This window comes from Falco rusticolus, chromosome 17, assembly GCF_015220075.1.
Source record: "Falco rusticolus isolate bFalRus1 chromosome 17, bFalRus1.pri, whole genome shotgun sequence".
NCBI lineage: Eukaryota > Metazoa > Chordata > Aves > Falconiformes > Falconidae > Falco > Falco rusticolus.
The window spans coordinates 7,740,985-7,811,320 of NC_051203.1; the positions used below are offsets into that span (position 1 = coordinate 7,740,985).

The 70,336-nt window shown below is 52.4% G+C and overlaps 2 protein-coding genes and 3 pseudogenes across 2 annotated transcripts; 3 read left to right on the forward strand and 2 right to left on the reverse strand.

The window, feature by feature from the left end:
* The first annotated feature begins 9,387 nt into the window (after positions 1-9,387).
* On the forward strand, positions 9,388-10,339 carry LOC119158459 (annotated as a pseudogene).
* A 652-nt stretch (positions 10,340-10,991) lies between these two features.
* On the forward strand, positions 10,992-50,777 carry LOC119158599 (annotated as a pseudogene).
* Positions 27,942-30,151, forward strand: LOC119158573. The gene is made up of 3 exons (XM_037410700.1): positions 27,942-28,052; positions 28,852-28,990; positions 29,292-30,151. Exons 1-3 carry the CDS (start codon positions 27,976-27,978, stop codon positions 30,039-30,041), a joined length of 966 nt encoding a protein of 321 aa, XP_037266597.1. The 5' UTR covers positions 27,942-27,975; the 3' UTR covers positions 30,042-30,151.
* On the reverse strand, positions 44,532-45,762 carry LOC119158574 (annotated as a pseudogene).
* Positions 50,778-58,686: 7,909 nt separating the features above from the next.
* LOC119158601 (olfactory receptor 14C36-like) lies at positions 58,687-59,637 on the reverse strand. Its single transcript, XM_037410743.1, has one exon. It carries the CDS (start codon positions 59,620-59,622, stop codon positions 58,687-58,689), a length of 936 nt encoding a protein of 311 aa, XP_037266640.1. The 5' UTR covers positions 59,623-59,637.
* Positions 59,638-70,336: the final 10,699 nt, after the last annotated feature.

Genomic DNA, 70,336 nt, shown 5'->3' on the forward strand with positions numbered 1-70,336 from the left:
TAAAAAAGATTTGGAAACATCGTAATATTTGTCATAAGTCCCAGAAAGTTGACACCTTCTATGGAATTCAAGACATTGGGAATACGCCGACGTCCTGGTTTCCTGATTTACAGCTCTGGGTTAAGAAGTTCATCTCCTGATGCCTTTCTTCTCTTCCTCTATGATCACGCCAATCCATTTTACCTATGTAGCTTCTCCTTTAAGGTTCAGAGAGGAAAAGTTGGACTGTCTTTCAGTGGTGTCTCTAATATTCCCTATGGGCAACTCTTCAGTTGTGGCAACAGACTTCATGGGGATCTGCTTGAACTAACAATAATACAGCTGAGCAATATATTTTTTATTTATTAATTTCTAACCCATTCCCCTACACACACCCCCTCCATAAGAAAGCCCTCTTTTATTTGTCTTTAACACCCTGTTCTCTAAGGAAAGTAGAAAATAATTGCTGCCAAGCACTTGCTATATTCAGCTGCAGAGTTGGTTGAAGAAGTCTCATGTAAGGTGATGTAAGTCCCATGGGGCTGAGGACTAAAATAGTGGGGCTGTAGAGTTGAGGAGCAAGGCTGTCCAAACAGTGTTTAGCTCCAGGGACTGCTTTTCCCACCTGGCCACACCTATTAAGGAGACACTGCATCAAGAGCAATTGGAAAAGTCTTCTATCACTTCTCCAGAGTGGTCATTACCTGCTTTCCTCTTTCACTGTACTTCTGAAACTTATCTCATTACCTGTGCAAGCAAGACTTGAAGACCAGTTGTCCCTGATGGGAGAGACATGGCTTGTCAGGGCTTTCTGCCTTGTAATGAGCCCAGGGTGTCTTTGGTGCTGTGAATTCAGATCATGAGAGGAGACTGAAGAAACCTTTCAAGAACACCAAGTAAGGAGCAAACCTCAAAGTCTCTGGAAGCATTAACAGGCCCCACTGAGGGCCATGACCGAGAAAGCGTCCCCATGGCCTTGTTAGAGCCCATCCTTGGAGGCTGTGAGTGCAGCTAGGCAAAGGCGCTGTGCAGGCAGCTCTGCTGCTGAGCAAAGCCTTGGCTTGCTTGATGAAGCAGCAAGGCCAAGCCGTGACCTGCAGCCTGTGGGAAGGTCGGTGCTGTCCCTCACACAGGGCTCAGGGCTCTTCCTGGGGACCATGGAAGGTGGCGGATTAACTGCTGTGTTAAGGGCAACAATGGCACAACCACTTCCAGTTTCCCCATGGGGCAGCAAGGAGGCAATGATACCTCATTGCCATGAGGACAACATGTCTTCTCACAGGCCTCAGTGGCAGAGACAACTGCCATAGCCAAGGGGACAAAGAGCTGGGTTCTCTTCAGGCTTTCCAGACTTGCTAAAACACATTTCCATCTCCACCGCAGGTTGTTCTACATGGTTGGACACCTGCCCTTGTTTCCCTGCAGGCTGTAGGCACCATCTCGCTGCCCCGCCTTGCTCTCACCCCAACAGTTCCATGTGTTCACTGAGGTACCTCCACTCTCACTGGCTGTTCCTTGAAACACAAAGCCATGGGCTGATCCAGACTCCCTCTGGCTGAGCTCTTGCACAACAGCAGGACCCTTGGAGTGACAGTTCTTCCTCCTGATAGCCACTCTCGATTTTCAACATTACACTTTGTGAAATATTTTCCTCTCTCTTGCTTTTTCCCACTACCCAGGAAAGCTTTACGGTCGCAGGAACCCCCCATTAGGGAACCAACAATGTTTGCTTTTTCTTGTGGTCTTTCCCCTTACCACAGAGAAATAATGTCCATATGGTCTTCTACACCACATGCCTGCTGCTGTCCTGTCGTGTTCACAGGCAAAATGGACATGACAACCTGTATCCCAGCCCTTTTCCTGGAGAGGTCCTATGCTGTACCTTGGCAGAGGGACTTCCCCAGCCACATGTTCCTGTCGCTGGCCTGTCACCTCCAGAGACAGAACTGGCCTCACAGGCCCCTGCAAAGCCATGAACTTCCTCCTGCATTAGGGGTTCCTGAGACACGATTGCCCTCCTAATACCATACCTCTCCATCACCCTCCTCCTGGCCCACCACCTGACCATAGAAAAGCAGGCTTCCTTCTTCCTCATTTATCAAACACATTTCAGAAAAGTAACTTGAATGGAGAAACATTCTTCACATGAACTCCTATATTGATGTTGACACAATTTATATATGTTCTCTTAGCCTTATGGCTTCTTTTCAGCTTGGACTGACCTCTCTAGTTCAACCCCCATACTGAGGCAGGGTGAGCTAGACCAGCTTTCTCAGCAGCTTGTCTAGGTAGGCTTGCAATATCATAGAATCATAGAAACAGAGAGTCATTTAGGATGGAAAAGACCTCAAGGATCATCAAATCCACCTGTTACCTCAGGACAGCCAATTCCATCACTAAATCATGTCCCAAAGCACTGCATCTATGTACTTTTGAAACACCTCCAGGGCTGGTGATTCCACCGCCTCCCTGGGCAGCCTGTTCCAATGCTTGACCACCCTTGCAGTGAAGATGTTTAGCCTCATGCCCAATCTAAACCTCTCCTGGTGTAACTTGAGGCAGATTCCTCTTGCCCTGTCTCTTGTTATGTGAGAGAAGAGACCTACCCTCACCCATCTACAACTGACTTTCAACTAGTTTTAGAGAGCAGTAAGATCCCCCTGAGCCTCCTCTTCTCCACACTAAGGAATCCAAGTCTCCTCAGCTGCTCTTCAACAGACCAGGGCTCCAGACCCTCACCAGCTTTGTTGCCCTTTTCCTGACATACTCCAGCACCTGAAAGTTTCTCCTGAAGTGAGGGGCCCAAAATGGAAATACAGTGTTCAAGGTGTGGCTTCAGCAGTGCCGAGTACAGGGGGTCAATCGCTGCCCTGGTCCTGCTGGCCACACTGTTTCTGATACCAGACAGGATGATATTGGCCTTCTTGGCCACCTGGGCACACTGATGGCTCATGCTCAACCATCTGTCAACCTCAGGTTTGTACCCTCAGGGTACTTTCCCACCAGGCAGCCTTCCAGCCACTCTGCCCCAAGCCTGTAGCGTTGTGTGGGGTTGTTGTGACCCAAGTGCAGAACTGGCACTTCTCCTGGTTGAACTTCATACAATTTTACTCACTCAAACAGCCCAACCTGTGCAGATCCCTCTGCAGAACCTTCCTGCCCTGAAGGAGATCAGCCCTCCCACCCAACTTGACGTTGTATGCAAACTCACTGAGGGTGCACGCAATCCCCCTGGCCAGATCATTGATTAAAGTTCTGAAGCAGGACTGGCCCCAACACTGAGCCCTGGGGAACACCACTCCTTATGGGCCGTCACCTGGATGTCACTCCATTTACTACCACTCCTGGGGCTTGGCTGTCCAGCCAGCTCTAACCCAGTGTAGAGAACACCCATCGAAGGCATGAGCAGCCAGGTTCTCCAGCAGAATGCTGTGGGAGACAGTGTCAAAGGCTTTTTTAAGGTCCAGGTAGACAGTATCCACAGCCTTTCCCTCATCCACTAGGCAGGTCACCTTGTTACAGATTTGCTAATAAATTAAGATTGATTGACTTTATTTGATTTTATAAAATCATTTTTAATAGAAATATAGAGGGTTAAGAAATATATTTTAATGAAACTTACAGTTGCACAGTAAAAGCTATTATGAAATCCTTTGTACAGTCCCGTACCAAGGCCAGAAGAATGGGCTAGTATCAGTGTTTAAAACGTAGGTAATAAATTTAGGGTTTGAAAGGTTTCTTTGTAGTTAACTAGTCTTCCATCTGTAGAAAGTGTATTGAAATGTCAGAATATAGGATTAATGGGAACTGGGGAGAGTCAACTGGAACAGCTTGTAGTTACCTGCCAAGAAACCGTGAACTTTAGTAAAAGGTAATTCCAGCAGGGGGAGATCGCGACCACCGACTCATACACCACCTACCCAAATTGTACCCCAGACCCATTTCTGGACCTTTCTAAGCTTTACTGCGCAGAATCGGATATGGGAGGAGAGTATGTTATATGACTTTCGGGAAATATCATGGTTATGCATGATTACTTAATGAATATGTATGAATAAGTTCTATATATGGTGTCTGATTTTGAAAGCTGGTGTGCGTTGATCGTGAGAAGACTCACGCACCCGGCCGTTAATAAAGAAGTGTCTGCTTATCTGCATCACATTGGTGTCAATAAGTTCTTCATTCCGAGATTTCGGTAACAACCTTGTCACAGAAGGAGATCGGATTCATCAAGCAGGACCTGCTTTCCATAAACCAATGCTGGCTGGGCATGACCTCCTGGTTTTCCGGCACCTGCTCCTTGATGGTGCTCAGGACGATCAGCTCCACAACCTTCCCTGGCACTAACATCAGGTTGACAGGCCTCTAGTTATCCTCCTTGCTGCCTGTCTTGTAGGTGGGCACCACTTGACTAACCTTCAGTCTTCATGGACCTCCCCAGTTAGCCAGCACTGTTGAAAGTCATCGCTGTGGTGAGGCAATAGAGAAACAGACCAATGATTTTCAAAGGGTTCCTAGATCATGGGATGTCCATTGTCAAGGACAATGTCAATTGACAATTGACAATTGTCAATCAAAAGGACCTTGTCCTTCCTGGGCATCAACTACAGCTGAACCACAACTCCGCTGGTGATGCAGAGACATCACAGCAGCAATGCCCTCTCCTGCCAGCACTGCACAGTCCAGCCCTGCATCTCTCTGGCCCCAAGGACAGCATGGTTTGCTCTCATTAGGGACATCTCATTTCACCGCCACAGTGACCTCTGTCCCCCACGCCAGCATGCTCTGCAGTAAAACATTTTGCTTTCCTCGGACCTTGGACACTTGGTACCCATTATTATTTTTTTTTGTTACATGTCTGAGCTTGGCCCTGGGGACACAGGTGCGGTTCAGGGTAACTCTGCTGTGAAATAACCTAAATCAGGGAGAGGAATGGGAAAAAGTCTTATTTAACCAGCGTGAGGAAGCCTTAGGATCAATAACCTCACATCCTATTGGGGAATTTAGAGATCCCGTGGGTTTACATGGCAAGGGTTTGTGGTGGTCACGGTGTTTGTAGGTCTGGCAAAGGTGAGAAGAGATCAAGAGCTGACTCCATGGCAATAAATCCACTTTCATTTGACTCCAAAATGGACCAGACACTACCCAAACCTGATCCAATAAGCAATTCTAGTGGCACCTCTGTGATACCCTATGGCAGAAAGGACAAAACACAACGGGAGAGGAGTGAGAATGATGTGAGAGAACAACCCTACAGACATCAAGGCGAGTGAAGAAGGAGGGGAGCAGTGAGACAGAGGCTTGGATCCCATCAAGACAGAGGCTTGGTGGGATCCTGCAAGCCAGTGGTCAAGTAACCACCTGCTGACAGTCACAGGACAATACAGTAACAATGCTCCTTTAGGTGTCTGCAGATTCTTTGCATCAGCGTTCTAGCACAGCTGCCAGATGGGCCAACAGCTGTGATGCTCAACTGGATCTAAAATCCTGCATCATTTGTGTCCACCTTGGTTCTAGAAGCAAAGAAATGTTGGAGTCTCATCTCCTACGGGGAGTGAGGCAGGAGAGCAGCAGAGTTCAGGTGCCAGGTCACACACTGGCAGGCAGTGGCTTGTGCTGAAGGAGTGAACACTCCTTAGGATTCGCTGAAATTGTCTCACAAGTATAAACTCCATTTTGAATGTTGGAACTGGTGGAGGCTGCTGTCCTTGCAGAGCAGCTGTGCTGAGCTCTGCCACCTGCCTTGGCACTTGGTTCCCTCAGTGTCACAGCTCTGTCTGCAACAGCACTGGCAACAGTTGCCTCTGCGTGGGCCCCTGGCTGAGGGCACTGCTGACCATCTGGGCTGAAGCCCCCCAGCTGTGGCACCAGCCCAGCTCTGCCATGAGGAAACCTGGAACCAAGTGTCCCCGAGCCCGTGGGTGCAAAGGCTTTGCTTCAGAGCAGAGACCTGGCCTGGGCAAAGGAGAGCTGAGTCTTTGTACCCCTAGGACTATGCAGTGAGGTGCTTCAATTGACTCTGCAATGCTTACTGAAGCACTGAAGACATCCTCCCCGCCCCTGCCTGTAGAACCACCAGACACACACATACACAGACGCTGTTTAGGAGTACTTAGATCCTTTGCTGCAGTCTTCCTGTTATCCTGTCTCATAATGGGTTAACAAAAGTTGATACTGATGCACAAAAGTTTTTCTCCTCAGAGAAATGCCACTGCTGGACAGAAGTGTCTCTGCCCAGCTGAGGCCGGGAGCATCAGTGATTGCATCCGGCTGTTCCCCAGCAGGTTCCCGTGCAGCCCCAGGGGCACCTGGAGGAGCCCAGAGGGGCAGAGAAGGGAGGCAGGGAGAGCTCAAAAGCAGACCTTGGTGGGAGGATGCTCCGAGCTCACTGTTGGAGAAATCTGCACAGCCCCTGACCCGGTGAGTCTGTGGCTGCAGGGCAATGCCTCTGCAGTTCCTAGCCGGGTCTGCAGCAGCTGGGGCACCCCCAGCCTGTGGGACCGTGTGGGAGCCTTTTGCTGTGGAGGAGGCCAGTGTGCTGCAGAGCAGGGCTTCCCTGCTGCAGCGTGGGAGGGCCAGGGCATGTGGGCTGCCTTGTGCCAGGGCCGGCTGCAGGGCTGTGAAGGTGGCTGTGCAGGCAGGGGTGCCCAGGGCTGTCCTTGCCAGCAGGGTCCCTGCAGCCCAGGGGGCTGTGTGCTGGGGCAGGGGCTCTGCCGCCTGCCAGGGGCAGCTCTCAGCCTGCCGGGGAGCTTCCCACAGCTCGGTGGTGAAACCGAATGACACCCAGTAGGGAAGGATTCCTTTCCTTTTGCCTGGATGCTGCATGGTTCAGGGCTGCTCTCAGGTCTAGTTTACCCTAAGGACATGTCTGGAAGACTAATTTCAAGAGGAAGGTCAGGGCAGAGTTTGCTATCATAATACACGGCTCTCCTCAGTCTTTGTTCTCGGATTCCTGCTCTTGGGGGCAGGAGCGGGAAGGGAGAGATGGAAAAGGAGATCTCTAGTTGGAAGAAGTCCCTGAGACTCCTAGCTGGAACTATGAGTGATAAGGAGCTTCTGAAGTGCCCTCAGCCACTCCTCTGTCTATGAACAGGAGCAGCAGCATCTTCGCTGGAGCCATCAGGGTCGTTTAGAGCTGCACTTTCCCTCTGCAGACAGGACTCTGTGCCCAGCCAGTGCCCTGCAGACAGGCAGGTTTGTGTGGGGCCAGTGCACAGAGGCTGGGATGGGGTCTGCGAGCACCGACAGGGAAAGACCTGGCACAGGGAAACACTTCCCAGGAGGGAAATCCTGTGCAGCTGGGATAATATCAGGGACTGAGGGAGCCCTTCCTCTGAGGCATCCCCCTGGCCTGCTCTCCCCCCAGCAAAGCCTCTGCCCTCAGGGCTGGGGGTCCCGAAGAATGAGCCACCCCCTCTGCAGCCAGAGCTCCAGCAGAGTCGCGGGGCAGCTCTCCAGCCACGTGCCCCGGCCCCTCTGCAGAGCACAGGGGCTGAGAGCAGCTGCCCAGAAATGTTGGTGTGTGGGAGGTGGCGAGCAGAGCTGGGCAAGGGCAGCGCTGCCCTCAGTGCCTGGCACGCTCGCCCTGACCTCTCTCAGCGGCACCCTCACTCTGTTTTGCCTCCTTTCTCCATTGTCTCTGTTATTTGTTACTGTTCTCTTGCTCTTGCTGTCAGGCTCTCTGGGGATGGGTGTTTCAGCTGCAGAGTCACACACTGATCTTGTGGGTCCATTCCTGCAGCTGTGTCCATGGGAACAAGTGTCCCAGCTTTCCTGCCACCTGGGGGGCTGTGGGCAATGCCCTCTGTGGGGATGGGCATTGAGCTTTTTTTTTCTCTGAATCAGATGTTATATTGGTGACTCTTGCCTATATACTTGAAATCTGCTTCCAAGCAGTGAGTTGCCCTCCAGAATGCAAACCTGTCCCCTCGCACCCTTTATGATCTGAAAGCCTCACGGAGAATTGCAGGGATGCTGTGACAGAGAAAATGCTGTTGGGTGGGTGAAATGAGCCCTGTGTGTCCTTGGCTGCAAGTGGGGTGCTGAGACCTCAAGAAATGGTGAGGGGTCTGTGGTGGGTCAGGCTGCTCTCAGCGGTGCCTGGTGGATTTTCAGGGTGACATGGCAGTGTGGTCACCCTCCACCTCAGGAAGGTGCAAGCCCAGAGACACTGGGAACCAGATGGACAGACCACCTCCCCGCACTGGGCACTCACCCACAGGCAATCCTCTTGCCTCGCAGACCTCACTGTGTTACCAAAATCTCGGAATGAAGAACTTATTGACACCAATGTGATGTAGATAAGCAGACACTTCTTTACGGGTGCGTGAGCGAGTCCTCTCACGATCAACGCACACCAACTTTCAAAATCAGACACTATATATAGAACTTATTCATACATATTCATTAAGTAATCATGCATAACCATGATATTTCCCGTAAATCATTAACATACTCTCCTCCTATATCCGATTCTGCGCAGTAGAGCTTAGAAAGGTCTAGAAATGGGTCTGGGGTACGATTTGGGTAGGTGGTATATGAGTCGGTGGTCGCGATCTCCCCCTGCCGGAATTACCTTTTACTAAAGTTCACGGTTTCTTGGCAGGTAACCACAAGCTGTTCCAGTCGACTCTCCCCAGTTCCCATTCATCTCATATTCTGACATTTCAACACACCTCTACATACAGAAGACTGGTCAAATACAAAGAAACCTTTCAACCCTAAATTTATTACCTAAGTTTTAAACACTGATACTAGCCCATTCTTCTAGCCGTGGTACGGGATGTACAGAGGATCTCATAGCAGCTTTTACTGTGCAACTATAAGTTTCATTAAAATATATTTCTTATGCTTCTATATTTCTATTCTATAAAATAATTTTATAAAATCAAATAATCAATCAAATAGTCAATCAATCTTAACTTATTAGCAAATCTATAACAACTGTGTTCCACCTGACAGCAGCAGAAATGCTGAGAGTTTCTGACATCCAAGAATACTCACCAAAAGGAGAGAGGGTAGAGATTTTAAACAAGAATTGAATATTCTCAAAGTGTCTTCACCATTCCCATTCTGTAGCTCTGGCAGTGCAGATGCTGACAGGCATTTCTACTCTGGCACTGCTTTCACATGACAAAGTTGACATCAGGACTGGTCCCTGCCCCCCCCACCCCCTTCTGCGGAGTGGGGCTGACTGATAAAGAGCCCGAGGGCAGATGCCCTGCTCTTCATCGCCCACAGGACCAGCACCAAGCAGGCCTCCAGCCACACAACTGAAGAAAGGTCTGCTACGAAGAGTAAAGGATGTCTGTGTATGACAGGGGATGGTCTGGGGAAATGGTGTTGATTTTGCTTAGAGAAGTCTCCCTTGACTTGTCACTGCCTTTTTTTCCTGTGACAGCTCCCCATGCCCAGAGGCAGTAGATGTCCAAGAGCAGCTCCATCACCCACTTCCTCCTCCTGGCATTGGCAGACACACGGGAGCTGCAGCGCTTGACCTTCTGGCTCTTCCTGGGCATCTACCTGGCTGCCCTCATGGCCAATGGCCTCATCATCCCCATCGTAGCCTGTTACCAAATCCTTCACACCCCCATGTACTTCTTCCTCCTCAACTTCCTCCCTTCTTGACCTGGGCTCCATCTCCACCACTCTCCCCAAAGCCATGGCAAACTCCCTCTGGGATACCAGGGACATCTCCTATGCAGGATGTGCTACACAGGTCTTTCTGATTGTCTTTTTCGTTTCAGCAGAGTATTCCCTCCTCACCGTCATGGCGTATGACTGCTACGTGGCCATCTGCCAACCCCTGCACTACGGGACCCTGCTGGGCAGCAGAGCTTGTGTCCACATGGCAGCAGCTGCCTGGGGCACTGGGTTTCTCAATGCTGCGCTGCACACGGCCAATACACTGTCACTGCCGCTCTGCCAAGGCAATGCTGTGGGACAGTTCTTTTGTGAAATCCCACAGATCCTCAAGCTCTCCTGCTCACGGGCCTACCTCAGGGAAATATGGCTTCTTGTGCTTGGTACATTTCTAGGCTTTGGTTGTTTTGTTTCCGTTCTGCTGTCCTATGTGCAGATCTTCAGGGCTGTGCTGAGGATCCCCTCTGAGCAGGGACGGCACAAAGCCTTTTCCACGTGCCTTCCTCACTTGGCCGTGGTCTCCCTCTTTGTCAGCACTGGCATGTTTGCCTACCTAAAGCCCCCCTCCATCTCCTCCACATCCCTGGACCTGGTTGTGACAGTTCTGTACGCAGTGGTTCCTCCAGCAGTTAACCCCCTCATCTACAGCATGAGGAACCAGGAGCTGAAGGGCGCACTGAAGAAGATGATGCAGTCAGGTGTGTCTCAGAAGCAATAAGCTGCCCGTTTTTTCACAAGGCATTTCCAATTCCTCTCTGAAATCTCTTGTGCACTTGAGATCTGTACTTGGAAACTGGATGCTTCTACTCTCAGCAGTGACCAGTTCCTTCTCTGTGAAACATCTGGGGTGATAGTCCTGCAGGTCAAGGAGCTGCCAGCACAGGGAAGCTGAGACCAGGGCGGGTGGACAGATGGCTGTCCTCAGTCTGCACAAAGGGACTGTCTCTTTGCCTCTCAGGATCCACCTGATGGCACCTGGAGTGCAGCAGAAATGACAGTGCCAAAACCACTCCTCAGCTGTGGTGGGGCAACCAGAACAAAATACACAGAGAAAAATCCCCTCAACTCCGCTCTGTAGTGGGGTGAATTGGAGGTGACAATGCTGAAAAGCCCTTTGATGCCCTGAGTGGATTTAATCTTCCGTCACCCCATGTTCCTATTACCTGTTGTAATAGGGCAGGACTGACTCCTCCAGAGCCCACAGCAGAGCCCCCTGCTTCCTGTACTCCCTCAGTCAGAACCAATTCTTGAGATGGACCTGCCAAAGGTCCTCCAAAAAGCAGGGAGGCCATTTCAGTGGGCTTTCTCTGAGAAAGGTGTTAGGTTTTAATCAGAGAAGTCTTGCCTAACATCTCATTATATATTCCTTCATGGAGAGTCCCCAGGCCCAGAGGCAGCAGACGCCCAAAAGCAGCTCTGTCACCCAGTTCCTCCTCCTGGCATTGTCAGACACACGGGAGCTGCAGCTCTTGCACTTCTGGCTCTTGCTGGGCATCTACCTGGCTGCCCTCATGGCCAACGGCCTCATCATCATCACTGTAATCTGTGTCCCTGGTGCAGCAGGAGGTGCCTGGGGAGCCCCCAGGCCAGCAGCCTGCTGCTGGGGACAGGGACTGGCCCAGAGGGGATGCCGGGAGTGGGCAATCAGGGTCTGTGTGAGAGAAGAGCAGCAGACAGAGGCGGACACTGGCCTCTGTCCCCTCATGCCATGGCTGGTGCCAGCCCTGGGGCTGACTGGCAGGATGAGACCCCTCTCTGATCACCAGCATCTGCTGTGCCCTTGCAAGAGTCTTTGGGGTGAGTGCCCAGAGCTCTGCAGCCCCCTTTGGGTGGGCAATTGCATGGGGCCAGCCCAGTGTGGGCTGCTGTGTCTGCCTGGGCTGGGGAGAGAACAGGGGAGGTGGGCAGAGCTGTGGGGGGGCTGGGCTGGGAAGGGCCTGGGAGAGGGAAACACCAGTGTAGAGCTCATCTGTGTGAGTGTGCAGGGTGGAGGCACAGGGCAGGGTGGTCCTGGTGCAGACCCAGGGGTCATGGTGAATGAAGCAAGGCACCAAAGGAGCAGGACTGAAGAGCCTGGTCTGTGCCATGTACCTTGGACACCTTGGGGAAGATGTAGCAGGGAAATTTTCCTCAACAAGTCCCAAACACTGCTCATTTCCATTTGTGGTCATACATTGTAGCCCCAAAAAGGGACCTTTCCTTCATCATCACCTCTGTCATCCTCTGTGGCTTAGTGACATCAAACTGCATTGCCATTTTGAAATATAATGGGAGGGAGTTTCCTGCTGACACTTGTTCCACACATGTCCCATAGCTCTTGCTACAGTTGGTCTCTCAGCCAATGGTGTGGTCAGACACCTTCAGCCACATCATGTGCTCATGGCTGTGTTTTTAGAAATGTTTAAACAGGCCATTGAGTGAGGTCCCACCAGATGGCCTGGGTTCAGTACTCCAGTTTCTCAGTCTTAACAATTTCTCAGATAAAATCCCAACTTTGAGTGTCCTTGTCCATAATGTGCTCAATGCCCCAACCATTCTTCCGGCATCTGCAGGACTTGCTCCAATCTGTCAGGGTCTTTCTTTTGTTAGAGAGCCCCATTCTGGGCATAGCAGTCCTGATATGGTCCTGTGGTGGGTTAAGCTTAGGCAGTGGCCAGTCAGTCCCCCGCTGTTCATCCACTCCCCTGACTCCACAAGACAAAGGAGAAAATAAACCAACAATGCTCATTGGTCAAGATAAAGACGGAGAGATTATTAACCGATCACTGTCATAGCCAATGGTGTGTTGTCTTTCCAAAGATCAATTTAATTTATTGCTAATTCAACCAGATTTTGATTGTGAGAAACAAGGACCAAAACATTAATGATGATGCCCCTCACAGTTTCTCCCAGGGCCAAATTACACCATTGTTCCCAATTCATCTACACACCCACAGCCATGGAGGCACTAGGGGGATAGCAAAGAGGGGGTTGATGGTACAGAACGTCTCTGCTGCTCCTTTCTCCTCACACTTTTGCCCTTCTCCAGATTGGGTCCTCTTCAGGGACCCCAACATCTTTGTGCTCAAAGGGTATGTGTTGTTCATTTTTTCTGTCTACTTTTCCTCTTGATACTCACAGAATTACAGAAATGTTGACATTAGAAGCGACCTCTCGAGATCATCCAGTGAAATGTGCTAGCCGAGGTACAGTCAGCTCAAGCAGGTTGTTCAAGGCCTTGGCTATATGGGTTTGGAGTATCTCCAGGGATGGACATTCCACAGACTCTCTTGGCAACTCTTCCAGTGGTTGATCATCCTGAGACAAAAAGTGTTTTCTTGGGTTCAGATGGAACTCTGTATACATTCATAAGAACCTCACAAGGCTTTTTTTTCTTCTCCTGACTAAACAGTTGCAGATCTCTCACCCTTTCTTCCTGGGAAAGATGTTCCAGTCCCTTCAAGCAGCTTGGTGGCCCTTTGCAGAACTTGCTTTAGTAGGTCAACAGCTTTTTTGCCCTGGGAAGCCCAGCCCTAGACACAGGACTCCAGATGTGGCCTTAGTAGTGTTTGCAGGACGGGGCCTGGAAATCAGGACCATAAGTAACAATCAGTTAGCTGAAAGGAATGTCCCTCAGCTTGTAGGCCACAAACCCTGGGGGGACAAGGAGGGTGAATAGATAACAACCCACAGAGTGCTGACTGTTGAGTCATGCAGAGAAAAGACAAGGAGATGAGGAAAGATGGTGACCAGAAGTAGCAAGTTGCTGCTAATTGATGACTGTAAACACTTACTTAAAGTGTCCTTTGTTTGTTGTTAACCAATTAGGGATTGCCTAGTATGTAATGCTTAGCTTAAAGAACCAATCAGTTTAAAGCACGTGGCCTCTGATAACATATATAAACCAATGACTGTGTGCAATAAATCGATATTTGCTTGCATAAAGCAGCGTCCCGTCTCTCCATCGCAGCAGTGCTGAGAGGAGGGGAAGGGTCACCTCCCTCCATCGGCCAGCGATGCTTTTCCTAATGCAGTCCCCACAGCTGTTGGCGTTTGCCATGAGGGTGCATCAATGTCTCATGCTCAGCTGCTTGTCCTCTGGCACCCAAAGGTCCTTCTCTGCAGAGCTGCTCTCTGGCTGCCCTGCCACCAGCAGGATAGCCACAGGAGGGCTGGATCACAGCCTGGCCTCCCCCAGGGACTTGCTCAGCAGCAGTAGCAGCAGCAGCAGCTTCTCCTTCTTGGAAATGAGCTTCACCTCTGGCACAGGCCGCAGGGTTCTATAGAGCCACCTGGGAGAGCAAAGCCCTCTCCTGCCAGGGCTGCACAGCCCAGGCCTGTTGCCCTCTGGCCTTGGCCACTGCAGCCTTTGCTCTCATGCTGGGAACTTCCTTCCTCCTTCTGCTGCCCCCTGCCATCCCCTCCAGCATCCTCTGCTGGGAAGCAAACCCTTCTCACACAAGGGCTTCCATCCCTGGGTACCCGGTTTCTGTGTGACAAGCCTGCCCTTGTCCCTGGTGCCACACCTGAGGTGCTGCAGCCCACATGGGCCCCAGAGCCCACCGCCTGGGCGCGCGGGAAGCAGGAGCCCCCTGTGCCACCACAGAGCTGTGACATCAGTGCCATAAACGCTGAGGAGAAGCAGGACAGCTGAAGAGGGTCCCAGATCGGAGAGTCAGCCGAGTAACGGCAATTACACCGGTATGGCTACATGTCGCCCTCCTTTATTCAGCAACTTTGTCTTATTTATACTTCTAATAAACTGTTAACGCAGCAGCAATTATGTTACTTGTTGATTGGTTGTCAGTTACGTATTCACGTTACTTGCTGATTGGCTGTCAATTACGTATTTATGTTGCAAGCGCCTAATAAGGATGTGCTAGTTAGCCGTTTTCATATCTCGCTTGGCATCTGGCCTTGTCCTTGTACAATACTCATTATTCATTATTCTGCCTATTCAAGGACAGTACAAGATTTTCAAAGTAAATTTGCAATCTGCAGGCCAGGGATGTCCAACTCCTGCAATGGTACAGTATGCCCTTGTTCTGTCAGGAATTCCCCTACACATCACCCTTTTTCTTTTTGGACAAGCCAGGCTCGATCAACAATTGATTCCAAACCTTTCTTCATACAGGAGAAAATACAACAAAAGATAACAAGCACAACAAAGATAATAACAAAAAAATCGAAACCCATCCATCAACAGGGTTTTTGACCAGCCGGTGGTTCCTCATCTCTTAAGCCAACCGTTGAAAGGATTTTCAACAACAGTGAGTTTCTTCATATTATCCTGCAGTTGGAAAAGCTTTTTGTGAATGGACTCAGAATGATCCAAAAGATTCATAGAGCACATTCCCTCAAAATCCTCACAACCGTGTTCTTTTGCTAATAACAGAAAATCAATAGCAGCTTGATTTTGTATTATAGCATGTCGTATACTGTTGACATCAGTGGTGAGCTCATCTAATACTTTGGAGGTAATGTTAATTTGTTTTCCTGTCAGACAAGCTAACCGTCTCAATTGAGTGAGAGCCTTGGCAGAAGCAACTTGTGGTGTAAAGAGTGATGCTAAAATGACAGATGGACGTTCCCACAACTCAGCATCATCTTTTCATTCAGGTCCCAATTGGTACACAGTACGTCTGACACGTTTCAACTTGTTACTTATGTTAAGCATTTGATGGATGCTAGGGGCAAATAATGTTAGTTTGCCAAAGTAGCATGGTCCTCCCTGTGCCGTTGCAGGTACAGCGGGACAGGCACCATCTCCACAAATCCAAGTATTGTAATTTCTTGGTTTGTGGATCCTAAAATTACCGGAGTCAATGTCTTTCTTGTAAACCCCAAAAATCAAACAGCAGTTTCCCGGCATAGATCCTAAGATGTCAAGCTCCTGAGGTTCCATGCCCGTAACATTCAGGCCCTGAGCAATTTTGAACGCTTGAGCCCCCAAGGGCTTTCTTGGAATACCAAGTGATTTGCACCAATCGGCTTGCACAGATCCACTGTTGATGGTCTAAAAGTCATTTGTTGCTTGGTCGAGGTACTCGGAGTATATTTTACCTGTTTTCCAGTGCCCAAAATCCTTCATATGGTTTAAAGGGACCCCAATCAAACAGGTACAAAATGGGCCAGATGGGGTAGCTAACGATAAGCAAAATGGATCTTGCCCTGTCTTGTTGGCCCAGGTAACCCACATGGTGGTTTGTGGTTGGGCAGGAACCCACGCTGTTCCTTGTGAGGGCGTGTTGATTATTCCTACCAGCCCTATAATCAAAGCAAGCAATGTCATTATCTCACAATTCTTGTTCCCAACTGACAAAACAAGCACCACAAACCAAGAGCTTGTGTTTTCTTTGTAGCTAAAACAGCAGTTAAGGCTTTGGTCACGGCCCACCAAGAGATAGCTTCAATTCTGCTGTCAATAGTTTCTGGCATCCATATTTCTGGAAAATGTTGATTTGGCTTAAGGTTCAAAAATTCCCTACAAACATTTTCAAAAGTAATATTAGCAAAGCTGTTTTGACAATCTAAACACAAAACATAAGCATTTCACAAGCGGCTACAATATATAACAAAAATCTGTCTACAGTTACCACAACTTAATATTATTGCTGCTGGTTCAGTACAGTTTCTGCAAAGAGCACTTTTGGTATTACAAAATTTTTCAACACAACATTACAAGCTCATGGCCCAAATGATTGTCTTCTTGCTATTGTCAACAGCACGTCTTCTATGGTGGATGGGACTGGCCCAAGTTCTGCACAGAGTTTATTGAAGACTGGTTGGAGGTAAAGCTGTCGTCTATATTTTCTCCGTTCTTCTGGAGTTGACATGCAGGGTGGACAGATCTGCTAGGGACCCACAGAGGTCCTTTATCTTGTCTAATCGCTTGGTTACATCAGTCTCCTTTGGCGTCTTTTATGCCACCTAGCTGTTGTCCATGCGGCATCGCACTCCATTTGATTGGTCCTGGTGTGACGCCTACACGCTGCTCCCCCCTTGTGCAGGCATCCTGTTTTTACTCATCATTCTGTCCAACTCTCTTATCTCTTTGCGAATACACAGTCTCTTTGTCTCCCTTGGCCTTGCACATGTCCTTCCCAACACCTGCAGCTTGTTACAGCTGCGGCCTGCTCGGCCTGCTATTACAACAAAGTTACTTGGTCTGCATTGCTCATAATATGTCCGTTGTCTTCCAGCCACTCCACACTACCCGGCACTGCACCTTCCTGGTCCATCAGGGCAACCTGGGTGCCAGTGGGGAAGCTGGGAATAGCCCTTGGCCAGAGCCTCTCCCTGGAGGTGACAGAGGAGGAATTCCTTGTGGATGGCAGGGATTCCAAAGCATGAGGAGTTCCCCACTGGATGGCAGAGAGAGGGCGTAGAGCACCTGCCATGTGGAGCCACCATCAGCATCCCCTCAGCCATGGCCACAGTCACAGAGAAGCTCACTGAGGAGCTCATCCACATCGTCAACGGCACCCTCACAGTGACCAGGCAGTACCAAAAGTTCCTGCAAAAAATGATGGCCAAGTGTCGAGAGGCGGCCTGTGGTGGGACACACCCCACACACACCACCTCCCCGCAGTTGCCTCCCTCCACCCTGCCAGGAAAGAGGAGCAGCTCTAGCCGGGGCTGCTGGAGGCAAGAGGGTGGCCCCAGGGCCTTAGAGTGGAGCTGCTGAGGGCAGATGCGCACATGGAGAAGACGGCGGATGAGGCCAAAGACCAAGGGGAGGACACGTGGCCAAGCAGAAACAGCCCTGTGCAGATGGGCAGAAGGAGTCCAGTGGGGGTGACGAAGAGGAGCCCCATGATGCCAGACAGAATCAGCTCCATGGGCCTGGGCAGCACCATCCACGTAGGGCTGGGCAGGAGCACCCCAGCAGAGCCCAGGCCCAGCACTGTGTGCCTCTGGGAAGGGCATGTGGCCAGGTGTCCTCAGGACTGTGCCGGGCAGGACTGTGCCTGCAGGAGGGCTGCTCCCACCTGTGGGGCTGCCCAAAGGCTCGGTGGAGATGCCACTGCCGGCTCCATTGTGTCCGTTTCTGCAAGCCCCCGTGGTGGCAGCGCTGCTCCCACAAGAGCAGTGGGTTCCCCTGCCAGTGAGCAGCTGGCGGGGTGCAGGGCTGGGACCCCCCTGGCATACTCTTCATCTGAAATGTTCAATCTTTTCTCTATCCATGGATCTATCTATGGAGCTCATGCATCCATCCCGCAGCTGGGGCTGCATCACCCTCAGTGCCTGAACCCAGTGGGGATGGTCTGGCATTGAGCACTGCTGGCACCCACAAAACAGGGGGTGTAGGTAGTTAGGGCTTGGCGGTCGGAAGATGCTGCGCTGTATGGAAGATATAGAGCCCCTCTCCGGATAGCCAATAGCTTTTAGCTTATGATGTAAGCAGACGGAAGTGACGTTGTAAACCCAAGCTACATAATGCCGCGCCACTTACCAATAATCGCCATTTGCCATCCACCACATTGGTGTCTGTGAGCTGATGGCCCGAGCGGCCTGGGGTTGGTCGCCGTGCCGTTCCTGAACCAGGTCGCCACGCCTCCGAAGGCAACAAGTGGTGCCGAAACCCAGGAATTACTCGCCTGGAATCGAGTGAATAGGCGGTCGGAGCGGCTGGACCAGCCCGGCGGGGAGGACGCTCCCGGACCAACAAGAAGGATGGAAGCCCTTGTGAAGTTCATATCACACTTACATAAGCAGTGGGGTATTGATTGTAAACCCAAAGATTTTACCCTCGCTGTTGCGAGGCTTTTAGAAATTGGGGTCATTGACCGTCCGGTGGATATTCTCCACCCTGAAGTGTGGGATAAATGTACTAAAGCTTTAGCCGAGGAGACGATGTCCTCGGGTTGTGGGAAAAACCTTAAGTCCTGGGGGAAAGTTATACAGGCCTTGCAGAAGGCCATACAAGAGGAGTAGACCTGGAGGGTGGCAAAGGACTGTTTCTTAGTCACCCTGAAAGTGGGAGTCGGGGCAGCCCCACAAACTTTGCACCCCCCAGATGATGACAATTCTGCTGAGCCTAAAGATCTGTGAGAGGGCGACACGTCCCCTCAATCCCCGAACCCTGTCCCGCTTACGGAGGGACAGAAACGAGCAAAATCCTTCTGGGGTGGGTTAGCCGAGGAGGCCAGGGGCGCCGCGGGGAAACCAGAGTCTGAGGAAGTCTGGGCCAGACCACCGCCCTATGTGCCCCAAGATGGCACCGAGTGGAGAGGGGAAGGGCGGGGCGAGGATGCCCCCGGTGGGAACAGGGAGGAAGCGTTAAAACTAACAAGCGCATGCAAACGGGAGGGGGAGGAGAATGAGAAGGAAAAGACCGATAGGGATGACCAAAAAAGGGAAAAGATCACGAGCGAGGGGCGGAGAACCAATCAGAAGGTCCATTTCAAAAAATGCCCTTATTGGGCAAACACCCCGCCGAGTGGAAGGCGGGGTGAGCCAAGAGGGAGGGAACAGCCCGCCCACAAGGGGAGTGGGCGGGGCCGGAGCCCGACAAAAAGGTACTGGAAGCCAGAAGTGACCAGTCAGTCGAGTTCCGACTCCGGATCAGACACCAGCTGGGATGAGTGGCTCACAGCTGATTCAAACTTAGAGGAGGAGGAAATGGAGGTAGACAGAGCCAAGAGCCAAAACATCCCCATCCAAGTGATTTTAATTTTGGGTTCATAACGCCAACTAGTGGCTCATAGAACATCAACCATGGGAATGGGTATTGGTTTGATGGGAGGATCAGAAGATACTACAAAAGATTGTTACCCCGGGGCCCCCTAGCTTTCGGACATACCTCTGTGACCTAGCCCCTGTAGAACCCTGTTTGAATGAGATACCGTATTACATGTGTCCCAGCCCTAACCCTGGCAAATCTTACTGTAACGCTACTAATGAATATTATTGTTCTTACTGGGGCTGCGAAACCATCGTGGCTGGCTGGAAGGTAGCAAGACCAGACCCGTTTCTTAAGACCAGTTGGGGGTCAACAGGTTGCAAACCTTTGACAACAGACTGGTCGGGAGGGATAGTATGCCATGGCAGGTGTGAGAACATGTGCTAATATATTTTCTTAAACGTAACCAATGAAAACGACCTGGGATGGACTATCGGCAAAACTTGGGGTGTTAGATACTTTAAACCCGGTGCTGATTATGGGGGACTGTTTTTTATTAAAAAACGGGAAGTGAGAAGCAGCACAGCGATTGGCCCCAATGTCATAATCAAAAGCGATAACCAGCAAAGAAAAGAAAGCTTGCCGATTTCCACCCCCATTCCAACTGATCCCCTGCCAACCATGCAAATAGTTCCCTCAAGCCAACCAAACGTGAACTCCCACAACTTGCCCGACAAGCCATTTTTTAACGTGTTAGATGCCACCTTCCGGTCGCTGGATCAGTCAAACCCGAGTCTCACGAGTTCTTGTTGGTTATATTATGACGTGTATCCCCCCTTCTACGAGGGCATTGCCCTCAATGCTTCTTTTGACTATTCATCAGACAGCAGTCCAACCCAGTGTAGGTGGGACACACCATGGAAAGGAATCACCCTGAACCAAGTCAGGGGCCAGGGCATGTGTTTTGGTAATACCACCCTAGCAAGCTGGGATAGTGCTGTTTGTGCAAAAACCGTTGTGGTTGACAGGACCAGTAAATGGGCGATCCCGTCCGCACCCGGCATGTGGATTTGCCACCAATTGGGAGTAACCCCCTGTGTGTCCCGTGAACTTTTTGATGACTCTGCTGACTTTTGTGTACAAATTTTGATTGCTCCCAGAGTCCTATACCATCCAGAAGAAGAAATGTACCATTATTGGGGAGAAACTAATAGCAGACTTCAAAAAAGAGAAGTGCTGACAGCCCTAACAATTGTGTTGCTGCTTGGTTTAGGAGCAGTTGGCACGGCCACGGAAGTGACCTCCCTGGTGACCCAGCAACGAGGCCTGTCTCAACTACAAGCCGCCATCGATGAAGACCTGCAAAAAATCGAGAAATCCATGACCTTTCTGGAATGATCCCTCTCCTCGCTTTCAGAGGTTGTTTTGCAGAATAGACAGGGATTAGACCTCCTGTTTATGCAACAAGGAGGCCTTTGTGCCGCCCTGAAAGAGGAATGTCGCTTCTATGCTGACCACACCGGAGTGGTTACAGACTCGATGGCTAAATTGAGAGAGAGGTTGGCTCAAAGAAAAAGAGACAGGGAAGCCCAACAGGGGTGGTTTGAATCATGGTTTAACCAATCACCGTGGCTAACCACCCTGATATCCACCTTGATAGCACCGATTGCAATGATCATGATGACATTGATCTTCGGACCCTGTATATTAAATAGGCTTGTGTCTTTCGTGAAGAGCCGGCTAGAAAAGGTCAACATCATGTTTGTAGAACACCAACAACTGCTTTAAAAATGTACTTGGTCAGTATTCCCCCCAGTTTTTTTCCCCAGTTATCCCCAGTTATCCCAAGTTACACCCCATTACCCCCAGTTACCCTCCAATTACCACTTGCTAAGTGTGCCTTATGTTTGTTATCACAAAATCATTATTTGTACTTTTTAAAATATTTTTACTATTTTAGCCTGTTTAGTTAAGCATAGGGAGGGGGGGAATGTAGGTAGTTAGGGCTTGGCGGTCGGAAGATGTTGCGCTGTATGGAAATATAGAGCCCCTCTCCGGATAGCCAATAGCTTTTAGCTTAGGACGTAAGCAGACGGAAGTGACGTTGTAAACCCAAGCTACATAATGCCGCGCCACTTACCAATAATCGCCATTTGCCATCCACCACATTGGTGTCTGTGAGCTGATGGCCCGAGCAGCCTGGGGTTGGTCGCCATGCCGTTCCTGAAGCAGGTCGCCACGCCTCCGAAGGCAACAGGGGGGTAGGGGTGTCTGGTACCACAGTGGGTGTGCTGGCAGGTGGGGACCGAGTCTGGCTGGAGAAAGGGCGCAGCAGGGACCCCATCAGGTCCAACAAGTGCCGAGTCCAGCCCCTGTGGAGGAACAAGCCCAGGCCCCAGCACAAGCGGGGGCCACCTTGCTGGAAAGCAGCTTGGCAGAGAAGTCTTGGTGGGCCCCTCAATCAGCTGCCTACTGGTCAGGGGATCTGGACCCCTTGCAAATTTCAAATGCCTAACAAATGGGGTATGGCCTTGGTCCCTTGAACGTTTCTCATCCAAACCACATCAAAGAGTTGAAACATGGGAAATAAATCCCCTACCCCATCCAAATACTTCCCTCAGGAATTGTTCGTGAACAATTTGATGTGAGTCGTGAAATAGAACCACGGTATACCCCAGAAGTGCGAAGCCTTATTCCAAGCACGTGTCCTTGTTGGGGTTTTCCGGCACCAGGGTTTAAACCTGGAGTTCGCACGTGTTATGCAAAAACTACCTATCCAGACAATGCATTGAAATATGTAGTCTTGCTTACCCACAAACCAAAATGGAATGTTGTGTGGGAAGGGAAAACAAACAAGCTACCACCACCCATCAGCACGCTCCTCTGGTCAATATCCTGCCCCTCAGGGTCCGTTCTGCACATGTTCAGATGGGAAGATGTACTTTGCACTAACTACTTCCTAAAAAATATTTACATATGCATAAGGCACTTGCCTATGGCCCTTTGCTCCTGGGGGGGTCTTTAATGGGGTCTTTGGAGAGCACTGGTGGTCAACAACTTGGTGAACTTCAGCTGAGCTTTCCAGGGGCACCTGCACTCTACTTGTTCTTACAGAACTTCATTTCTTCTCTGTGCTCTATGCTTTGGAAGGCAACGCTCCGTTACCCCACTTCCCTTGGCTACTGTTATAGCCCAGCTGCCTCAGAAGGCTTGCCACCCCTTGGTGAGCTAATTCAATAGGTGGAGTTAATCACTGCTGTAGCTGCAGCCTCTCCTAGTGATTCTTTGTAACTTCATCCCATCAGCGAGGAGAAGCGCCCAGCTCTGCCACTGAAGGGCAGAGCCCCAGCCCAGCCCAGGCTGCGCCTGCCCAGCTCAACATGGCTGCCGGGAGGCTGAGGGTGGGCAACGGCAGCTCTCAGCATGCAACGAGAACAACACGTCTGCCCTGGAGTATTGGGCTTACAGCTCCCAGTATGCCTTAAGAACCTCATGGCCATGGGGCTGTGCCAGGCCTACAGCTCCCAGCATGCCTTGGGAACCACATGGCCATGGGGCTGTCAAGGGCCTACAGCTCCCAGCATGCCTTGGGAACAACATGGCCATGGGGCTGTCCCAGGCCTACAGCTCCCAGCATGCCTTGGGAACCACATGGCCATGGGGCTGTCAAGGGCCTACAGCTCCCAGCATGCCTTGGGAACCACATGGCCATGGGGCTGTCCCAGGCCTACAGCTCCCAGCATGCCCTGGGAACCACATGGCCATGGGGCTGTCCCAGGCCTACAGCTCCCAGCATGCCCTGGGAACCACATGGCCATGGGGCTGTCAAGGGCCTACAGCTCCCAGCATGCCCTGGGAACCACATGGCCATGGGGCTGTCAAGGGCCTACAGCTCCCAGCATGCCCTGGGAACAACATGGCCATGGGGCTGTCCCAGGCCTACAGCTCCCAGCATGCCTTGGGAACCACATGGCCATGGGGCTGTCCCAGGCCTACAGCTCCCAGCATGCCCTGGGAACAACATGGCCATGGGGCTGTCCCAGGCCTACAGCTCCCAGCATGCCTTGGGAACAACATGGCCATGGGGCTGTCCCAGGCCTACAGCTCCCAGCATGCCTTGGGAACCACATGGCCATGGGGCTGTGCCAGGCCTACAGCTCACAGCATGCCCAGGGCACGACTTCTCCCAGCAGCCTCCCCAGGCAAGAGAGGGGAAACACCAGCCATCCCCAGGGGCAGGGGTCAAGAAAAGCCACCCAAGCAAGTTGGTGGCCCAACTGGATGCCTCAAAGTCAGGGTTTGTCTCGGCGGGTAGATGAAATTCCTTGGCAGCGGACCTGTCAGAGCCCAGGTGCTTTGCTCCACGAGTCTGACGTGCACAGTCCTGTAGCTGAGAAGAGTGGCAAAGAAACCCTGCACAATGGACGGTGCCAGCCGCAGCTGTGCACGGGCAGCTTCCAGCCCTGGTCAGGAGTTTCCTCCTATGGCTGTGTGGCACGGGGAAGAGGTGGGAGCTGTGCTGGCGGCCAAACAGCCCTTCGCCAGCAGCACGTGGGGAAGCCCAGTGGCAGCCGCCTGCTGGCTGCAGGGGAGGTGGTGGCTGCGTGGCAACCATATCCCGCCGTGCAGCCTCGTGTCACAAAGGGGCAGTGATGCGGCACCCACCCGGAACTGTGACCTCACCTGGCCAGGGCTTGACAACCTGCACAGTGGGGCGGTGAAAGCCAGTGGGGCTGAGCTGCCCTTCGGGATCACACGGCTCCTTCTTTGGCTCCTGGCATGGCTACCTCCTTCCATGCACTTCTCCTTTCCTGCTGACCCCTCCTCACCTTCCACCCTCTTTCAAAGGTAAGTTGGGTTTGACTTTTGGCACAGGTCCTACAGGAGGTAGATTGGGGATAAAAGTGGAGGCCGCTCTCTGCCTCCCAAGCTCTAGGCTGAGCTCTTCCACCCTTCTAGGCTGGCCAGACAGGCGCTATGGGGAGCGTTCCTCTTGGCTAATTCCTATGTCTTTGCCATCGCCTAGGCTAGGAAAGTAGGGAGGGGGCAGCCCAAGGCGTTGGGCTCAGCGTAGCCTGACCCAAAGCTCACCTTGACTGATGGGTCAGGAAGGGAGACCAGAAACACAGCCCAGCAAAGGCAACCGTTAAAGGAGCGGCCAAAAGGCCGTCACTCCTGCAGGACAGGGTGGGCAAATGTGGGCTGGAGAGCCAGAGGGCTCTGCTGCCAACAGTCGCTACAGGCAGTTAAAATGACCACTGGAACACGTTTGATGGTGACTGCTGGCCTCTGGGTTTTTTGGTGCTTGAATGATTTTCTTGAGCTCCACTTCTTTCATTGCAACCAGGTGACAGGATTGGCGCTGATCTTCTCTTTCTGGACCGCGTCCGGACATCCTTTGTCAGCCAAAGCTTCCTGCTGTGCTGCTGAGAGGAGCAATGGCTGCAATGGGGAACAACTCCTGTGAGTAACGGTTTCACCAGCAGGCCTGGCCTTGGTGAATCCCCAAATGCAATGGGCACGGCTGGTGCTCCATCCCGCAATGTTGCTGTGGGGACAACCTCGAGGGAATTCTGGGGCTTTTCCTGAGAGCAGCCAGGCCTACCCAGGGTTTTGTGCAACAAAACCATCATTTCCCTGCAGTCGTTGCCGGGGGAATGGCTCCACCACAAAGGATCCTCTTTCCCCCGGAGAAGATTTGCATGGACTGGCAGCAAAGGCAGAGAGCTGGAGCAGGCCTCTACAACCTGGGCAATACGTGCTTCCTCAACTCCGTGCTGCAGTGCCTGACGTACACACCCCCTCTTGCCAACTACCTGCTCTCTCGTGAGCACAGCGACTCCTGTGAGTACTTTTAGGAAGATCTCCTTGTCAGTCTCCTGGGCACTTCCCAAGGACCCCCAGAACCTGCAACGGGATGTAGGAGAAAAGCAGCCCTTCTTTCTCAGCCACTGCCAAGGTGGTGCTCTTGGGACACTCAAGCCTAAAGCCGCTTGGCCTATCGAGGCGTGTTTGCTGTCACAAAGACGCCTTTTCTAGTGCTGCCTGTCGTTCCCTATTCCTATATATAACCTACATATTTGCTGGTTGCACAGAAAACTTCTGTCAGGGAGGCATCCCTCTCAAGAATGTTTTCTGTGAACTGACGTGTCGTGGGCTTGCTGGGCCATTGGCACCTGGAGACGACTAGGAGACTGTTCTAGCCGAACTCCAAGGTCTCCATGAGGTTTCCCATCGCAATGGCTATTTTACTAACCTGACCAGCTTGCTTCCTTCCCTCCCTCCCTCCCTCCCTCCTTCTTCAGGTCTCCAGCAAGGCTTCTGCATGATGTGCATCATGGAAGCGCACGTTAACGATGCCTTGTCCACCTCAGCCTGTGCCATCCAGCCCAGGGCCGTCATCAATGCCCTCTCACGTAGGTCATCTCAGCTGCTTTGACGTGCTTTCCTCTGTTGGTAGAGGACTGAAGTACTACCTTCCTCTTGATTAGGAATTGGAGGACATTTCACACTTGGCATGCAGGAAGACGCCCACGACTTCTTACGCTGTACTGTCACTGCCATGCAGAGAGCTTGTCTGGCTGGAAGCAGCGCGTAAGCACAAACAAATGACCTTTCAAAGTTGCCCAGCGTTTTGGCCTCCTTGACGTACCCCATCAAGGAAAGGCTATGCCCAGGGCTTTCAGGCACAGGAAAACTCTTGGAGGAGATAACTCTCTGCCTTACCATTTCCTTCCAGCTGGGACATCTCTTCTCAATATACTACTATTGTCCATCAAATATTTGGGGGCTTCCTGAGGTCCAGAGGTATGTTTCCACAACTGTTGCTCTCCTTACACTTGCCTGTGCCCTGCTGTGTGCCTGTGAGAAACAGCTGAGCGTGGGGCTGGCTGGAGTAGGGATGAAGAGCATAAACGGGCACAGTCAATTGACTTTGCCTGTTGCTGAGCATTTCCGTTTGCCTTCCAGTCACGTGCTGCAGCTGCAAAGCAGTTTCCGATTCCTGCGAGGCCTTCCTGGATGTGCCTTTGGATATCGAAGTAAGAGGGTTTCTCACTGTGCTTCAAGTCGTCCCATGCTCCTTGTGGCTTCCCAGAATCTGCACAGCTGGCTTTGAAAAGTGCACTGTGAACACAGGAGAGCTGTGGGGGTGGTGGGAAGTGGTATGGGTGGTGTCCTCCTGCAACGGCAAAGCAGTGGACTCCCTGTAGGTGCTGGCTTTAAGCTGGACAAGCACGCATTATTCTCTCTGCACCCCTGAGGGACTCTCAACCACCTTCTCTTTGCCCTCCCTCAACACCCACCTGGCTCCTAGGCTGATGGCTCGTGTTGTTTTCATTCCTGATGACCCTGCACACCATCGGTAGCTGAACTGAGCGGTGGCACGGCGAGGTAGCTCTTGATAGTGTCAGCCGGGAATCTCTGGGAAGGGAGGGAAATGGTTGGCATCATACCCTCTTTCCTCCTCCCTCTGGCCAAGGTTTGAAGGGTCACGGTGGATCTCCTCAGCAGCAGCTCCCTGGGTCTTGTGGGCAACTCCTCCTGAGTGCTTGGGTGAGGGCATTTCCCCCAGCTCAGAGCTCTCCTTTCTCACCCCTCCAGGCAGCCTCATCTGTCACTGCATCTCTGGAGGACTTTGTCAAACCTGAGCGGCTGGCTGGTGAAAACAGCTTTCAATGTAGCAGGTAAGAGGATGTCTAACACCAGATTAAGACTTGTGCCTGTGTGGAGATGCTGCCTGTCATCGAGCCTCAGGAGGTTCGATGTACAATCAGGAGGCACAGCTTTTCTTTCTTACGGCCTAATGGTTCTGAAGAGTCTTGAAATGGCTTGAGGACGTGTGAGATGGCTACGGTTGTCTGGCCACAGTGGGGCAAGCTAGGGTTCATTTCAGTGCTTGGCTCTCTGCTTGCTTTCAAGGTGTGGCAAGAAGGTTACTGCCCTCAAGAGGTTTACAATCGATCGCGCGCCCAGGGTTCTCACGCTGTGCCTGAAACGCTTTGATTTTTCTGGCAAGAAGATCGGCAAGGTGTGTACGCAATTGGAGGGCCACTTTCTTTCTCGTCCTGGAGCAGGAGATTTCCCAAAGCAGGATGCTCTGTCACAAGCTGTTCAGGTGGAGCTTTTGGTGTTCCCTTCTGGGGAGAGGAGAGCTCCTGTGGCAAGGCAAGCACATGCTCTGCTGCGACGGAGCTGGTCTGGCCGAGAACAGTTTCCTGCCACCCAAGGCATCACCTGCTGCTTCAGGGACAAGCAAGTGTTGATGAGCTCCAGAGATGTATTTCTACACAGCTGGGCCCCGGTCTTGGCAGGCTGTTTCACGTTGTATGCCAGGATCACTTATGAGCCCTCTTGGTCTCTCTGCAGTTTGTGCAGTATCCCCAGTACTTGGATCTCCGGCCATACATGTCTCAGGGAGCTGCAGAACCGCTCCTCTACGCCTTATACGCTGTCCTGGTGCACAGCGGTGGCAGCTCCTTGGCAGGACACTATTTCTGCTACACAAAGGTAAAGAGCCACTTCCTTTGTCGCGGGGAAGAATGTGTGCTGGGGAAGGGAAACTTTGGCGGCGCTCTTTCTGGCAGCCAAGGTTCTGGGGGAGAAGGTCTCCTTACCGGCTGCATTGGATCTGCGTTGGTGGACTCTTGCTTCTGTAGTTTTCTGCCTGTGTCGTTCGGGAGAAACCATGCAGTTCATCTCCACTCGTCCTTGCCTTTCTTTGACAGGCCAGCAATGGACTCTGGTACCAGATGGATGATATGTCTGTGGCTTACTGTGACCGCAACACAGCTCTTGGGCAGCAAGCCTACTTACTGTTTTATGTCAGGTAACAGCCAGGACTAACAGTGTTCACAACACGTTTCCTTTTCAGGGTTTTGCTATTTCTCTTCTGATCCTCCTGAGTCATTCCGTCCCAGGAGGCAATTACTACCCGCACCACTCAGGGCTGTCGAACATGACCTACCTGCCGCCAGTCCTTCCCTTCCCTTGCTGGGCTTTAGGCTGCTGCCCCCATGTAAGCTGCTATTTGTCTGCTCTCTGTAGGTGGCTGATAGAGAGCAGAGTCCCTAATGAGGCCTACAGGGAAGCTGGGGGGGGGGGGGGGGGGGGGGGCGGGGAGGACTCCTGCTCAGGGAGCGTAGTGATAGGGTGAGGGCCATTAGTTTTCAACTTAAGGAATGTAAATTTAGACTTGATGTTAGGAAGAATTACTTTATGGCAGGGGTGGGGTGACAGTGGAAGAGGCTGCTCAGAGAAGCTGTGGATGCCCCCTCCCTGGAAGTGTTCCAGGCCAGCTTCGACAGGGCTTTGAGCAAGCCGGTCTAGTGGAAGGTGTCCCTGCCTGTGGCAAGGGACATGACCTAAATGATCGCCGAGGTCCCTTCCAACGCAAACTGTTCTGTGATTTTATGATTCCACGAAATGGAGGCCATAGCGGGTATGAAGAGGAGGTCTTGCTGTGACAGGGACAGAGTTGGTGGGAAGACCCCAAGTGAAGTCCCCATTTGTAGCCTTGACATGTCTTCTCTCTGTCATACAAACCGCTCAAGTCAATGAGTGAAGCCCAGTGGAGGTTGCAGGAGCAGCCCTAAGTGGACATCACTCTTTTTTCTTATTTTCCCCAGATGCTCTGATGGGAAATCTGGTCAACAGGCGTCAATGTCACCAGCACCATCATATGCCCGCTCCTTCTTCAGTCAGCAGCGGGGCGGCAGGCAGCAGGCAGACCCTGTGGGACCACGGGATCAGCCTGATTGGACTAAGGTAACTCTGGGGAGGTGGGTCAGGGCAGCAGATGGACAGCGGATTTCTTTCGGGGGTCTTGGCATTGCTCTCCTTGCCCCCACACACTGCAGCCTTCTTCAGAGCCACCACGCTGCTCCGTCTCAAAGCATCGCCCCTAGATCCAACCTACTTGTGTGCCTTCGGCCCCTCTGCCTTTGCAGCCCTCCAGGAGGGCCTCTGGGAGGTCTTTAGTTGTCGCCTCAGAGCGCTCTGGAGGTTTCCCACTGCTCCATCCCCTCCAGGAGGAAAGGACAGGACCTTTTCACAGCTCTCTTGGCAGGATATGGCGATGGGCATGGAGGACTCTGCAGAGGACAGCAGCTCCTGGCCAGGCGGGCTCAGCATCACCTCCCATGTGGACATGCCCTTGCATCACTCCTGCGTCTGTAGGAGGCTGGAGTCCTGCACTAGAGCTGCATGCCCACACTGCCATCCACCATTTGACCATGTGCTGCACACTGCGCGAGAAGACAGCCACCAAGAGGAGCACAGATTCAGCCCTTCTTCCCGCTGCCAGAGGAATGGTGCCAGGAAGAGAACCCGGAGCAGATCCCCGCAGCGCAGAAATGATCTCCACAGCTGCTTCGTGGAAACCACAGACTGCAAGCGCTCCACAGGGAGGAAGAGGAGGAGACCTAGTCCTCCAAGTTGTCACCACACTCCCAGGGATAACACAGCTCCAGGGCCCTCCAAACGCAGTGCCCAGTATACTCCCGCAGCCAGGGCTGCTCCCAGGGAGCAAACCCTGCCAATGCAGAGAGCACGGAGCAGATCCCTGTGGCACCGCTATGATCTCCACAGGCAGTTCACAGAGTACCACCCCTCAGCAGCGGGGATGAGAACTGGTCCTCCAACACAGGACCGTGCTCCCAGCAACAACAGAACGCAATGGCCTTCCCACAGTAGCTCCCACTTGGCTCCCGCACCCAGGGCTCTTCTGGAGCAAGCCCTGCTCAGGCAGAGAGAGTGGACCAGATCCCTGCGGACATGGCTAACATCTCCGCAACTGGTTAAAAACACACACCATTAAAACAAAACACACTCCTCAGGCCTATGCCAAGGACAAGCTGCCACCAATGAGGTTCATCTTCCACAAGGCATCACCATGCAGGAAATCTTCCAGACGAAAAGGAAACGATAAAATAAAGACATATCGAGCAAGAGCTGGCTAAAGGCTTAACTGGACGCAGTAGTGAAGGAGAGGCAAGCTTTTAACTGCCTGAATCTCCAAGAAGCAAGTGGAGTGTTGGAAGGTGTCTGAATGATCGAAGAGTAAGGGGAAGGGAAATCTAGCAGGCAAGCGCAAGGGCTTCTGTGCAGATGGGCTGCTGGAAAGGGGACTTCAGACGTGGCGTCCTTGGGCATGAGTGTATCTGCACGCTTTGGTGGTCCATTCTAAGTGGGGCTAGTACGGAGAAGGGTGACACCAGGAAAAGCCCAGGGCTGGGACCGCCAGGTGGGTAATAAATATCTCTGAACCTGTGCAGAGCCAAAGCTCCACTGCAGGCTGGCCAGCAGGTCCCTAAGGAAGGGATCCGTCAATCCAAGGAGCCAGTGAGCCACTCAGGTCTCCAGCCATCGGCAGCTCCAAGCCACCTCCATGGGCTTGGAGACTCCAGGGGCGATCACCCAGAGGCAGAACTGAAACCCATCGCTTGGCAATTACAGCCTGCCTCTTCAGGGGAAGCACTTCTTGTTTCCTCCAAGCCTTCCTCCTCCTGACGGCATCCTGTCCCACCATGCGGAAGGGCTCTTCTTAGAGATGTCTCTTTTGGGTTGGAATGCTGGACTTCAGAGCCTGCCTTCCTTGCAAGGAAACATGCCAAACACTAGAAAGCTTCAGGCCACTTTGGAGGCTACGCTCTGGCTGCTGAGGGAAGCAGGTTGGTTTGTTAGCTTCACCTTTGCCGGGGGCTGTGATGTGCCCGGCCCCACCATCCCAGCACCAGGACCACCCAGCCACCCTCTTGAGGCTCTGGGAAGGCGGGTGATATTTCCTTTACTGCGCCAAGTAGCTGACACAGGCTTTAGTCATTCCCTCTTTCTTGGCAATGCTTAGGATGGGCTTCAAAGAGGTTTAGTAAAACATTTCCCATCAAAAACTCTTTTGACAGAAAATGGCTTTTGGGCACGATGCAAACTCCTGTGGAGAAGAAAAGTTCACATCAAACCTGCTCAGCCGATGTGAGAGACCTTCATGAGAAACCAGGAGTTGTTTTCCTCCTCCCAACATTTTTGGCAAGGTACTGCTGATGCAAAAGGTTCTGTGTTGTCAAGGTGGACACAGGTTGGTGGTGGAAGTAATGGAGACGTTTTCATGTACTCCTGGGCCAGGAATCACTTGCGAGTGCTTGAATCTGACAGCAGCAGCGCCCAGGCAGAGCTGGGAGCAGCCCCTGGCGACATCTCTTGGCTTTATGGCAGTGTTTGCAGCCCCAGCACACGTCCCCTGCCCCCTGCAGAGATCAGGCAGGAGGCTGGAGGGAAGACTCCCACCGATGGCTTTTGCCTCCAGGCTGGAGCGCACTGTCCCAGGCTCAGGAGCCGCCACCTCCGCGCTCCCCTACCCCATGCTGGGGCAATAAGGCAGCACTCCTCCTTCTACAGAACAACACCCCAAGCTTACGCCGAGGATGAAACGCCGATTTCCTCCTCATGCAGGTTTCTCCCACGGCTACAGGCTGCCACAGGGCTGTAGGGTCGACGTTCACAGGTGTCTCGAATGCCAGCACAAGTGTGGCTTTTCACAGGCAACACTGCAGGGAGATTTCTGGAAGAGTGTATCAAACCACACATATTCATTTGCCTTTCGAGTCTGTTATGCCGAGGACCTGGCAAGGTCACTGGTTTTGCACAGCAGCGGAGATGCTGATGTAGCCACATGACTCCAAGGTCCAGGGGCTTGACAGGAACAAACCTCAACATCTCGGTGCTCACCAGAAAATCAAAGGAGCTGGCAGTGAAACCTTCCTTTGAGACGGCTACATGAAATTGCATGGCAGAAACGGAGAGGCAGCAAGCTTTGGACCAAGGAAGCAGCTCTCTTTGCCCGGGGGCTGTAGCAAACTGCCGTGTTTCCTCCCCAGAAGCTTCCTCCGGTCCCCGCCCTGCTCGGCACCGAGCCCACAACGTTGCACTGCCAGTAGCACCAAAGGCAGACAAGGGGACAGGAGCAAGGTGTTACAGTCAGTCTGGGGTGGGAAGATAGGTGCGAGCTGACCAGGGCAGGAATCGTCACAGCCCTTGACAGGGTAAGTCTCGGCCAGCAGGGCAATGCAGAGGAGGTCCTGGAACATGTCACAGCTGAGAGGACCTGTCCTGATGGCTCTCCTGCATTTTCTGGTGTGGGGCAGAAGACGTGCTCCAGGGCAGGACTGGCCTGCTGCACCACGGGAAGGACAGAGCATGGTGGACCCCTCCTCCCAGGGCCGGCTGCAGGGCTGCGAAGGTGGCTGTGCAGGCAGGGGTGCCCAGCGCTGTCCTTGCCAGCAGGGTCCCTGCAGCCCAGGGGGCTGTGTGCTGGGGCAGGGGCTCTGCCACCTGCCAGGGGCAGCTCTCAGCCTGCCGGGGGGCTCCCCACAGAGATGCGGGGAGAAGCTGTGCATCGCGTCCAGGCAGGTTTTGAATGTCTCCAGAGAAGCAGACTCCACAGCCTCTTTGGGCAGCTTGTCACACTGCTCCAACACTGTCAAAGCACTATAAAAACTAGCTGGCTGCTACAAGGCTTTTACCATCATATGCCAGGTTAACTTCAATAAGTAGTTCCCACGCCTTGCCCCGGCACAGCCACCAGTCCCCTACAAGGTTTCAGAAGTTCATCTACGGGCCATGCTGTTTCTTCAGCCTCTTCAAGCCAGTCTCCCCTGCTTCTCCCGGGGCCTCTCCTTGTCTCTCCGCCATCTTGGGAGGGGAGGGAGGGGGTGGGGGGGTGGGGAGCGGGTGCAGGAAGCAGCCACAGCTGCACATTATCCACGTCAGCCGCCAACACACCACCCCTGAAGCATGCCCACAGCTGTATATTATCAATATAATTAACCTGCCTTCATTCCTCTATAATTCCTCTACAATTCTCCCCCGGTTTTTTCTTTTCTTTTTTCTTGTTCTTCTTAACATTTCATTGTATTTATTTACGTATTTAACATGTATTTAACAATCATCACAACATTTTCAAAATAAACTACTCATACAGTCCAGACAACTTGTCCCTGAACTCTTTTGTTCTTCTTTGTTGAAACATGTTTTACAAGTGTATAGGATTTGACCTGTGATGTGGTGTGCTACATTCTCAACTCTGGTGGGATCAGGAGGACTCACGGACACGGAATGCTCATTTGAAACCGGTGGGAACATTGATAATGTATGTTAAGAAGAGTGATTGTTGTGTACGTACCCATTTCCCTGAATATACTCAGGCAGGAATTCCTCTAGCTGGTATCCCCGTTCCGTTTGGGACTAACGGGAATAACTTGTGGCTAAGACCAGGATACACTCCTTGGAACGAGACTGACCTCCAGACTTGGACAACACTGAATCCACACTTGTCCACTGTGAAGTGTGTTACTGCAAATGAAGCCAAGACACACGCAAATGCTCCCGCAGAGGGGGCGTGCCTAGGTGGGCAGCAGCTGAGGGCATGCGTGCTCAAGCACCTCCAAGTCCTTCCTGCCTCCAGGAGGTGGAGAGGTGGCCAGTGGTTGGCAGGCCTGGTCCTCTTGCAAGGTGGGGATGCTGGGGATGAGCAAGCACGTGGGCTGCAGCCACAGGCCATCCACATGCCTGAAAGGCTCTCTCACCCCTCTTGCTGGTCACCTAGTCCAGCTTCAGGTTCACTAGTGAGTTGCGCGCACACACAGGGCTCCCAGCAGTAGCTGGCCCGAGACACTGGGGCTTTCCAAGCGCTGGCTGCCTATGGCCTGTGTTGCCGTCAGCCTTTGCTAGCAGCCAGGCCAGGGGACCCACCGCGCAGCGGGTGCAGAGTGGGCCCACACAGGAGGGGCTTTGGGGTGGCTCTCCAGAAGAGGCCAGCGGGTCCTGTGGTGATCAGGCACAGGGCTAAGCAAGTAAAGCAGCCAGCGCTTTGCTTCTGTGTGCCTGGCTCCTTGATCCCCCCTTCTCTCCGTTTGCCGTGCTTATACGTGCCCCTCATCTTCCCTGGCTCCTCCCTTTCTCAGCCCTGCTCTCCTTGGCCAAGACAAGGCCAACCCCGCTTATTTTGCCCCACCGTGCTCCCAGGTTTGCCCCATCTGTCAACACACAGATGTGGCCTTTGGGTGCTCTTAGCTAGGTCCCCTTGCACTTGCGTGCCATTGCTGACGGGCTTGCCTGGGAACTGCTGTCCCTGCCAGAGTCCTCTCCGCAAAATGACCCCAAGCTCTTGAAGGTCAAGCAGCTGTGAAGCGTGGCCACCTCTGACGCCATTCCCCGCTAACCACCTGCCAAATGTGGTGCTGGAAGAGCAGCGTATCCCCAGCAGACAAGTTGTCTTCTCCAAGGACGCCTTCTGCCTGCTCTCCGCAGACCCACGGGAACCGGCAGCAGGTCCCTTGTCAAAACACAAAGCAGCCTTGAGCCCGCTGGCTTGGAGGCCCAGTTCTGGGGCCTAGGAAGCCCTGCTGCGCCTCAAGTGCCTTGAGAGCAGCTCTTCCACTTTCAGGCAGAGCCTGCCCGCTCCTCCTCCTTGGGACCCAGTTGCTCCCTCCGCTGTGTTCCTTATGCCTTGCCACACAAGCCAGGGTGGCAGCTGGGAGCTGCCGCACCTTTCACAAGCTTTGAGGCTGCCATGCTTCAAGCCACTGCCCTCGCCCCCCACGGACCTAGCCCTGCTGCGCTTTAAATGCAGTGCACGTGCCTGGCTCCTGTTTCTCTGCTGCACTCCAGCATGTGAGTGAGCAAGGCTTGCCCAGGCAGCAGCACAAGGCAGGCTCCTGAGACAAGGCTGATGCAGGATTTACCAAAGCCATGGACAGCAATGGCACGTACGGCTGAGAGCAGGAGCATCTCTAGAGAGCTGCTGCAGCACGTGGCTGCGCTCCCTCTGAGCCCTCTCTCCATCTGCCTTCCAGGCACATCACCGTCTTGCGCATGGTGCTCAGTGCCACCCAGCTGACTCAGCTGGGCCCTGAGGCTCAGGTGCGCGCTGTCAGGCAGCTGCTGGTTCACCAGCACTACTGGAACGTCACGCAGAGGAACGACATTGCCTTGCTGGAACTGGACCAGCCTGTCCAGTGCAACAGCTACGTACAGCTTGCCTGTGTGCCCGACGCCTCGCTGAGAGTCTCAGAGCTGACAGCCAGCTACATCAGTGTCTGGGGTGCCAGGAAAGCAAGAGGTGAGTGGCCCAAACGCAGTGGCGGCGCCAGTGCAAGCTTGGCCAGCTTGGGGAAGCAGGATGCGCTTCCTGATGGCAGAGGCGAAAGCCAGAGTCAGGCTGTGGGGGCCTAAGCCTCTCTCTTTGAGAGAGGGGCCAGAGCCATTGACCCAGAGAGTCCATGCGCCCGTGCACTGCAGTCTCCTGTGCGAGGCAAGGACTTCCAGAGCCGGCACCTGCCGAAGGAGGCAGGCTGCCAAGTCGGGCACAAAGGGTCACCGCAAAGGGCTGAAGCTCTGCCTGCTCCGAGAGAAGCATGAGGGAACAGTGGAAGGAAGGAAGGCAGGTCATAGGAGGGCTCAGGGCCTTGGGGGTGGCAGTAGGAGGCAGAGAATGCCTTGGGCTGGCTCCTGCTGGCATCCCTGTGGGCTTCTGTACGAGGTGCAAGCCAGCTTGAAAGTGGCCTCTCAGGGCCAGCTGGGCTTCAGGGGAAATCCACGAGCTGGGGCCTTTGCTCACGCCACGGAGTTCCTGGGCTTCCCCAGGCTGTTCTGCTTTCACAGCTGCACCATGTTTCCAAGCCCAAGCCTACGGCTGCAGTGGCCGCAGGGAGCGCCATGAGCTTTGAGTGGGAGCAAAGAGGCTGCTGCTGCTGCTGCTCGGCAGTTGCCCCCCTCCCTGGCTGCCTCCTGGCTGTAGTAGCGGCCACGCTAGAGGAGCAACGGGAGGCCTGGGGCATACCAGACACCTATGGAGGGGTGCCGCGGGGACTCGAGTGGAATGGTCGAGTCTAGGGGAGCGGGCCCCCAGTCCGGTGTCTTTTTTTGAGGGCTTGAGGCTCTGCAGAGGGGTCTGGGGTGCAACGAAGGCCTCAGAAGGGGGCCTGAGTGGACTAGAGAGAGCCTAAGGCAGCCTCCGGGTAGCCAGGGGAAAGGGTGCCCAGTGCCAGGTGGCCTCCACAGCCATCAGGGACCTGGGCACAGGCACTGTCATGTGGGGAGGCAGGGAGCGTGGCATGGGCCTGTTGTGCTCATCATCTCCTTGCCCCTTTGCAGTGCCTTGATGTTGCAGCTAGCCCAGGCACTGCCCCCCACCAGCACAGGGACCCTTGCATAGCACTCCAGCTTAAGATCACTGGCACCGGCTGCCCAGAGAGGCTCTGGAAACATTCCAGCACCACCTGCACAGGAGTTTGTGCAACCTGCTCTAGCACAGCCTGCTTTTGCAGGGCGTTGGACTAGATAATCTCCAGAGGTTCCCTCCAACAACGACCATTGTGTGATTCTGGGACTCGTGGCACTTTGGCTGAGGAAGAAGAGGTCAGGATCCTCAGGCCACCCGACACCTGACTGCCTTCCCAGTGTCTGTCTAAGAAACCTGCCAGTCCTCACTAACAGAAGTTGGACCTGCACACGTGGGCTTGCACATGTGCATGAGCACTGCAGGGCAACAGCCTTCTCTCTCTTCCCCGTCCTCCACTGCAGGGCGAGCGCAGATGTTCTGCCAAGGGAGCACCAGTCTGCACAGGCCCTGCTGCTGTCGCTGCCATGCAGCGGCTCTTCTATCCTGAGCTCCCTCTACTGTGTCCCACACCACTGGCCTGGTGTGACGGCAGAGCCAGTGGCACTACCCTGTTGACGCAGAAGGCTCGGACACAACTGATACGACCAATGTGATCAAGTTAGTGCCACTTTATTAAGGGATACACAGCAATTTATAGTCTACAGATGCTATTAATAGACTCACAGCCATTTATACCCCCAGCTAAAAATACACACTCTACACAGGCTTTGGTATGGAAAAGGTGATCGCTTAAAACGACTCGTTCACACGCTTCCACCTCCCCTAGGATTGGTCCCAGTGTGGTGCCCACACGCTGCTCCCCCCTTGTGCAGGCATCCGGTTTTTCCTCACCTTTCTGTCCAGCTCTCTTATCTCTCTGGCGAGTATACAGTCTCTTTGTCTCTCTTGGCCTTGCACATGTCCTTCCCAACACCTACAGCTTGTTACAGCTGCGGCCTGCTCGGCCTGCTATTCCAACAAAGTTACGTGGTCTGCATTGCTCATAATATGTCCGTTGTCTTCCAGCCACTCCACAAATCCCCCTTTTTGTTTTTGAGCGATCCAGACCCCTTTTATCAATCTGTTCATCATTGTCATAAAGCAATTCCACACGCAGCCCATTATCACCAAAGAGATTACAATGGCAAATAACATCGTTATCCCATGCAGAAACAAGTCTTTTAACCCTCCAGTAATTCCTAAACCCTGTAGCCAGTCCGTTAACCCGTTCTCAGCCTTGATGGCCTGTACGTTTTTTCTCAACTCTGCAAGCTGCTTATGAATAGAGTTTGAGCGATCAGTCAAATTCATACAACACGTTCCTTAGCGCTCTTCACTCTAGGCTACTCTCTACTGTTCATGCTGTTTCCTTATCTTCTAGAGGTGAGATCACATTCCTCCTTTGTTTCTGTTGCATCCTAGTTTCTTCTCATACTCCCTCAAAGTTATGAACTCTTTGCTGCAGGATCTCAGCTGCACATCGCCAAAGCAAGGCCACAACCTCACATTATCCCACTGTCTCTGTTCCGTACGATTCTACAATTACCGGGGGCCCCCTCCCCCTCCCCCTCCCCCTCCCCCCCTTTTTTTTTTTTTTTGAACAGCTAGTACCAGGTTTTCCATGTTCTGCAGGGCCCTTGCAAACATGATGGCAACCAAGGTAATAGCAAACAAACGATACTGCCAATTGAGTGAATGGATGCCAAAAAGGCTGACATTTTCTCAGGTTTTGATAACATGTTGCTGCAATGGGGCGCCTAAAATCCACGCAGCATGTACCATCAAAATCCTCACAGCCATGTCCTTGAGCCAACAACAAAAAGCCAATACTTGCTCTGTTTTGTATGTAATAGTGGCCAATTTGACTCACATTCTTAACTGCCTAACAAACAGGGAGATTTAACTCTTGAATGCTTTCCCTGCTGTTACTCCAGATAAGAGAAGAACCACTGCAATATGTTCCCATCAGTCCCATAAATCAACTACATCATTACCTGCTTCATCCAAAGCTATATTGCATTTAAGTGCATTATGCTTATCAACATGTTCACGTGTTGATTTATGTGGGTGTCATGGTCCCATCATAGCCTCCTACTACATTAGCATCTACATAAAGACAACTATTGACATTCAAAGTGCAAACAATATCAGCTTCTTTTGGATTAACATCATACAGAGGTAATCCCTTATCCCCGATATCAAGGCTTTCAGTAAGATTCTTCATTCCCCACATACATTCACTTGTTTGCAAGTCAGGAAGGGCACAGCAAGCCAGGATGTGTTCAGTTGCTGTGCTAAGGAGACCCACACATCAGTTGTTGGGTTGACTGGTGGCAGCAGCACTCCCACGGTCCGGCATGCTAAGCTCAGGCCGCACACAGCGAGCAGGTATCCCATCGCGGACCTTCATCTGTAGAAACACAAGCATCACCTCTCCCCCAAGTTAACAATCCATGCGGTCCTCACCAATGCCTGGTATGAGGGTCTTTCCCGCGCACTAAGACACCTTGGTGCTTTTGCTGCTTGTCACCAGTTGACACAAAATATCGTACAATGGGAGGCACCGCATGGTCGACAGAGATTTTCAAAAAGTTCAAAATATAGCATGCTTTCTCGGAACGTGCCTCTGGGTCATTCCCCTCATTCCCCTTTTCTGTTTTTCAAGCAGGCGTTTAAGAGTATCATTCATGCATTCAACGATGGCTTGGCCCGCAGGGGAACTGGGGAATACCAAATTGCTGGGGATCCCCCGCCGGCATTGTAAACACTTACATCTGTTGTAACACCAGACTTGTACACCTAGAAGACCTCTGCCATTAACTCCAAAAAGTGGGCACGGGGATACCGTTTGGACAGTCTGGACACGCTGCAACAAAGCTGAGTGCAGCAGCCTGAGAGAGACTCTTTTGGCCAATCTGTTGATACAAGAATCGCCAATTCTGATGATAAAATTGGTGGGCTAACACGACCTGCAGGTGGGCCTCAGGAACAGGCACCGACAGAGCCACAGAAACTGGAGCATCAACTCCAGCATTGCCATCGATTACAGAACCGCGTAGGCAAGTGTGGCAGTAACATGCATGACATAGAATGGAGAACGGCGTTTCCAAATCCCTTCCCGAACTACAGTCAAAACTGCCAAAAAGCTTGAAGGCCTCTGCCATTAACTCCAAGGGGAGTGAGGGAGGAGAGCAGCAGAGTTCAGGTGCCAGGTCACACACTGGCAGGCAGTGGCCTGTGCAGAAGGGGTGAACACTCCTTAGGGTTCCCTGGAATTGCCTCACAAGTATAAACTCCATTTTGAATGTTGGAGCTGTTGGAGGCTGCTGCCCTTGCAGAGCAGCTGTGCTGAGCTCTGCCACCTGCCTTGGCACTTGGTTCCCTCAGTGTCACAGCTCTGTCTGCAACAGCACTGGCAACAGTTGCCTCTGCGTGGGCCCCTGGCTGAGGGCACTGCTGCACATCTGGGCTGAAGCCCCCCAGCTGTGGCACCAGCCCAGCTCTGCCATGAGGAAACCTGGAACCAAGTGTCCCCGAGCCCGTGGGTGCAAAGGCTTTGCTTCAGAGCAGAGACCTGGCCTGGGCAAAGGAGAGCTGAGTCTTTGTACCCCTAGGACTATGCAGTGAGGTGCTTCAATTGACTCTGCAATGCTTACTGAAGCACTGAAGACATCCTCCCTGCCCCTGCCTGTAGAACCACCAGACACACACATACACAGACGCTGTTTAGGAGTACTTAGATCCTTTGCTGCAGTCTTCCTGTTATCCTGTCTCATAATGGGTTAACAAAAGTTGATACTGATGCACAAAAGTTTTTCTCCTCAGAGAAATGCCACTGCTGGACAGAAGTGTCTCTGCCCAGCTGAGGCCGGGAGCATCAGTGATTGCATCCGGCTGTTCCCCAGCAGGTTCCCGTGCAGCCCCAGGGGCACCTGGAGGGAGCGCAGAGGGGCAGAGCAAGGGCTGCCTTGGGCTGCTCCCTGCTGCTGAGCTGGGCCGGGCTCCTGCCATGGAGGGAGCTCATGGCAAGCGGGCAGCACTGCAGAGAGACAGCTCTGCCCACCAGCAGCGCCTCTGCAAAGTGCAGCAGGGCTGAGGCACTGCCTGCAGGCAGCGAGGGCACAGGAGCCAGGCACCCAGAGCTTCAAGGCAGTCTGGGCTGGGACAATGCTGAGAGCTCACCGTTGGAGAAATCTGCAGAGCCCTTGACCAGGTGAGTCTGTGGCTGCAGGGCAATGCCTCTGCAGTTCCTAGCCGGGTCTGCAGCAGCTGGGGCACCCCCAGCCTGTGGGACCGTGTGGGAGCCTTTTGCTGTGGAGGAGGCCAGTGTGCTGCAGAGCAGGGCTTCCCTGCTGCAGCGTGGGAGGGCCAGGGTGATATGGAGAAATAATGTGAAATGGGGATAATGGACATGGATTGTGATTGTATGTGTCTGCTTAAGGAATGTGGGTATGGTGACTAGTCATGGGTGGGGTGACAACTACAGTTTTGAGAAGACGCCTGCCCCTCTTCCTCTAACAAAGGGGCTATTTAAAAGAGAATAAGAAAAGATGAGAGACATTCAAATGCTATCTAGAGGGAGGGAGTGCTAAGTCTCCTTGCTGGAAAAGATTGGGTGGTCACAATCACCTGAAGAAGATCGGGTGGTCACAAGGACATGAATCACCTGAAGAAGATCGGATGGTCACAAGAACATGAATCACCTACAAACCTGCAAGACCACCACATTCCAGGAAACGGACTGATAAGCTAATTAACATACGAAGCGGGGTTTAGGTAACGAATATGTATAGGCGTTAATTGAATATTCATTTGTTCATTGTATAAATGTGAGATGGTTCGTCACTTCGGGTATGCACGCTTGTGGAGGAGCGATCCCCCGTGCATCTGCGCGCAATAAACATACCTACTTTATAACTTTCGAGTTATAGAGTCTAATTCCGCACGTCAAGGGCATGTGGGCTGCCTTGTGCCAGGGCCGGCTGCAGGGCTGTGAAGGTGGCTGTGCAGGCAGGGGTGCCCAGGGCTGTCCTTGCCAGCAGGGTCCCTGCAGCCCAGGGGGCTGTGTGCTGGGGCAGGGGCTCTGCCGCCTGCCAGGGGCACCTCTCTGCCTGCTGCGGAGGTTCCAGCTGCTCTGTGGGGTATACATTGATACCAAATAGGGAAGGGTCTCTCTGCTGTTGAGACTGTGCTGATGTGTGAGCGCTGCTTACAAGTGTAGATTACCCTGAGGATAACTCTGGATGAGATTTTTTCGTAAGGAAGTTTAGGGCAGAGATAGCTATTGTAATACAGGGCTCTCCTCAGCCTGTTTTCCATTTCCTGCTCTTGGGAGCAGGACAGGGAAGGGAGAGATGGAAACAGAGATCTCTAGTTGGAAGTGACGTGCGGAATTAGACTCTATAACTCGAAAGTTATAAAGTAGGTATATTTATTGCGCGCAGATGCAGGGGGGATCGCTCCTCCACAAGTGTGCATGCCCGAAGTGACGAACCATCTCACATTTATACAATGAACAAATGAATATTCAATTAACGCCTATACATATTCGTTACCTAAACCCTGCTTCGTATATTAATTAGCTTATCAGTCCGTTTCCTGGAATGTGGTGGTCTTGCAGGTTTGTAGGTGATTCATGTTCTTGTGACCATCCGATCTTCTTCAGGTGATTGTGACCACCCAATCTTTTCCAGCAAGGAGACTTAGCACTCCCTCCCTCTAGATAGCATTTGAATGTCTCTCATCTTTTCTTATTCTCTTTTAAATAGCCCCTTTGTTAGAGGAAGAGGGGCAGGCGTCTCCTCAAAACTGTAGTTGTCACCGCACCCATGCCTAGTCACCATACCCACATTCCTTAAGCAGACACATACAATCACAATCCATGTCCATTATCCCCATTTCACATTATTTCTCCATATCAGAAGAAGTCACTGAGACTCTTCGCTGGAACTGTGAGTTATAAGGAGGTCTGCCATGAGCCTCCTGATGTGCCCTCAGCCACTCTTCTGCCTATGAACAGCAGCAGCAGCACCTTTGCTGGAGCCATCAGGGTTGTTCTGACCTGCCCTTTCCCCCTGTGGACAGGACCATGCGCCCAGCCAGTGCCCTGCAGACAGGCAGGTTTGTGTGGGGGCAGCGCACAGAGGCTGGGATGGGGTCTGTGATCACCGACAGGGAAAGACCTGGCACAGGGAAACACCTCCCAGGAGGAAAATCCTGTGGCATCCGAGATAAAATCAAGACTTAAAGGAAACTCAAAGCAGAAATGTTGTGGGTGGGAGAATTCAGCAAGCTCTTTATGACCCCCTGCAGTGCAGAGCCTTTCCTCTGAGGCATCCCCCTGGCTTGCTCTCCCCCCAGCAAAGCCTCTGCCCTCAGGGCTGGGGGTCCCGAGGTGTGAGCCACCCCCTTTGCAGCCAGAGCTCCAGCAGAGTCGCGGGGCAGCTCTCCAGCCACGTGCCCCGGCCCCTCTGCAGAGCACAGGGGCTGAGAGCAGCTGCCCGGCAATGTTGGTGTGTGGGAGGTGGCGAGCAGAGCTGGGCAAGGGCAACGCTGCCCTCAGTGCCTGGCACGCTCACCCTGGCCTCTCTCAGTCGCACCCTCACTCTGTTTTGCCTCCTTTCTCCATTGTCTCTGTTATTTGTTACTGTTCTCTTGCTCTTGCTGTCAGGCTCTCTGGGGATGGGTGTTTCAGCTGCAGAGTCACACACTGATCTTGTGGGTCCTGCAGCTGTGTCCATGGGAACAAGTGTCCCAGCTTTCCTGCCACCTGGGGGGCTGTGGGCAATGCCCTCTGTGGGGATGGGCAATGAGCTGGTTCTCCCTGAATTAGATGCTATATTTAGGGTCCTTTTGTACCTCCCTGACATTTGCTTCCAAGCAGTGAGTTGCCCTCCAGAATGCAAACCTGTCCCCTCGCACCCGTTGTGATCTGAAAGCCTCACGGAGAATTGCAGGGATGCTGTGACAGAGAAAATGCTGTTGGGTGGGTGAAATGAGCCCTGTGTGTCCTTGGCTGCAAGTGGGGTGCTGAGACCTCAAGAAATGGTGAGGGGTCTGTGGTGGGTCAGGCTGCTCTCAGCGGTGCCTGGTGGATTTTCAGGGTGACATGGCAGTGTGGTCACCCTCCACCTCAGGAAGGTGCAAGCCCAGAGACACTGGGAACCAGATGGACAGACCACCTCCCCGCACTGGGCACTCACCCACAGGCAATCCTCTTGCCTCGCAGACCTCACTGTGTTCCTCCTGAGGGCAGCAGCAATGCTGAGAGTTTCTGACATATGAGAATACTCCCCACAGAACATGAGAGGGAGCTGTTAAAAGAACTAGAGCTCTTTCAAACTGCCTTCACCCCTCTCATTCCGTAGCCCTTGCAGTGCAGATGCAGACATGGCATGAAGGGACAGAGGCCAGTGTCTGCCTCTGTCTGCTGCTCTTCTCTCACACAGACCCTGATTGCCCACTACTGGCAGCCCCTCTGGGCCAGTCGCTGTCCCCAGCACCAGACTGCTGGCCTGGGGGCTCCCCAGGCACCTCCTGCTGCACCAGGGACACAGCAGCCTGCCCCAGCTGGGGCATCCACAGAGACACCTGCTCTTGCCCAGGGATGTGGCCTCAGCCATGGCCCTGAGCAGGCGGTGCTGCTGTGCAGGGCAGCGGTGCCTGAAAGCCCAGGGAGATGGTCCCAGGCACATCCCTCTTGGTCACCCACCATTCCCATGGGCACTGGCACCCACACGGGAAGGCTCAACACAGGCCCATTCCTTAACGCATTGAGCCATGCCCTCCTCCCCTGAGCCATGGGGAACCCAAGCCCAGCAGCACGCTCCTGGGGGCAATTCCTTCAGCCTGTTCCTGAGCTCAGCTTTGGAAGAAGAGCCCAACCTCAGGACATAGGCACTGAGAAAACTTGCTTTTATTACAGAGATGCCACACTGAAGGCCAACTGCACCATCCTCCCAGGGCCACATACAAAAACCTCTAAGTCACACAGTCTGTGTTCATCCTTTAGGAAAGTGGAGTAGGTGCAGACATTGCAGGACCAAAAGGACTTACACAGATGGAATGATAATAGAACGGGAGGTTCCAGAGATGATGTGGAAATAGCTTGTGAGGGAACATGGCAGCTGATTGCTGCTGAGAGACTACTGATTACATGAGCTTCTTCAGTGCATCCTTGAGCTCCTTGTTCCTCATGCTGTAGATGAGGTGGTTCACTGCTGGAGGCACCACCGAGTACAGGACTGACACCACCATATCCAGGGATGGGGAGGAGATTGAGGGGGGCTTCAGGTAGGCAAACATGACAGTGCTGAGAAAGATGGAGACCATGGCCAGGTGAGGGGGGCACGTGCAAAAGGCTTTGTGCCGTCCCTGCTCAGAGGGAATCCTCAGCACAGCCCTGAAGATCTGCACGTAGGACAGCACAATGAAAAAAAAACAGCCAAAGAATAAACAGGCACTAACTACAATAAGCCCAGCTTCCCTGAGGTAGGCATGTGAGCAGGAGAGCTTGAGGATCTGTGGGATTTCACAGAAGAACTGGTCCAGGGCATTGCCGTGGCAGAGTGCCAGTGAAAGTGTATTGGCTGTGTGCAGTAAAGCGTAGAGAACATCACTGCTATAGAGACCTACTGCCATGTGGACACAAGGTCTGCTGCCCAGCAGGGTCCCGTAGTGCGGGGGTTGGCAGATGGCCACGTAGCGGTCATACGCCATGATGGTAAAGGAGAAAATATTCTGCTGAAATGAAAAATACAAAGAGAAAGCTTGGGCAGCACACCCAGAGTAGGTGATGTCCCTGGTGTCCCAGAGTGTGTTGTCCATGGCTTTGGGGAGAGTGGTAGAGATGGATCCCAGGTTGAGGAAGGAGAGATTGAGGAGGAAGAAGTACATGGGGGTGTGGAGGTGTTGGGGTCTGCAGCGGGTCTGCACATAAGTTAGTTGACTTCAAAGACTTAGCCGTGTACCTTTAAGATGGCCACAAATTGTCAGGTATGTAAACAGGATGGGAAGAATCGGAGCTTAGAACCGCAGCATACGGGCACCTACAGCAACAGCAAAGAGCAAGCAAGAAGAAGGACACAAAAACCTATCAGGGTTTAACACCTGCACTGTCTAAGATATATAAATAGTTTGTATAAACAATAAAGGCCATTTTGTCTGAACCCAGCCACGCAGACGTAGTGTTTCTTTTAAGTCCACCTCGACTTGCATCACCACATGGAGGTGTTGGTTACCCGGTACAGCAGTGATGATGACGCTGTTAGCCAGGAGGGCAGCCATGTAGATACCCAGCAAAAGCCAGAAGGTCAAGAGCTGCAGCTCCCGTGTCTGCCAATGCCAGGAGAAGGAACTGGGTGACCCAGCTGCTATTGGACATCTGCTTCCTCTGGGCATGGGGACCTGTTCAAAGAGGAAAGACTGGGTACAACTTAGAAGACACTTCTCTAGCCAAGTGAAAGCCTTTCTCCTAGATGCGTCCCCGCTGCCCCATGTCCACCCCTCTGCCGTTCCTAGGAGAGCTCCCTTCAGAGCTGTGGCTGGAGCTGTGCTGAGTGCTGGCCGAGTGTGCTGTGAGGAGCAGGGGCTGTGCCCGCTGGCTGCCCAGCAGTGAGCCCTGCTCTGCAGCAGGGGCTTCATGGGAACCGTGGGGGCAGGGGCCACTCCTGGCCTTGGACTTGGTCAGACCCAACTGCTCCCAGCGCAGAAGGGCCTGTCAGCATCTGCTCTGCCCGTGCTGAGCAACGGTCATGGCCAGAGTCAGGTCAGGAGGGTTTTGTGCTGTGCTCAGGGAGAGCAGGGTGAGTGCTGAGAGGCAAGGGGACTGTCTGTGCCTTAGGGCAGTGTGAGGGAATCTGGTGTGTCCCTCTAGCTCCTTCGCAGCTGCCCAGCTCTGCTGGGTGAGGAGGTACCAAGGAGCCTGGAACTTAGGAGCTAAAGGCTGTGATGGGTGGGAGAGGAGAGAAGACTTGTGCTGTTCAGGGAAGGCATCTGCAATGTATGGCACAGCTGGGTGGTGATCCATCTCCCCCACTTAAGGTTTACCCTCAGCATTCCTCCACTGCCCCTGATCCCCTCTGTCTGTACCTCACCGGCCTGGAGCTGTCCCTGCCAGCAGCTCTTTCTCTGGCCCCATGGCTCTTCCCTGCCAGCGCTCACAGAGCCCAGCTCAGCCCCTGTGTGCCCAGCTCTGCCCTGCAGCCGCTCTCTGTCTGCATGCCTGAAAGAACAACAGGTCACCCAAACCCTGATGGAAAAGGAAAGCTGATGCTGGTTTGATCTGCAGGATGGTGGGGAGGGAAGGCACTTGCTGAGCTTCCTCATCAACCTGACTGATTCCTCAACTGTCTCAGTCCCTGCTCTGACCTGCACAGCTCAGATTTGATTGCCGCCAAGTGGAGCCAGAGAAAAGTTGCAGCAGAGATTCAGGCAAGCACAGACCCAATCAGGAATCTCCTACAATGAACAGTCCCTGCCTGCACAGCCACCTTCACAGCCCTGCAGCCGGCCCTGGCACAAGGCAGCCCACATGCCCTGGCCCTCCCACGCTGCAGCAGGGAAGCCCTGCTCTGCAGCACACTGGCCTCCTCCACAGCAAAAGGCTCCCACACGGTCCCACAGGCTGGGGGTGCCCCAGCTGCTGCAGACCCGGCTAGGAACTGCAGAGGCATTGCCCTGCAGCCACAGACTCACCTGGTCAAGGGCTCTGCAGATTTCTCCAACGGTGAGCTCTCAGCATTGTCCCAGCCCAGACTGCCTTGAAGCTCTGGGTGCCTGGCTCCTGTGCCCTCGCTGCCTGCAGGCAGTGCCTCAGCCCTGCTGCACTTTGCAGAGGCGCTGCTGGTGGGCAGAGCTGTCTCTCTGCAGTGCTGCCCGCTTGCCATGAGCTCCCTCCATGGCAGGAGCCCGGCCCAGCTCAGCAGCAGGGAGCAGCCCAAGGCAGCCCTTGCTCTGCCCCTCTGCGCTCCCTCCAGGTGCCCCTGGGGCTGCACGGGAACCTGCTGGGGAACAGCCGGATGCAATCACTGATGCTCCCGGCCTCAGCTGGGCAGAGACACTTCTGTCCAGCAGTGGCATTTCTCTGAGGAAAAAAGTTTTGTGCATCAGTATCAACTTTTGTTAACCCATTACTAGACAGGACACCATGAAGACTGCATACTCCTAAACAGCATCTGTGTATGTGTGTGTCTGGTGGTTCTACAGGCAGGGGCGGGGGGGATGTCTTCAGTGCTTCAGTAAGTATTGCAGAGTCAATTGAAGCACCTCACTGCCTAGTTCTAGGGGTACAAAGACTCAGCTCTCCTTTGCCCAGGCCAGGTCTCTGCTCTGAAGCAAAGCCTTTGCACCCACGGGCTCGGGGACACTTGGTTCCAGGTTTCCTCATGGCAGAGCTGGGCTGGTGCCACAGCTGGGGGGCTTCAGCCCAGATGTGCAGCAGTGCCCTCAGCCAGGTTCCCATGCAGAGGCAACTGTTGCCAGTGCTGTTGCAGACAGAGCTGTGACACTGAGGGAACCAAGTGCCAAGGCAGGTGGCAGAGCTCAGCACAGCTGCTCTGCAAGGGCAGCATCCTCCAGTTGCTCAGAGATACAAAACAGAGTTGAAAACTGTGAGGCAATTCAAGGGAACCCTACATAATATTTATTTCTCCATAAACAGGTAAGGGAGAAACAACGATTCTGTGTGGCCTCTGCTGAATTGAGCAAGGGCAGGTGTGGTTACAGCTGAGGTTGTCTCTGTCCTCTTCTCCTCTGCCTTCCCTGGCCAGTTCTCCCAGGCCTCTGTGGCTGCAGGCAGGACTCTGGAGGAGAACAACCAGCACTGGGAGGGGATAAAGTCTCTTGAACTCAGGGAGTCTTGAGCAGTCCGTGGGAGCAGAGGGGCGTTATCCCAGGGAGCTGAGAGAGCAGGCTGCTGTCACAGGGAGGCCACTCTCCATCCTCTGGGAAAGGCCATGGAGACTGGGAGAGCTGCGGGAGGGGTGGCAGCACCCACCAATAGTGCAGACATTTAAAACATGACCAAAGGATGAGCAGGGGAAATTAAGGCCCCAGAGTGTGTCCACTGAGATTATATTTCTGGGTGTATGAAAGAGAAGGTGAGCGGATTGACGATGGGGACATTGTGGGTGGACATCCTCTCTGCTTTCTGCGAGGAAAGGAAAGGATTGGTGGACTTAGAGCAGTGGTGGTCTTCAACTGGGAGTCAGCAAAGCTTAAGAAATCGTGACCCACAACATTCTAGTGCCCACATTAGGATATTGTGGCCTGCATGGGTACAGAAGTGGATGGGTATAAAAACATCTGGATGGTCGATCTCTGAAATAAGTGATGAGTGCATGGTTCTCTGCCTGGAGGCACCCAGCTCGCAGCGTCCTGCTGGGGTCTGTCCTGCCACCTGCCCTGTTGAGCCTGGTTTGTATGACCTGGAGGAGATGAGAGGGGTATTTTTCATAGCATTTGTAGATGACGCCACATTCAAGACAGCAGACACTGCGCTGAAGGAATGGTTGCCAACGTAAAGGACAGACATGCTGCAGGGGTGTTTGAAAAGATACTTAAAGGTGTCCAATAATAAAAAAAGATTCCAAAGTCTTTTCCCTAGAGTGGACTAAGCCCCTGCACTGAGTGAGGCTGGGGGCTGTGTCGCTGGGTAGTAGCTCTGTGGGAAAGGCTTTGGTGGTCCTGGGGTGTCATAAGGCAAAGCATGAGCTGTCAGGAAAAGCAGCCAACAGAATCCTGTGCTACGCAGAGACAGTCCAAATGATTATTGCTTGTCTGCTCATCACATTATACAATAGATCCAGCACATCTAGAATCCAGGATACCAGAGACATTGGTAAACTGGACTCAGATCTCTGGAGGCCCACCACAATGGTCAGAGGTGGAGCACTTGCAGCATCACAATTTAAGACAGCTGGCTTTGTCACGGCTGGAGAAAGGAAGATCTTGGGGGAACATGCGTCAGCATGGCACTGGTCCCAGGAAGACACAGTCAGGCTCATGTCCATGCTGCAAGGAAAATGGACCTGAGACAATGGGCTGAAAGCAGACATGGTCAGAGGACATCAACTGAGAAACTCTTCCAACGTGACAATAGCCAAATGCTGGAATTGGTTTCCCAGAGATTGTGTGCTTCCTCTTTCCCAGAAAGGGACCAATATGCATTTAGGTAAAGCCTTGACAAATGGGGTCTGGCCCTGCTCTGTGCAGGACATTGGTCAAGAATCCTGCAAAGGTCCCTGCCAGCCTGAAGGATGCTGTCCCTTCTTCCCAAAACTGTTCTCCAATTAGGGAAAGCACTCACCTGCTCCCTGGGCACTGAAGAAACTCACAGCAGGTGCGGGGCTGCTTCACAGGTGCCCAAAAGGTGTCACCTTCCCTCAGCCCATCCCTTCCCTGATACAAGCTCTTCTCTGGTACTCTCCTCACGTCATGCAACAAGAACAGCCTAACCTGTCAATCCCCATTGACCATGCTTTTCTTGCTGTATATCTCTTCCATATTTTCAAGATGCTTGCTGTGGGAATTGTCCACCTTGGGTACCAACTCCATAAAGCACACCATTCTCTCTCATTCACCGTATTTTCCTACTATTCCTCAACATCACCACCACAGTGAGTGACCACCACCTCAATACCCCCACGTACTTCTTCCTCCTCAACCTCTCCCTCCTCGACCTGGGCTCCATCTCAACCACTCTTTGCAAAGCCATGGCCAACCCCTTGTGGGACACCAGGGACATCTCCTATGCAGGTTGCGCTACACAGCTCTTTTTCTTTTTATATCAGCAGAGTATTGTCTCCTCACCATCGTGGCCTATGACTGCTACGTGGCCATCTGCCAGCCCCTGCACTACGGGACCCTGCTGGGCAGCAGACCTTGTGTCCACATGGCAGCAGCTGCCTGGGGCACTGGGTTTCTCAATGCTCCGCTGACACGGCCAATACACTGTCACTGCCGCTCTGCCAAGGCAATGCTGTGGGACAGTTCTTCTGTGAAATCTCCCAGATCGTCAAGCTCTCCTGCTCACGGGCCTACCTCAGGAAGCTGGGCTTCTTCTTTTTAGTGCTTGTACAGGATTTGGTTATTTTCTTTACATTGTGCTTTCCTACATGCACATCTTCAAGGCTGTGCTGAGGAACAACTCTGAACAGGAACGGAACAAATTCCACGTGCCTCCCTCACCTGTCTGTGGTCTCCCTCTTTCTCAGCACTGCCATGTTTGCCCACCTGAAACCCCCCTCCATGTCTTCCCCATCTCTGAATCTGGTGGTGTCAGTCCTGTACTCGGTGGTGCCTCCAGTAGCGAACCCCCTCATCTACAGCATGAGGAACCAGGAGCTCAAGGATGCACTGAAGAAGCTGATACAGTCAGTAATCTCTCAGCAGCAATAAACTCTCCATATATATTCACAAAGGATTTACACATCATCTTTGAAACATCCTGTGGGTTTAGTGGATTTCTCTGTGACAGTCCTGTTTCTCCTACAATACATCTCTTCATACACTTAATATACTCAAATGCAGGAACCCTGCCTGTCTGACCCAGAGGCCTTTGTAGCATTTCTGTGAGTATGATGGGCCTGTGTTGAGCCTTCCCGTGTGGGTGCCCAGTGCCCATGGGAATGGTGGGTGACCAAGAGGGATGTGCCTGGGACCATCTCCCTGGGCTTTCAGGCACCGCTGCCCTGCACAGCAGCACCGCCTGCTCAGGGCCATGGCTGAGGCCACATCCCTGGGCAAGAGCAGGTGTCTCTGTGGATGCCCCAGCTGGGGCAAGCTGCTGTGTCCCTGGTGCAGCAGGAGGTGCCTGGGGAGCCCCCAGGCCAGCAGTCTGGTGCTGGGGACAGCGACTGGCCCAGAGGGGCTGCCAGTAGTGGGCAATCAGGGTCTGTGTGAGAGAAGAGCAGCAGACAGAGGCGGACACTGGCCTCTGTCCCCTCATGCCATGGTTGGTGCCAGCCCCCAGGGCTGACTGGCAGGATGAGACCCCTCTCTGATCACCAGCATCTGCTGTGCCTTTCAGAGAGGCTGGGTCTTTGGGATGAGTGCCCAGAGCTCTGCAGCCCCCTTTGGGTGGGCAATTGCATGGGGCCAGCCCAGTGTGGGCTGCTGTGTCTGCCTGGGCTGGGGAGAGGGCAGGGGAGGGGGGTAGAGCTGGGGGTGGGCTGGTCTTGAAAGGTCCTGGGTGAGGCAAACACGGGTGTAGGGCTCAGCTGTGTGAGTGTGCAGGGTGGGGGCACAGAGCAGGGTGGTCCTTCTGCAGACTCAGGGGTCATGGTGAACAAACCATGGCACCAAAGGAGCGGGACTGAGGTGCCTGCACTGTGCCATGTTCCCTGGACACTTAGCAGGAGCTGCTGCAGGGAAATTTTCCCCACGAATTCCCAAAACTGCTCATTTCCATGTCTGGTCATACACCCAAGACCCAGTGAGGGATCTTTCCTACGTGGTCACCTCTGTCTTCCTCTATGACTCAGTGACACATAAATCCATCACCAGTTTTAAATAAGATGACAACCAGTTTCCCACTGCCACTTGTTACACCAAGTCCTACAGCTCTTGCCACAGTTGGTGTCTTACCCAAGCCCACCGAAGGACACCTCCAGCCACATCATGTCCTCATGGACTTGTTCTGACAAATACTGAGACAGGGCATTGACTGAGATCCCGCCAACTGGCCTGGGTCCAATGCTCAAGTCTATCACTCAAATAATGTCACAAAACCCCCAAAATCTCTCTCAGCTTCTCCTTGTTCAAAATATGATCCAGGCCTCAACCATCCTTCTGGCTTCTGCAGGATTTGTTCCAATCTGTCAGGGTCTTTCTGGTGCTGGGGAGCTGCTTTCTGGGGGCAGCATTTGTGATGTGGTCTGCTGGTGGGTTAACCTTGGCCATGGGGCAGCCAGCCCCTCAGCTGCTCATCCTCTTGCTTGACTCAACTAGATAAATAGAGAAAATCAACCAGCAATGCTCCTGGGTAAGGATAAAGACAGGGGGATAGTAACCGATCCCCGTTAAGGCCAAAGATGTGTTGTCTTCCTATAGACCAATGTCATTTTGTGACAATTAAAACCAGTTTGGATTGTGAGGAATAACGACCAACACATGAATGACCATTCCCCTCACAGTTTCTCCCAGGACCAAATTACTCCATTGCTCCCAATTCATCTACACACCCACAGCCATGGAGGCACTAGGGGGATAGTGAAGAGGGGGTTGATGGTACAGAACGTCTCTGCTGCTCCTTCCTCCTCACACTTCTGCCCTTCTCCAGCATAGGTCCTCTCCATAGACCCGACCATCTTTGTAGTCAAAGGCAATGTGTTGTTCATTTCTTTGTGTCTAACTTCTCTTGATACTCAGAGAATGAGAGACGAGAGAAGATTGGAAGAGTCTCTGGACATCTTCTATTTCAAGACGCAGCTGAGACAGGTCAGCTTGAGCAAGTTAATCGTGGCCTTGTCTAGGTGGTTTTGGAATATCTCCATGGATGGACATTCCACAAACGCTCCTGGCAAGTAGATCCAGTGATTGATCACCTGCAAAGTCAAAAAGTGTTTTCTTAGGATCTTGTGAAATTTTATATACATTTGTAAGAATCTCACAAGGCTTTTGTTCTCCAGACTGAAGAGGCACAGATCTGTCTCCCTTTCTTCCTGGGAAAGATGCTCCAGTCTCTTCAAACAATTTGATGGCCCGTTGCAACTCTTGCTTTAGTAGGTCAACAACATTCTTGCCCTGGGAAGCCCATCCTGGACACAGCACTGCAGACGTGGCCTCAGCAATGCTAAGATGAGGGAAGGGTCACCTCCATCCATCAGCCAGCAATGCTTTTCCTAATGCAGCCACCACAGCTGTTGGCGTTTGCCATGAAGGTGCATTAATCATTCATTCTCATCTGCTTGTCCTCTGGCACCCAAAGGTCCTTCTCTGCAGAGCTGCTCTCTGGCTGCCCTGCCACCAGCAGGATAGCCACAGGAGGGCTGGATCACAGCCTGGCCTCCCCAAGGAACTTGCTCAGAACCAGCACCAGCAGCAGCAGAAGCTAGTCATTCTTGGAGATGAGCTTCACCTCTGGCACAGGCAGCACGGTGCTACTAAGACACCTGGGAGAGCAAAGCCCTCTCCTGCCAGGGCTGCACAGCCCAGGCCTGTTGCCCTCTGGCCTTGGCCACTGCAGCCTTTGCTCTCATGCTGGGAACCTCCTTCCTCCTTCTGCTGCCCCCTGCCATCCCCTCCAGCATCCTCTGCTGGGAAGCAAACCCTTCCCACACAAGGGCTCCCATCCCTGGGTACCCGGTTTCTGTGTGACAAGCCTGCCCTTGTCCCTGGTGCCACACCTGAGGTGCTGCAGCCCACATGGGCCCCAGAGCCCACCGCCTGGGCGCGTGGGCAGCAGGAGTCCCCTGTGCCACCACAGAGCTGTGACATCAGTGCCATAAGTCCTAGAGTAGGGGCAGGACAGCTCCCACGGCTTTGGTGGTGGATGGAGACACAAGGTCTGTAGGGGCGACCTACAGGAAAGATGAGGAGTGGGGGATGCTCTGTGTGATGTCAGGGCAGCTCAGATACATGGGGCTCTGGTATTGGACAGGCAAAGAGGTTGAGTGAGAGCTTGTGTGTGGATCAAAGGAGAGACCAGAAAGAATGACACAGTGGTAGGAATTAGTTGTGGTTTGACCCTGGCCAGCACCTAATCACCCAGAATCAGTTGCTCAGTGACCCCTTACATGCTCAGCATGATGGCGGAGAGGCTCCAAAGAAAATTCACAGGTCAGAAAAGAGACAGTTCAACAGGAGAAGCAAAAGCTGTGTGTGCAAGCAAAGCAACATGAGTAATTCACTCACTCCATGCCATGGGCAGGCAGGGTTTCAGTCATTTCAGAAGAGCAGGGCTTCTGCACCATCTATCAGTGACATGGGAAGATAAACACCATTACCATGAAAGTCCTCTTTTCATCCTGCTTTCCTTGTGCTGTTATTATGAGCACAATGTCCCATGATATGCAATAGCCCTTTGGACATTTGGGGTCAGTTGTCCCAGCTTCTTGCGTCCCCCCAGTCTCTTGAGCAGAGGCAGAGTGCGAAAAAGAGAAAGCCATGGCAACTACTCTGCAGCAGTAGCCAAAACACTGGTGTGTGGGCAGCGCTGTCTTAGGAAGAGACACAAAGCACAGCGCCAGAAGGGCTGCTGTGAAGAACATGCACTCCATGCCAGCCAGAGCCAGGACAGAGTTACAGGTCATACGGTCAGGCTGAGGAATGGACAATGTCTTCTTCACATGCTCCGAGGCAATCTGTGGATGACAGGGTCTGGCTTTTCTGGAGGAAGCAGTCTCCTTGGTATTCACTGCACAGGTAAGCAAGGATGCCAAGAGTCCAGGGCCTTGTGGGCAAGTTCCCCATGCCCAACAGCCCATCCAGTCTGATGCCTGCCTGGAACTGGGACACCCCAAAGAGGAAGAGCTGCTCAGGGATGTGAAGACCAGTGCCAGCCTTGGTTGTAGTGAGTGTGAAGTTGTGGTGACCCTGATCCCCAGTCATGTGCGGAAAGAGATCAGTAGAGCACAGACCTGAGACAGGAGGGAATGAGAACCTGGCCTGTTGAGGGCCCTGGCAGGTGATATCCCATGGGGGCAGGACCCTGAGGGTATCCCTGTGCCTTCCTGGCCCTGATCAGATTAAGTGGGGCCTCCACCCAAAGCTTTGTCCATGGCTCCAGGAGTTCACTAAAGCCAGGCAGGAGTTTCAGGTCCAGCATCATCTACGCTGTATGTGTGTGGGTCTCTAGGCACAACCATAGACAAAGTCTTGCCTGTCCATGGACCTTGTCAAATCGAAAATATTCAGGCTCACATCCCAGTTTGATTCTTGATGGGGTGGCCAATGAAAGGACTTTATGGCCCTCAAAGTCTTAGGGTCTTTCTACTTCCTTTCTTCTCATCCCTATATCAGTTGATGGGAAGAGGGGAAGGAAGAGCAGGTCAGGCTTCAGGGTGTCACGGACTGAAAGGGGGGAGAAAAAACTCTTACCTTCAGCTCTTTCCCAAAAGCCTAAAATCTTCCATAGAACTGGAAAGCACTGACATTCTTCCACGACCCCCACTTTTAGCAAAGAAGTTGAGAGTTCCCAAGCAGAGGATTTGTTCCCATTCTGTTTACAGCTTCAAGCACCCCATGATGTGGAGGTTGGTCATTGCATTATCTCCTGCCAAGAACATTCTTATTTCCACACCTGAGGATTGCCTATCACATTCCTGCCAGGCACCACAGCTCCAAGACTGGCTTCATCCTCCTGACCACCTCCCCGTTGGGACTGGCAGGTCACTAGGAGGCTCCCAAGGCCTTCCCTTGTGCAGGCAGAACAAGGGCCTTGCCCTCAGTTTCCCCTCCCAGGAAAGTGTTCCAGCCCCTGAGCATCTCAGTGACTCTTCACTGAACTCACTCCCAGTCATACACATCTTCCTTGCTGTCTCGAGGCACTGAGACACTTCTTGCCTCAGTCCCTCCCCAGTCAAGGCCCAAAAATGAACACAGCAGTCTACACATGGTGTAATGGGCGATGAGCATGGGGACACCATCACTTCCCTCACTCTCTTGGCAAGGCACCTCTTCATACGCTCCAGGACACTGCTGGCTGCCTCTGCTACCAGGTCACAGGGGGGGATTGTGTTTTGCCTTCTGTCCCCCAGCAGCGCCAGGGCCTTTTCTGCACAGACACTGCCCAGCCAGGCAGGTCCCAGGCCCTGCAGCTGCAGGGTGTTAGTCCATCCGAGGGAGGTGCAGGCTCTGCCCTTGGTCCTTCCTGCATCTGTGCAGCTCCTGACAGGGCAGCCACCCCACCTGCCAGGTTTTCCCTGGATGGCATCCCTAGGGCACAGGAATGGGCCTCCGAGTTCAGGGCCATCACCAGACCTGGTGCCAGTGGCCTCCACTGGGCCATGTGTACAGCTCCTAAACCGCACAGGGCACAGATCAGTCCCCTGTGCTGCCCACAATGCCCCAGTATGTCCCAGTGGCCTCCAGGTGGGGTGTGAGCCCCTCACCACTGCTCTCTCAGCCTGACCATCCCACTGGTGTTTTACCCATCTCTTTCCATACGCACCCAGAGTGTCATGGCCTCACTGGGGCAGAACACTGAGGGAGACCATGGGCGGAGTTTTGCTGAAGCTGAGGGAAATGACATCCACTGTGGAGCTCCTCACACACAACTGCAGGCTGTCAGGTTGGCTAGGTGTGATTTACCCTTGGGAAATCCACCTGGACAGTTACCCTCTCAGGTGCCAGGAATGTCACCCAGGAGGACTCTAAGTGGTGGCACACCCCTCCCCAGTGGGGGTTTGTGCAGCCTCTGGTTCCCCGAGTTGCACTTATGGACTCCTTCCAAGACATCGCAACAATGCTTGTCCTTCCTCACAAGTAACTTCTGTCAATTCATGGAGCTTTCAAAAGGGATATTTCAAAGAAATATTAATTTTATAACAGAACTTCACCACCATTATTATTACAGATATACCACATCCTTAATTTATCTCATCCTCCTTATATTTGTACCTGACAAGGAGGCAGTGTCGACTTCTGTACTCCTGCATTAGTAGTTCCTGAGACCCGATTGCTCTGCTAATACCATACCCCTTCAACACCCTCCTTGTGCCCCATGACCTGACAACAGAAAAGCAGTCTTTTTTCTTTCAGATTTATCAAATGTATTTCGCACAAGCCATTTGAGAGGAGAAACAATCTCTACATGAACTCCTTGGGTTGCGTTGACACAATTTATGTATGATCTTCTACCTCTATGGCGTTTTTTCAGGTTGGACAGACCTCTGGAGATCATTGAGTCCACTCCTCCAACTGAGGCAGGGTGAGCTAGACCAGCTTTCTCAGCAGCTTGTCTAGGTAGGCTTGCGATATCATAGAAGCATAGAAACAGAGAATTGTTTAGGTTGGAAAAGACCTTAAAGATCATCAAATCCAAAAGTAATCTCAGGACAGCCAATTCCATCACTAAATCATGTCCCAAAGCAGTGTGCCTGTGTATTTCTGAAACATCTCCAGGACTGGTGATTCCACCAGCTCCCTGGGCAGCCTGTTCCAATGCTTGACCACCCTTGCAGTGAAGATGTTTTGCCTCATATCCAATCTAAACCTCTCCTGGTGTAACTTGAGGCTGTTGCCTCTTGTCCTGTCATTTGTTATGTGAGAGAAGAGACCTACCCCCACCCATCTACAACTGACTTTCAACTACTTATAGAGAGCAGTAAGATCCCCCTGAGCCTCCTCTTCTCCATACTAAACCACACAAGTCCCCTCAGCTGCTCCTCAACAGACCAGGGCTCCAGACCCTTCACCACCTTTGTTGCCCTTCCCTGGACCTACTCCAGCACCTGAAAGTTTCTCTTGAAGTGAGTAGCCCAAAATGGAAAAACAATGTTCAACGTGTGGCTTCAGCAGTGTTGAGTACAGGGGGTTGATCACTGCCCTGGTCCTACTGGCCACACTGTCTCTCATACCAGCCAGGATGATATTGGCCTTCTTGGCCACCTGGGCACATAGATGGCTCATGCTCAACCATCTGTCAGCCTGCACCCTCAGGGCACTTTCCCACCAGGCAGCATTCCAGAAACTCTCCCCCGAGCCTGTAGCGTTGTGTGGGGTTGTTGTGACCCAGGTGCAGAACTGGCACTTCTCCTGGTTGAACTTCATACAATTGCACACACACAAATGATCCAACATGTGCAGATCCCTCTGCAGAGCCTTCCTGCCCTCAAGGACATCAGCACTCCCACCCAACTTAATGTTGTATGCAAACTCACTGAGGGTGCACTCAATCCCCCTGGCCGGATCATTGATTAAAGTTCTGGAGCAGGACTGGCCCCAGCACTGAGCCCTGGGGAACACCACTCCTTATGGGCTGTCACCTGGATGTCACTCCATTTACTACCACTCCTGGGGCTTGGCTGTCCAGCCAGCTCTAACCCAGTGTGGAGAACACCCATCGAAGCCATGAGCAGCCAGGTTCTGCAGGAGAATGCTGTGGGAGACGGTGTCAAAGGCTTTTTTAAGGTCCAGGTAGACAGCATCCGCAGCCTTTTCATCATCATCAGCGCAGGCCAACTTTACAGTCCTCGCAGGCACATGTGCAAAGAGCTCTGGGTCAAACAGGCTGGGTTCATGTCTTTGAGTAATGGCAGTGGATGCTGCCATACGGGGACAAAGAGGCTTGTCACAGATAGAAAAATAAATGCACAGGAGTTTCCAGAGGTAACTTGGAAATTATTTGTGAAGAGCCATGGGTAGCTTATGGCTGCTGAGAGACATCTGACTGCATCAGCTTCTTTACTGCATTCTTCAGCTCCTGGTTCCTCATGCTGTAGATGAGGGGGTTCACTGCTGGAGGCACCACCGAGTACAGGACTGACATTACTGGATTGAGGGATGGGAAGGAGACTGAGATGGGCTTCCGGTAGGCAAAGGTGGCAGTGCTGAGTAAGAGGGAGACCACGGCCAGGTGAGGGAGGCACGTGGAAAAGGCTTTGTGCCGTCCCTGCTCAGAGGGGATCCTCAGCACAGCCCTGAAGATCTGCACGTAGGACAGCACAATGAAAACAAAACAGCCAAATGCTACTAAGAAACTAACCACAAGAAGCCCAAGTTCCCTGAAGTAGGCCCGTGAGCAGGAGAGCTTGAGGATCTGTGGGATTTCACAGAAGAACTGGTCCAGGGCATTGCCGTGGCAGAGTGCCAGTGAAAGTGTATTGGCCATGTGCAGTAAAGCGTAGAGAACATCACTGCCATAGAAAGCTACTGCCATGTGGACACAAGGTCTGCTGCCCAGCAGGGTCCCGTAGTGCGGGGGTTGGCAGATGGCCACGTAGCGGTCATACGCCATGATGGTGAGGAGAAAATATTCTGCTGAAAGGAAAAATACAAAGAGAAAGGCTTGGGCAGCACATTCTGAGTAGGTGATGATCCTGGTGTCCCAGAGTGTGTTGGCCATGGCTTTGGGGAGAGTGGTGGAGATGGAGCCCAGGTCAAGGAGGGAGAGGTTGAGGAGGAAGAAGTACATGGGGGTGTGGAGGTGGTGGTTACACGCTACAGCAGTGATGATGAGGCCATTGGAAACGAGGGTAGCCAGGTAGATGCCCAGCAACAGCCAGAAGGTCAAGAGCTGCATCTCCCGCGTGTCTGCCAATGCCAGGAGAAGGAACTGGGTGATGGAGCTGCTGTTGAACATCTGCTGCTTCTGAACATGGGGACCTGTTCAAGGAGGAAAGACAGGGACAATTTAGGAGAGACTTCTCTGAGCCAAGTGAAAGCCTTTCTCCTAGATGTGTCCCCGCTGCCCCATGTCCCCCCCTCTGCCGTTCCTAGGAGAGCTCCCTTCAGAGCCGTGGCTGGAGCTGTGCTGAGTGTGCTGTGAGGAGCAGGGGCTGTGCCCGCTGGCTGCCCAGCAGTGAGCCCTGCTCTGCAGCAGGGGCTTCATGGGAACCGTGGGGGCAGGGGCCACTCCTGGCCTTGGACTTGGTCAGACCCAACTGCTCCCAGCGCAGAAGGGCCTGTCAGCATCTGTTCTGCCCGTGCTGAGCAACGGTCATGGCCAGAGTCAGGTCAGGAGGGCTTTGTGCTGTGCTCAGGGAGAGCAGGGTGAGTGCTGAGAGGCAAGGGGACTGTCTGTGCCTTAGGGCAGTGTGAGGGAATCTGGTGTGTCCCTCTAGCTCCTTCGCAGCTGCCCAGCTCTGCTGGGTGAGGAGGTACCAAGGAGCCTGGAACTTAGGAGCTAAAGGCTGTGATGGGTGGGAGAGGAGAGAAGACTTGTGCTGTTCAGGGAAGGCATCTGCAATGTATGGCACAGCTGGGTGGTGATCCATCTCCCCCACTTAAGGTTTACCCTCAGCATTCCTCCACTGCCCCTGATCCCCTCTGTCTGTACCTCACCGGCCTGGAGCTGTCCCTGCCAGCAGCTCTTTCTCTGGCCCCATGGCTCTTCCCTGCCAGCGCTCACAGAGCCCAGCTCAGCCCCTGTGTGCCCAGCTCTGCTGATTCCTCAACTGTCTCAGTCCCTGCTCTGACCTGCACAGCTCAGATTTGATTGCCGCCAAGTGGAGCCAGAGAAAAGGGCTCCTTAGGGCAGAGGCAGGGACTCTGCTCTCTCCTTCCCTCTCCTTCCCAGCTGCCCTGCAATTGCTCCTTTCTCAGATGGAGAGTGATCACACTGCCATGTTACCCTGACAAGCAGCCAGGCACTGCTGAGAGCAGAGCAATGCACTGCACTGAACAAAAGGCCTCATCCATTCTCGAAGGCTCAGCACTACACTTCTATCCAAGAACACCCAGGGCTCACTGTGTGACCTGGAAGGCACAGCTCAGGTGGACACCTGAAGTAGGTAGACAAGGGTCGTGACCATGGCAAGCTTGAAAAGGACAGTCAGCTCCTTCCCTAGCCTCACAGACTGCATTGCCCACAGCATCACGTGTTAGGGGAAAGCTGGGACACCTCCATGCTGTGGACATGTCTGCATAGGAGGACCCACAAGGTCTAAGTCTCAGCCTGCAGCTGAACCCCTTATTGCCAGAGAGCCTGTCTGCAATGCCAATAGCATCTGAGCAAGGCCAGGAGAGAGACAAAGGGACACTCGGGAAGTCCTTCCCCTTCCCCTTCCCCAGCACACCACCTCCCAGACAGCAGCAGGGCAATACAGTCACCCTCAGGCTCTGCTCAGTGAGAAATGGGACCGTGGCAGCAGGAGAGATGCATTTCATCCCTTCTGCTGCTCTGCTGGACCAGGAGGTGTTGAAAAAGATGAAACCAACAGTCCAAAAGCTGTGCTGGGTGGGAGAGGAGAGCAGAGGTGTGTTACTCAGGGAAGGCACCTGCTCATAAGGGCATGGCCAGGAGGTGCCCCTATCTCCCCTGCATCAGGGTTCCCCTCAGCATCTCCCCCCTCCCTGCCCAGGGCTCTGCTGCCTGGAGCTGTCCCTGCCAGCAGCTCTTTCTCTGGCCCCATGGCTCTTCCCTGCCAGCGCTTACAGAGCCCAGCTCAGCCCCTGTGTGCCCAGCTCTGCCCTGCAGCCTGAAAGAACAGGTCACACAAACCCTGATGGAAAAGGAAAGCTGATGCTGGTTTCATCTGCAGTGTGCTGGGGAGGGAAGGCATTTGCTCAGCTTCCTCATCAACCTCCCTGTGATGCTTTCAGCATCTCACCTCCTGCTGTGACCTGGACAGCTCAGTTTCCATTGCTACCAAGTGGAGCCAGAGAAAAGTGGCAGCAGAGATTCAGGCAAGCACAGAGACTAGCTGGACACCCCTGCCATGAACTTTGTCATGAAAAGTCTCCTTAGAAATGATCTGGAGCTGTGAGCAACCCTGTCACATGCAGCACCCACTCAAAAGCACAGGGAACTTTTCCTAATGGGGATCACTCCTTCCACCCACAACTTCTCCCCAGAGCTCCATGGGAAGCTCCTGGGCAGGCTGAGAGGTGCCCCTGGCAGGCGGCAGAGCCCCTGCCCCAGCACACAGCCCCCTGGGCTGCAGGGACCCTGCTGGCAAGGACAGCCCTGGGCACCCCTGCCTGCACAGCCACCTTCACAGCCCTGCAGCCGGCCCTGGCACAAGGCAGCCCACATGCCCTGGCCCTCCCACGCTGCAGCAGGGAAGCCCTGCTCTGCAGCACACTGGCCTCCTCCACAGCACAAGGCTCCCACACGGTCCCACAGGCTGGGGGTGCCCCAGCTGCTGCAGACCCGGCTAGGAACTGCAGAGGCATTGCCCTGCAGCCACAGACTCACCGGCTCAGGGGCTGTGCAGATTTCTCCAACAGTGAGCTCGGAGCATCCTCCCACCAAGGTCTGCTTTTGAGCTCTCCCTGCCTCCCTCCTCTGCCCCTCTGGGCTCCCTCCAGGTGTCCCTGGGGCTACAGGGGAACCTGCTGGGGAACAGCGTGATGCAATCACGGATGTTTTGTATCTCAGCTCTGCAGACACACTTTTTTCCTAGCAATGGCATTTCTCTGATTAGAAAAAAGATTTCAGCATGAGAATCAGCTTTTGTTAACCCTTCAGTAGCCAGCACAGAAGGAAGTTCACAGGAAAGCATCTCAGATCTCCAATGTGGGGTTTTGGTGTGTGATGTCTTCAGTTACTCTCACACAAGGTAGGCATGTAAGTCTGGGTTTGTAGTCTCAGGGCTACTAAGACTCAGCTCCTTTTCCCAGGCCACGCCTCTGCTCTGAAGCAAAGCCTTTGCACCCGTGGGCTCGGGGACACTTGGTTCCAGGTTTCCTCATGGCAGAGCTGGGCTGGTGCTACAGCTGGGGGGCTTCAGCCCAGATGGTCAGCAGTGCCCTCAGCCAGGGGCCCACGCAGAGGCAGCTGGAGCCCGTCCTGGTTCAGACAGAGCTGTGACACTGATGGAACCAAGTGCCAAGGCAGGTGGCAGAGCTCAGCACAGCTGCTCTGCAAGGGCAGCAGCCTCCAACAGCCCAGGCATCCACCACGCAGTTTAGACCGGTGAGGCAATTTCAGGGCACGTGAAGGAGTGTTCCCTCCTTCAGGAGCAGTCACAGAAGACACAGAGATACTGTGTGGCCTCTGCTGAATTGAGCAAGGGCAGGTGTGGATACAGCTGAGGTTGTCTCTGTCCTCTTCTCCTCTGCCTTCCCTGGCCAGTTCTCCCAGGCCTCTGTGGCTGCAGGCAGGACTCTGGAGGAGAACAACCAGCACTGGGAGGGGATCAAGTCTCTTGAACTCAGGGAGTCTTGAGCAGTCCGTGGGAGCAGAGGGGCGTTATCCCAGGGAGCTGAGAGAGCAGGCTGCTGTCACAGGGAGGCCACTCTCCATCCTCTGGGAAAGGCCATGGAGACTGGGGGAGCTGTGGGAGGTGTGGCAGCACCCACCCATGGCACGCCCTTTTAAAAGATGGCCAATGTATGACTAGGGGACGTAAAGGCTGTGCCCCAGAGCGTGTCCACTGAGATAATATTTCATGGTGTATGAAAGAGAAGTTGAGTGGGTTGATGCAGGGGAGATTGTGCCTGGACATCCTCTTTGCTTTCTGTGAGGAAAGGACAGGATTTCTGTGCTTAGAGAGAGCAGTGGTGGTCTTTCAGTGGAGGTCAGTAAAGCTTTCACATTCATCGCCTGCAATAATCTAATTTCCAAATTCTGATATTGTGGACTGCGTGGGTAGAGAACTAGATTGGAAAAAATACCTGGATGGTCAGTCTCTTAAATACGTGATCAGTACAAGGTGCTCTGCCTGGAGGCATCCATTTAGCAAGATCCTGCTGGGGTCTTTCCTGTCATCTGCCCTGTTGAACCTAGTGTGTATGACCTGGAGGAGATGAGAGGGTGATTTTTCATAGCATTTGTAGATGTCACGACACTCAAGATAACAGACACTGCACTGGAAGGCAGGGTTGCCATCCTAAAGGACATAGGCGGGTCACAGGGATGTGCCAAAAGTAACCTCATTGTATGCAATGAAGAAAAATCCAGAGACTCGTCTCCAGAATGGACTAAGCCCCTGCAATGGCAGAGGCTGGGGTCTGTATGACTGTGAAGGAGCTCTGTAGGAAAGGCTCTGGTGGTTCTCGGATGTCATCAGGCAAAGCATAAGCCATCAGCAAAGGCAGCCAACAGCATCCTGGGCTCTATGAGAAGGAGCAGGGACACTGGAAATGGTTATCCCCCTCTAGTCAGCACATCATACAATAGATGCAGAATATGTGGAATCCAGAATACCAGAGACATTGGTGACATGGACTCAGTTCAGTGGAGGCCCACCATGGTGGTCACAGGTGGAGCACTTGCAATGTCAGAAGAAGTTGAGACAGCTGGGCTTGTCCAGCCTGGAGAAAGGAATGTCTTGGGGGAACATGCAGCAGCATGGCAGTGTCCCCAGGAGGACACAGTCAGGCTCTTTTCCATGCTACAAGGAACAAGGACAAGATGCCATGGGCTGGAGGAAGACATGGTCAAAGTATATACAGGGAGAAGCTTTTCCATCATGACGACAGTCAAGTGCATATCCAAGAAAGTAACAAAGCTGTATCCAAGCTGTATCCAAGAAAGTAACCAAGGTGCCTTTGGATAAAATTTTGAGTCATCTGGTCTGGCCCTGGTTTTTATAAGCGATTGGTAGAGAAACATGCCCAGGTCCTTGCCAGCCTGAATGATGTTGTGTAGAAGGATTTTTAAAGGACCGAGGACATATGTTACCATTGTCCAGAGTGGACAACCCAGGCCTGTTAGTTGAAGCTGCAGAGCAACTTTAAATTGTCCTTGAAACAAGGAGTGAGAGAAAGAAAACAAGCTATGCACAAACAAGAAGCCAGGTGCAGAGCAAGTCCTGGGAACTGCAAAATCAACACACTCTCATCGGCACACTCTGATCAGGCGCCTGCAGCATGCCCACCAACCAGCAACACGAACACCCGCGTGACCAGAAACTTTTATCCAATCACCTGTGTGTAAAGTCGCGTGAGCGGTTGGTTTAAGTTATACATGGAATTAGATGTGTCAATTAAACTTTTAACTAGTATCCTCTTTAAGAGAGGTGAGAGCACTAAAGAAACAGAAGTGGAGGCTTTAGTTCGCTGGGCACGAAAAAAGGATAAGATTCCCGAGCCCGCGTTATTGTTTAGTGTTACTGAGTGGAGAGAAGTGGGAAATTGCCTCTGGAATAGTACAATTGAGGGAGGTAAGGAAGGAAAAGAAGCTAGAGCGTTAGGAGCTATGTGGCGGTCGATAGTTAACACTCTGGAAACTATGAAGGCGGAAAAAAAGGTAGCGGCAGCAGCTATAGAAGTGTTGCGGGGAGGTGTGGTAGAAAAGCCGGTAGAGCAGAAGGGTGACTCACCTAAGCCTTCTCTCTTGGCTACACTTTTCGGAGTTGGGCATACTCGTCCTATGAAGGGTATGTCCGCCCCTGCGTGTTCAACAGTGCCGGAGCTTTTAGATAAGACAGCGGACAAACCAGAAGTTACTCCTCGGGAGCCTGAGGTAACTGAGCCAAACCTGGAAGAGGCGGCCGAGCCTCCCTAGGAGGGCGGGGCAGCGCGTCCTGCTGCACCAATCGGAGCTGTGGGTGGAGCAAGGCCATTTCAGGAGGGCGGGGCAGCGCGTCCTGCTGCACCAATCAGAGCTGTGGGTGGAGCAAGGCCAAAACAGAGGGTGGCAACAGCTAGTAGGTCTCGTCAGGGCAGGCAAAAGCGGCGTCCGATGACGTTTCCTCCTCTTCCTGAAACATCATCAGACAAATTTGAGGAGGATAGCGGGGAGAAGCCTTGTGATAACAATACAGAGAAATCCTTACAGGAGGTAATAGATAAATAAAGAAACCTGGAAAAGCGAGTTGAAATGAACCTGCCTACTACTTCAATACCTGTAGTTCCTCTAGTTAATGCAACTACCCCTCTGATGCTGAACTCGGGAAAAGATCCAATTCTACAGCAATGGTCCGGTGCTGTTTGTGATGCATTTTTGGAGGGTGACTGGCAGGTGACCAGCTCATTAGCTTGTCCTGTAGTGGTTAATAATCTTGATGCACATCACTGGGACATGATTTATGAAAGGTTAATGATCAGATTTTAGCGATGGGTGTGTTGCAATCAGCTATTCCACCTTTGATGATGATCCCTCAGATCTGGCAAATTGTTGTGATAGACTTGACTGTTTCTTTATGATTCCCTTACACCCTGATGACACACAAAGAGCCTCACTAACGATGATTTGCAAACGTTCCGATCCTGGTTGCATGGCACTGAAGCCAACGGTCCTCGAACTTATTCACCAGAACAGTGGGCTGCCCTAGAAGTTGTGTCCTGCAAGACTCAGACTGGCTGGTGTGGTCGCCGAATGGTGAATCATCCGTTATCTTTCTTGGTTTGTAATGTTGCCACTTCACCTTTTGCCCTTATTTTGCAATGGCAAAAGAAAAAGGGGGGAAATTCGGCCATCATTTTAGAGTGGTTGTTTTTGCCATTGCAACTCAGACATCGTATTTTAAGTTGCCCTGAAGCAGTAGCGGCCTTGGTGAGAAAAGGAAGAGACAGGATTGTTGAAACTGATGGGACTGAACCGGCAGTTATCAGTATTCCAGTCCGTGGTGATGATTATGGGTGGCTCCTGAGACATTCAACAGCCATACAGGAAGCCTTGATGGGTTATACAGGTGTTGTACACAACAACCGGCCAAAAGGACCTCTCTGGAAAATGTTAGAACATTACCAGTGGATTGCAAGACCGTTATGCTCAAAAAGATCAGTTGACAAGCCAACGGTGTTTACAGATGTAGGACGAAAGATGAAGAAGGCTGCGTGTGTTTGGCAATCTGATAATCAGTGGCAGAAACACATGATCACCGGTGAACCATGGGACAACCTTCAAACCTTAGAGCTGAAAGCAGTGTGCTGGGCATTGAGAAGCTTGAACGGTACACCTGTAAACATAGTATCAGACTCATTGTACGTAGTTGGTGTAGTAGAGCGTATTGAAGATGCCTTGTTGAGAGAGACAAAGAACCAACATCTTGGTGGAATATTTCTACAACTGCGTGGTCCTCTTCGACAGAGAAAACATGAATTTTGTATTATGCATATTAGAAGTCATCAGTGGACCATTGGGTTGGGCAAAGCAATGCTAGAGCTGATGAAGCAGTCAGCTGTCTGGCAATAACTTCTCCAACAAATAAGTTTGAAGAAACTCGTAACAGCCACGAGATGTTTCATCAGAATGCAAAGTCTTTACATCGACAGTATCAAATACCCATAGCAGATGCAAAGAGTATTGTCCGCTCCTGTCCTCAGTGTAGTCATCATGGACCTGGTTTAGGGGTGGGCACTAACCCAAAAGGTCTGAAGGCACTTCGGTTTTGGCAAATGGATGTAACACATGTACCTGACTTTGGGAAGCTTAAGTATGTGAATGTCACAATTGACACATTTTCTCATTTTATATGGGCCACTGCACAAACCGGTGAAAAGGCATTACATGTGGAGAGACACTTAATGTCTTGTTCTGCTGTCATGGGAGTACCTGTAGAAATAAAGACAGACAATGGTCCAGCGTAGAGTAGTCAACGAGTCGCAAGGTTTATGACAACTTGGGGAATTAAACACATCAAAGGGATTCCTCACTCCCCAACAGGCCAAGAAGTTTTTAAAAGATCAAACCGTACCCTGAAGGATTATCTCCAGAGACAGGAAGTATCGCAGGACATAGATGTAACTAAACGGTTGACTAAGGTGTTGTTTACCTTAAACTATCTCTCCCTTATGGAGGATGGAGAGGGACCACCTGTTGTTATACATCACCAAACAGTACAAGGGAACCAAACAACTACAGTTCCTGGTTTGAATGTTCTGTAAAAAAATATGGCTTCAGGTGTATGGTAAGGACCTGATCTGGTGTTATTTATCGGTAGAGGTTATTTTTGTATCTCCACAGATAAAGGACCTATATGGGTCCCTAGCAAGTTTGTGCGATCCGTATGTCAAAATCAGAAGACGGAAGAGAAGACGCAGAGCGAGCAGATGGAATAAACTGTCTATGTTGTAAGGGATGTAACCCGCGGGTATTGTGCCAATGTATGCTATGTGGGGTAAAACTGTTCTGTAAGCCAAAGCTGTAATGTAAATGGTGTAAAGAGTGTATGTGTTTAGATTAGTAACCGGGCATGAAGCAAGAGAAAACATACGACTAGTGTAATACCATGCTGATTGGAGACAATGTACATCATCAGAATCTGTGAAAGCATTTGTGGATTGTGGTGGAATGTTAAAAAAAAAAAAAGTGGAAATTGTAGGACTAAACATATTTGAGTGGTGGACTTGGTTTACGGTCTTGATGAATTTTTTAACCGTTGGCCAAAGTATTTTGCCATCTTGCCTAGGACAAACATATGGGTGACATGGGCAAATATCATGGGAGTAACAGACTTTTGTTTAAGTCTGCAACAGGCAGACAACCCCGTTAGAAATTGTTTAATTGGTATTCCCAAACAGCAAATGTCCTAGCCTCCATATTTATGCCGGGGGCAACGGCAGCATTAAATGCTAAGAATATATGAAGGTTAGCATGCTGGGGAAAGAAAAAATTTAATCTTACATCACATATTTCAAATTCGTTATTGCTTGATGTAGATAGTCTTAGGCATGCTACGTTACAAAATAGAGCTGCAATAGATTTTTTGCTATTAGCACATGGACATGGTTGTGAGGATTTTTTGAGGCATGTGTTTTATGAACCTTTCCGATCATTCCATATAGAAGCACAAGACGTTGTCACAACTGCAGGGAAACATGAAGCATATTCTTGCTGATGATAATCCCTTCAATGAGGATTGGGGATAACAGGTTGGTTAAAGACTTTATTGATGGAAGGAATACACTTTGTTATAATCATTGTTGTAATGTTTTTAATTTTTAGCTGTTTACTTTCTTGTTTGAAGAAAGGTTTAACATCTATTGTGAACCAGAAATAGGTTGTCCAAAAAGAAAAAGGGGGATATGTATAGGGATTTTTAAAGGACCGAGGACACATGTTACCATTGTCCAGAGTGGACAACCCAGGCCTGTTAGTTGAAGCTGCAGAGCAACTTTAAATTGTCCTGGGAACAAGGAGTGAGAGAAAGAAAACAAGCTATGCACAAACAAGAAGCCAGGTGCAGAGCAAGTCATGGGAACCGTGAAATCAACGCACTGTCATTGGCACACTCTGATCAGGCTCCTGCAGCATGCCCACCAACCAGCGACACGGACACCCATGTGGCCAGAGACTCTTATCCAATCAACTGTGTGTAATGTCGTGTGAGCGGTTGGTTTAAGTTATAAATACGACCTGTTTGCTCAATAAAGTGAGCACGGCATGTAGCCATATTGGTGTGATTGTCGTGACTTGGCCGACTCTCCACGGGGGACCCTCTTCAGCAATTATAAAGTAATTCATTACAGACCCAGACTGTCTCCTCTATTTTTTGATTATTGGGTTTGGTTTTGCTTACAATAATGTTGTCATTGCATTTGTAATTCAGTCTCAGCTTTGCTTTTCTGCCCCAGTGGCTGTGTAAATGAGGATCCCTGCTCTCCACCAGTTTGAACAAAATAAAGGGCCCTTCAGTCACTATTGTCCCCTGAGATCCTTCCTCCAAGGCCTATTTGGGGCTGCAGGGACAGTTTCTGTATGCAGAGCTGGATGGGAAAAGAGTCCTGGCATGGCCGCACTGCCAGGGGGTGGAAGCCCTTGGCTCTGCAAAACCGTCCTCTTCCCACTTCCACGCTCCTTCTGATCCCTTGCGTTGCTGTCAGGCCTGAGTGTGCTGGCAGCCTGGTCACAGCCGTGCTGCATGGCAGTGCTGTGACCGCAGGCAGGGACAGGCAGTGGCACCTCTGTGACACAGCTGGCCTCCATGAAATGTTCTGTATTGACAGAAACCACCGGAATGCAGCCCTGGGATGTGCTCCCTTGAACCGAGGTGCCTGTCTCCACTGCTCATGACGAGGGCCATCTCTGAGAGGTGCCGAGCAGGGCGCTACACCCCCGGGCTGAGGTGCTGCCAGCCTCTGGCAGGGGCAGCAGGAGGCCAGGCAGTCACTGTGCCCGCTGCAGTGCTCTGCCTCCGCACGTGCCAGGGAAGGGCTCACTAGCGGCATCCCTCGAGATAGGAACCTTGGCCAAATGTATGGAATGTATTTATTAAGGCACTGTATACTGTGATGGTGTGCCTTTTCAGCTCCTCTTTGGATGACACCAAGCTGTGTAGAGCCTTTTATCTACCTCCTCTGCTTCACCCTGCCTTGAGCAGGATAGCTGGACAAGATGACGTTCAAGGGACTCTTCCAACATGAGTTATTCTACGGTTTCATGAAGCATTTTCTTAGAGAGCTCTTCAAGACAGAATAGCAGGAGGAAGAAGGAAAAACTGGAAGAAAGAAGTGGAGGTATAAAA

What these genes read in the sequence shown, in the direction of transcription:
- LOC119158573 (XM_037410700.1), top strand. Translation starts at nt 27,976, where the DNA reads ATGGATGATATGTCTGTGGCTTACTGTGACCGCAACACAGCTCTTGGG. An exon ending in TACTTACTGTTTTATGTCAG is followed by an intron (nt 28,053 to 28,851) that starts GTAACAGCCAGG and finishes TATTTTCCCCAG; the next exon opens with ATGCTCTGATGGGAAATCTG. An exon ending in ATCAGCCTGATTGGACTAAG is followed by an intron (nt 28,991 to 29,291) that starts GTAACTCTGGGG and finishes CTCTCTTGGCAG; the next exon opens with GATATGGCGATGGGCATGGA.
- LOC119158601 (XM_037410743.1), bottom strand. Translation starts at nt 59,622, where the DNA reads ATGTTCAACAGCAGCTCCATCACCCAGTTCCTTCTCCTGGCATTGGCA.